The sequence below is a fragment of the Meriones unguiculatus genome, chromosome 5, assembly GCF_030254825.1.
Source record: "Meriones unguiculatus strain TT.TT164.6M chromosome 5, Bangor_MerUng_6.1, whole genome shotgun sequence".
Classification (NCBI taxonomy): domain Eukaryota; kingdom Metazoa; phylum Chordata; class Mammalia; order Rodentia; family Muridae; genus Meriones; species Meriones unguiculatus.
In genome coordinates this window covers 116,298,903-116,370,751 of record NC_083353.1, presented here as the reverse complement: position 1 = coordinate 116,370,751, position 71,849 = coordinate 116,298,903, and the positions used below count along the sequence as shown (strand labels likewise).

Below are 71,849 nucleotides of genomic sequence, written 5' to 3'. Positions count from 1 at the left end.
TTTCTAGAGCACTTAATAAAAAAGAGATCTCAGCCTGTTCCCAGGGAGTTTCTGAAGTGAGATCAGACTAAGCGCGGAAAGGACTTGTGCCTAGTGGAGATGCACACTGTGGGAATACAAATCCGAGCCCTCCACTAATGAAAATGTGACTTTGGACAAATTGTTTCATTTCCATCTTCCTCAGTTTAGTGATCTGAAACTTGGGCCCATTACGAATTTGGGTAAAATAAAAATTTTATAAAGCACCTCAGACAGTGCCTGCCACACAGGCAGAGCTAGCCATTAGTCTGCTTGTTTTTTGGTGCTGAGGATTGAACCCAGAGCTTTAAAGAGTCTTCGCAAGTATCCATACTGAGCCTCCCCCGGTGGCCACAGTTATAAGAAATGTCACTCTTATATTTTTGGTTGTGAGCCTAGCCTTTAACGGCTCCTAGGCATATATCCAAAATATGTGCAAGTATACAACAAGGACATTTGCTCAACCATGTTTGTAGCAGCTTTATTCATAATAGCCAGAATCTGGAAACCACCCACATGTCCATCAACGGAAGAATGGATACGGAAATTGTGGTACATTTACACAATGGAAAACTACTCAGCAATTAAAAACAAGGAAATAATGAAATTTGCAGGCAAATGGTGGGATGAAGAAAAGATCATCCTGAGTGAGGTATCCCAGAAGCAGAAAGACACACATGGTATATGCTCACTTATAAGTGGATATTAGACATATAATATAGGATAAACCTACTAAAATCTGTACACCTAAAGAAGCTAAGCAAGAAGGAGGACCCTGGGTAAGATGATCAATCTTCACTTAGAAAGGCAAATGGGACAGACATTGGAAAAGGGAGAAAACAGGGAACAGGACAGGAGCCTATCACAGAGGGCCACTGAAAGACACTATCCAGAAGGATATCAAAGCAGATGCTGAGGCTTGTAGCTAAACTTTGGGCAGAGTTGCAGGGAATCTTATGAAAAAAGGGGGAAATAGAAAGACCTGGTAGGGACAGGAGCTTCACAAGGAGAGCAACAGAACAAAGAAATCTGGGCCTGGGGGTCTTTTCTGAGACTGATACTTCAACCAAGGACCATGCATGGAGATAACCTAGAACCCCTGCATAGATGTAGCCCATGGCAACTCAGTCTCCAAGTGGGTTCCCTAGTAATGGGAACAGGGACTGTCTCTGACATGAACTCAGTGTCTGGCTCTTTGACCACCTCCCCCTGATGGGAGAGCAGCCTTACCAGGCCACAGAGGAAGGACGACAATGAAGCCAGTCCTGATGAGACCTGATAGGCTAGGGTCAGATGGAAAGGGAGGAGGACCTCCCCTATCAGTGGACTTGGAGAGGGGCATGGGAGAAGATGAGGGAGGGAGGGTGGTATTGGGAGGGAATGAGGGAGGGGGCAACAGCTGGGGCGCAAAGTGAATAAAATATAACTAATATAAAAAAATAAAAATTAAAAAAAAAACAAATAAGAACTGTCACAACGTCTCACTTTCTTTAAAGCTCAGTGCATTCACGGACTGTTGTCGCATAGGTAGCCCTGCTGGCTGGCATGACTGTGGTCTTCTAATGAAGATGGCTAACTTATTTGTTTGAAGCAGTGTGTGAAAGGGAATCTATCACAAAAGCACAATGGAAGTGTATTTTCTGCCCCGTATGGAGCTCACCCAAGAAGGCAAATAAGTACCATCTACTCTTAAAAAGAAGTCTCTTCGGAACCACCGTGTGGTGGCTCACACTTTAATCCCAACACATGGGGGTCGGGGAGGCAGAGGCAGGTGGATCTCTGAGAGTTTTAGATCAGCGTGGTCTATATAATGAGTTCCAAAAACAGCCTGAGCTACATGGTGAGACCCTGTGTGGAACCAAACCAAACCAAACAAGTCTCTGTGATAACAAATTCAGCAGAGAGGTTTCAAAGAGTCCGAGAAACTAAAAACAACTGCATGTTATTGCCACGAAAGAACCGAGCTAGAGAGCAAAGCTATGGGGGCTGTTCAGAAACCACCACTGGTGTACAGCCCTCCCCCAGAATCTGTGCTATCTGATAGCTTTGAAGTTCCGTACCAAGATAATGTTTTCCCATGCCTGTTACTTTGAGCTTTGATGTAATTTTGCACAAGTAGAAACGAGAGAGCAATTTTGATGGATGTTGCGACATTCATAAAGGATTACCTCTCTATAGAAACCTCATGGAGGGAACGCCTTTCGACCAGCACGGGCATCTTTTTAAAGCTGTCCTCACCCGTAGGATGCCCTTGACTCTCTAGACCCAATAGGTAGGCATCAGCGCTATTGACAACTCTAAACACACAAAACCATCAGGAAGAATTCATCCTCTTCATCAAGGTCCCACAACTCTCTGAGCAACAATCAGCCTCATGTAATGGTGAGGAGCGTAGAGTGCTGCCTAGTGAGTCACGGGAGACGGGCTCTTCATTGTTGGTGTGACCTTCATGAGCCACTCAGCCCGTGACCTCATTTTCTCATCGGAAAAAGGAGCAGAAGCAGGCTGGTGGAACTGCAGGCTGGTGGAACTGCAGGCTTCCCCTAGGTGGCTCGGCACTGTGACCTTTAAAGTACGAGCTAGCAGCGTGACTTTGTCATCTCTGCTGCTAAACATAACCAACGTGTGGGTCTATTACCAGAGGCACAGCGGGGAGCCGGTAAAATGACTAAGGCGATTCACAAACCTTCTGCAACTGTCTTTGGTGGTTTTGTTTCTCTCCTTTAAAAGAAACTCGAAAGAAATGAAGAGTTGAGTTCGGTCTTACCTTTCTACCTTTTCTTAACATCTGTCGCGGTCAAGTGGAATAGGTCATGCTGTGGCCCTGCCTCTAGGGAGATCATGACACAGTAGAAAATGATCATTTCACAGCAGCTTTCTACATTTATGGTACAGTGGTCAGGTAGGAGCCAAGGAGAACCTGGGAAATCTCTGAGGCGTTTCTCCTTACTTAACCTATCTAGGGTTTTTTTTTGTTTGTTTGTTTTGTTTTGGTTTGGTTTGGTTTCTATTTTCTTTTTTGTTGTTGTTGTTTTGGTTTTTGTCTCGTGCTGGGGATGGAAGCCTATTGTGGACATTTTGGTTTATGATATGTAAACATGTTTTTGTTATAATCCCAAGTCAGGGGTTTTAATTTGTCCACACCTGTTAATTGTGTGGAGCGTGGTCTTTGCCAGCTGGAATTAATTAAATTCTAAGGACTCTGAGGGGTATAAATATGATAGCCCAGAGGAAGAAGGGGTAATGACTTGGAGAAGGACTGTTTGCTGCATTGGCTGGTTTTCTGGGATGTTGGTTTGTTGGTGATCTGGACTACTAGATATCCTGACGACAGAACTGGTATTGTCCCCCCGACCCAAATCCTATGTCCCTACCCAGCAGAAAGAAATAAAGGGGGCTACATTTCCTTTACAACCTTCTTCTCCTCCTACCTGGGGTTGGGGATTGGAAGGAAGGTATAAGATTGAAGAAACCCCAAAACAAAGTAGCATTTGAAGAACTAGGGCCTACAGAAGCCAGAGCTTTGGTAATGCTGACAAGCAGTATTCCACTGAGCTACACCTGACGCCATCATCACCACCACCATAACCATCACCACCATCACCATTATGATCATCATCAAATTAGTTGGGGGGAGAGAGGGACATGGTCTCCTTCAGTCCAAACTTTCCTTGAACTCACTAACTAGCTGAGAATGACTTTGAACTCCTGATCTTCCTGTTCCAGCCTCCCAAGGAATGGAGTTACAGATAATGCATCACCAAATACAGTTTTTGTTTTTTAACTGTGGTTCAGCACGCCTCTTTTCTCATCCTTTCCTACATGTCCACCCACCTCATAGCTTTAGTCAAGGAAATCTGTGTCTTCTCTTTGATCTTACACGTCAAGATGCGGTCCTGCAAGCAGGTGGCGCGTGGCTGTGTTCACCAGGTGCAGCAATACCCCAGTCAGACTTGGGGAACCTATAGCATCCCTATTTGAAACACAAAGAAGACAGGCAATGACAACTTTGAGAAAGATAATCTTTATGATGCCAGATCACTACTTCCCAGACCATTTACCTGAAAGTTTCGCGACTTTATTTTCATGTTCAGCTGAATAGTATTCCATTGTGTCTATATACCACGTTTTCGTTATTCAGCCTTTTGTTAAAGAGTGTCTGGGCTGTTTTCACTTCCTGGCTACTGTGAATGGAGCAGCACCGAACGCTGCTGAACAGGTGTCTGCGGAGTAGGATGTCAAGTCTTTGGGGAATATGCCCAGTAGTGATACAGCTGAGTCATGCAGAAAATTTATTTTTAGTGCTTTGAGGATTCTCCATACTGATTTCCTGAGGGGCTGCACCGGTTTGTGTTCACACCAACAGTTAATGGAGTTTCCTCTTTCGCCACAGCATCTCCCTCCAGCAGTTCTGGTCAGCTATGTTGTTGACCTTAGCCATTCTGACAGGTGTGAATTCAAAGTTGTTTTAATTTGCATTTCCTTAATTGCTAAGGATGATTGAGATTAAGTTTATTGAGAACTCTAGACTCCTAGTCCATTTTTTAAATTGAGTCATTTCTTTTCTTGACTTTTTTAAAAAAAAAATTTTTATTTAGTTTTATTTTATGTTCATTGGTGTGAGGGAGTCAGACCACCTGGAACTGTTTACAGACCGTTGTGAGCTGCCATGTGGGTGCTGGAAGTTGAACCCGGGTCCCTTGGAAGAGCAGACAGTGCTCTTAACCACTGAGCCATCTCACCAGCCCCCCTTTAAATTTTTTTAACATATATTCTGGGTGGTAATCCTCTGTCAAAGCTGGCAAAGAGTCTCCGTAACTCTGCGTATTAATTCTGCATTCAATTGATTGATTGCTTCTTTAGCTACACAGAAGGCTTTTTGTTTTATGAGGTCACATTTGTCAGTTATTGGCCTTTATTCTTGGGCAAGCAGAGTTCTATTCAGAAAGACCTTTCCTGCCCTTCTATCTTGTAGGGATTGTAGGGATGTTTTTGGTTCTTTTGTTTTTGTTTTTGTTTTCCCATAGCAGTTTCAGTGTTTCAAGTTTCAAATTGGAATCTTTGATCCAGTTAGATCTAATTTTTATGTAGGGTGATAGATACAGTTTGAATTTCATCCTACATGTAGACATTCAGATTTCCCAGCACTATTTGTTGAAGGTGCTATCTTTTCTCCAGTGTATGCTTTTAGCCTTTTTGTCAAATATCAGACAGCTGTAGCTTTGTGCACTCATGTTTGAGCCTTCTATTTTATTCCATTGGTTTACCTCTCTGCTTTGTACCACTACTGTATTTCTTTTATTGCTAAACGCTATAAAATATCTTAAAGTCTAGAATAGCAATCCCTCTAGTATTCCTTTCTTTGCTCAGGGTAGCATTGGCTATCTGGAGTCTTGTTTCATGTGAATTTTAGGCTAATTCTTATTTCTATGAAGAATATTGTGGGTGATTCGATTGGAATTGCATCAAATCTGTGAGCTACTTTTGGTAGGATCGTCATCTTCACAGTATTAATTCTACTGATGCATGAACATGGGATGCCCTTTCATTTTATTTTTTCAACCTCTCTCTTTAGAGATTTAAAGCTTTTATTGTAGAGATCTTTTACTTCTTTGGTTAGGTTTATTCCAAGAATCTACTTATACCTTGCCAGACTGACATTAATTCCTTACTACATTCTAACTCTTATCCTTATACTCAGTGATAAGTGTAGCTACTGCCCCTCACCAAAGAAGCCTCTCTTTATAGTAAATGGAAACCATCACAGAAATCTACAACTGGACGCAGTGCAGAGATCAATGGATACATCTACATCACAGCTCCTGCATCTATAGCTCGGGGAACATTGTGGAAGAGAGGGCAGAAAGACTGTAAGATCCAGAATACCAGGAGTCCGCTGTGCACCAGTCTTTCCTAGAAATAGCTGCATAATCAAGACTGGAAAGTAGTGATATCAATGGCCGTGTTAATGAGAAGGGGGGAGTTTTCCTCAGGGTCTCACCCCTAGACAAAGAACTACAGGCAACTAATGGCTGCTAGGGAAAGGAAAATTAATTTCTCCTGGGATGAACTACCTTTTTGGTTGCTCAATGCAAAGTAATCATCCCTGACACCACATACAAACAACAAAAAGTGACTTAGCAGGTTGTAGTCATATATTTGTGCACAGATACACACACACAGTATCTGTGTAGTAAAAATAATCAGAGAAAAAGAAGCTATCAATTTGATAGTGAGGGGACACGGGAGGGGTTGAAGGAAGAGTACATAGGATGGACTGGAGGGAGAAAGAAGTAGGAAAGTGATGTAATTATATTTGAATTAAAAATATATTAAAGAAAAAAATTCAGGCATGGTGGCATACACCTTTAATTCCAACACTTGGGAGGCAGAGTTAAGCAGATTTCTGAGTCTGAAACTAGGCTGGTCTACAGAGTGAGACCCAGGGCAACCAAACCAGGGCTATACAGACAAACCCTAGTTAAAAAAAAGAAGAAGAAGAAGAAGAAGAGGCTTTTTCCAAGGCCAAGAAATGGTGCTGCAGATTGACAAGAAGCCCAAGAAGTCGATTTGGACCCTACTCATTCAGTAGAAGATGGAATTTTTGATTATGGAAAATTTGAACAGTTTCTATGGGAGAAGGTTAAACTCAATGGAAAGAACTGGAAGTCTTGGGAGTGCTCTTCACATCAAAGCCAGAAGAACAAAATCACAGTTGTTTCTGAGAAACAGTTCTCTAAAAGGTCTTTCTTACCAAGAAAGGCCTTGGGAAGGAGAATCTCTGAGCTCGGCTTCATGTGGCTGCATCTGATAAGGGTGTTTCTGAGCTTCTTGATTTCCAGGTTAGCCAAGATGAAGACAGAGTTTGAGGCCTAGCTGGCCTTTGCTTTTAATAAAACGGAAGTATGCTAATGAAAGAAACCTAAAATTGGACTTTATCAGCAAATAAAAATCATTGTACTCTGTAAGAAAAAGAAAAGAAGGAAGGAAGGAAACGAAGGAAGGACAAAAGCACAGATAGAATAACAGGACTTGTTGGTCTTCAAAAGTGGTATTAAATAGATCAGCACAAACCAATACAGCTATCCTATGTGTTTCCATGCAGTCAGAGTCTTTGATTTCATTCTTCTTCTCACACTGACTGATACAACAAAGAAACAATTAGCAAGGCTAATTGACCAACTTGGCCTGCTTGTATAGAACGCTCCACCTGTAAGGGCAGAATGCACATTCCTCTCTGGTACACTCAGAACAGGGACTATATTTTTATGCCATGAAAAGGTCTTATTTCCCACCCACCCCCACTTCTTTCTTTTTCTCATGGTGCCTTGGATTGAATCAAAGGCCTGCTAAGCAAGTGCTCTGTCACTGGGTGTTTAAAATACCCCAGCACCTAAAATAGTCATAACAAATATAAAAAGATGCAAATTATACTAAATATGTTCTTTGACTATCATGGAATTAACTTAAAAATTCAGAAGTTGACTCACTTGTGGATAGTCCCTTGGTTATTAACAAATATTTCAAGGCAATTTTTAAGAAAAGGCCAATTTTCAAGGAATGGTGCTGGAAATTTTGGTTAGACTCGTTTAAATAAATTTTAAACAGAATCACTTACCTCATATCACATACGAAAATTAACTTGAAATGTAAGAGTCAAAAACTGGAAAACCCAGAGGGAGTAGCTCTTTTATGTTTAGCAAAGATTCCCTAAACCTGATTCACACTCAAAACCTGAGCTTTAACCAAATATATGACAATATATTTGCCATTGTCTATAACTCCAGCTCCACAGGATAAGATGCACTCTGACCTCACTGGGGTACACGGTGCTCATGAACTCATAGAGTCACACAGAAATGAAGATGAATAAATAAACCTTAAAGGCTAAAAGTAAAGCCAAAAGTTTATAGAGTACCCAAGAAACCACCACCGAGCTTAACATTTTATTTAAAATTTTTATCTAACTGGGCGTGATGGCAGAGGCAGCTGGTTCTCTGGTTTCCTGGACACCCTAGTCTACACAGCAAGTTCCAGGCCGGCCAGAGCTAAATAGAGGGATCCTGTCTCAAGTAAACCAGCCAACCAACAAAATCTTTTTATGTATGTGTGTATGGTGTATGGGTATAAAAAGGATTTTTATTCTCCTGCTTCAGTGGTAGGCTTGGAGGCCTAGTCTTGGAAGCTTCTAGCCTCCATACAATCTAACCTAGTCCTAGAATATTTTCAGTCCCTGAGACTGACTTCTGAATAAACTCACCCCTTGTTCTTAGCTCTGGGCTGGCTGGTTCAACTCAGCTGTTCTGGCTCAAACTCCTCTCCCAGCTGATTTATTCAATCTGGTTTTTCTCCCGGCCTCTGAATTGCCCTGTTTGGCCTCAAACTAACTCCGACAATCTGCTCTAATCTCCTGGCTACTTCTCATTCGCTGGCTCGTTTGGTTTTCACCTGAGTTCTCTCTCTGCAACCTGTCTCTCTATTACCATATCCCCCCATTCCCTCCCACCCCACCCCGTGAAAACTGCTCTTTCCTCTCTGCATTGCCCTTTAAGTAGTTTCCCTTTACTCTCTCTTCTCATGAGAGTTGGGAGTAGCCTATTCCGTCAAGCCTTTCTCTGATTTGTCACTGTTTCTGCCACTCACTTAGACATCACATTCAAACACTGTGCTTCCTTCTACAAACTAACTTTACCTCCATTGATTGTTTGGGATTAAAGGCGTGTACCAACCACACCTGAATCTAAGCTTTTCTTTACCTGGAACTTGCTCTATACCAGGCTGGCCTTGAACTCAGATCTGCTTGCCTCTGTAAAGGCATGTTTGTATTCCAGCCGGATCACACAGACCTAGAAGGTCTTTGGATGTGATCTCTTGCCAGAACAGCCATGTTCTGAATTAAATAACCTGTAATTAATATAAAAAATAAAAATACAAAAATACAATAAATACAAAAATACAAAAAAAAAAACCCTCCTCTACAGTATGTGTAAATGCATCTGTGTAAAGGTACATGCTTGTGTCTGTATATGTGTGTGTGTCCAGCTGGAGCTAAAAGTTGTAGTTGGTATCTTCCTCAACTGCTCTCCACCCTGGTTTGTTTTTTTTTACAGGGTAGCTCTCTATACCTGGAGTTCACCGATTAGCTAGACTAGTTGGCCAGCAAGCCTCCTGGATCCTCCTGCCTCTCCCTCCCAGTACTGGAAATGCAGGTACACGCCATTCTGCTCTGAGTTTTGCATAAGTGCTGGGGGAAGCTCATTTTTAAAGCTTTGAAGGCAGTTGCTTTTTCCTTCCACACAAGAGCTTCCCAAGGGCAAAGAGCACAACTTTCAAACTTATTGTTAACTCAGATACAATTAATAAATGATAGCTGTTTAGGCCGAGAGGAGGTGGAGGAATTAGGCACACAACTTCCCTCAGGATTAGCCTCTCTTCTGTTGGACCATCCACTTGGGACTCAGGGTGAGGCACTGAAGACTCGAAAAGCCAGAGCTGCCTCCTTCAATTTCACACCTTTTCGGTGGGGAGGACAGTGGGTGGCGGAGGTAAAATGCCTGGTAACGATCTCAGCTGCGTGCTGCAGCTGCACTCCTCATCTATTTCCTCTTGACTTTGGTTTTGGTTTGGACCCCTTTGATAAACGTGCACTCGCACCGGCCTCCCTGCCTCTTTAAGCCTCTCCCACGGCAGTCCACCTCACTCAGCTGCTGCACAGCAGCACTGCCTTGGCTAGGCTGTGGTTGGGGTCACCCACACATACTGCCCTGCCGACACCCATTTTTCTGTGTTCCAGGAGCGCTGTGGCCTAGCCCTTCCTAGAAACCAGGTTGCATTTCCCCAGCATTGCGTGTTGTGCTAATGACTCTTGTCATTCATGTCCAAATGCTGTCTTTCACTTTCAAGCTAGGACTCCAAGCACAGAGACTTCCAAGTCCGACTGGCCCGGCCCTGGCCTTGTCCCTTTGTGGGGATGACATTGTGAATGACTGAGTGGAGTTGTGGACAGGTCTAAACAGCTGGCTGTACTGAAGGGCAAGCTAAATGCCTCTGTGGTTAGAAGTCTCTGTTTTCTAGCAATCTGAGGACAGCGGGACGGCCCCTCTCTCTAGAAGTCAAAACAAAACCTAGACACGCTGGGCAAATAGCCTTTCTGTCCCATACTTCCCAAGGCCCATTGCTCTGTTTGTAACCAAAGCTCTCTGAAGAAATCACTTCCTAGCCTACAGCCTGGGTCACTCCCTGTCCAGACAGAGGGAGTCTATCCCTTATCAAAGCCAAGGACATGACCTAGGATAACAGAATCTGGAGTTGGAGTTGGGACAGTTTCCTTAAGGGTCATTTCATCCACTCTCCTCCTTTCTGCTAAGTTTCCTTGTGCTCCTCTAGAGAGACCCTTGGCTATCTGCCCTCCCTGGAAGCAGCCCCTGCCCACTCTCACACTTGTTTCAGTGATTAGCAACTCCACAATCAAGAAAAAGAAGGAAAAATGCCTTTATAAGATGTGCTGTAGACGTCATTTGTTTAATGTGAGACCAGTTTCTCTTGTTTTGATCCGTGTGAAGAAGGGCCTTAGAAGACAATGAATTGGAAGACACTCAGAGAGGGCTATGGAAACTGCACAAGACAACTGAGGTCAAAGCTGAATGGCCAACTTTGTTTAAAACCTTGCTGCTCAAAGTCTGGTCCATGGACCAGAGGTGTCAGCATTACCTGGAGGCTCAAAGGGGAGAATCTCAAGTCCCACTGCAACCCACTGAGTTTGAATTCGCATCCTGCCTTAGAAGAAAAATCAGATCACCTAGGGACTCGTTTGCATAGTAAAGTTGGAAGAGCACAGAGATAAAATTCCCCATTCTGGGCTAAAAAGCTCTGGACAGGAGCCTCAGCCTAGAACTGGACTAGGAGTCAAGTATCTGAATCAATCCTCATTTCCCAGAGCCCTCCTTAGCCACTGAATTATCTCAGACACCCATCCAGTGCTTTTTTTTTTTTTTTTTGACTGTGGGGTTGTTGGTCCAGATGGATGGCTCAGTCAGACTTTGATCCCATGGAACAGCCCTCCATATACTCTCAATGATGGCCTTATCCTTCTACACCCACCTACTCTAGCATGGAGCTCTTTCTGAACTCCATACCGGGAACTTCGTTTTGTTGGTTGGTGCTGTTTTAGCATCACGTATGTAATTCATTTGAGCTGTGGCTCCCGCCCCAACGCTTAACAATGGTTGGCTTCTGTGCTTTTAAATGACACTCTTGTCGCCTGGCCCCTGTGATGCCAGCCTCCTTTGATGCGAGCCCTCTCTTTTGGAGCATCAGGGCTCTGCCACCCAGACCTGCTGAGGCATATTTAAAGCTGTTCAAATTGACAGGCCAGGCAAACAGGATTAACTCGGAGGACCCAGAAGGGGAGGTGGGGGCAGGGGTTGAGCCGCAGAGTAGCTTACAGGGATAGCCAGGAGGATAGCCGGCTGGGCTGGGAAGGAGCCTAGTGCTGCTGGAGCTGGCCAAGAATTCTCGATCTGGGAGGTAGGCAGAGACTTCGCAATCTGCCGGTGATTGGATTAGACATGGTGTGAAAATCGGAGCAGGGCTACACGGCTGGGGCTGGGGCCCAGGCTGCTGGGAGGCCAGGCTGCCAAAGCCCTGCTGTGGAGACCACATCAGGGATGCCTGTCCCCTCCCCAGCAGGCCTTGGAGACAGCTTCAATGTCACAGCCCTCAGAGGCTTCCCCACAGCTCGGCCCCTGTTGTCCTCCCCATCCCACCACATCTTGGGAGCGTTCTCAGGGGAAGCAGAGGCCGTTGGCCCTATTCACTGGCCTCCTTTACCCTTGACCTCCCAGCAGTGGCTCGGGCCTCCAAGGAGGGAGAAGCCTGTCTTTCAAGTCTCTGGGGTCTGAACAGCTCTCTCTTGATGTCTTTCTCTGTGTGGCTTTGTCTCGCCTTCTGGCACAGTCTGGTTCCTTCCAAGGGATTCCACTCTGCCTTTGCTCAGGAGTTGGAATCGGATTGTGTTTCCCACCTTTCCAGGTGTGTAGGGATTCTGAGGATTTTGAAACTTCTTCCACAACTTTCATGAGACAGTTTTTGGGGGGGGAAGTGGGATCTTGTCATCAATGATACTTTGACACAATCTGATGCTTTCTGGAAGGAATAACAGAAGGACCAGTCTAATAGGAAGCGGATTTTAATGGGAACCCCAAAGGGAACATGTTATTATTTGGCTACTGTTGGTGAGGCAAGGCAGTAGCCACAGTGTGAACACATGGGCCCCTGGGTCCTGAACCCTTTTTGACCTCCCTCATGACATTGTTAAAAACAAAAACAAAAACAAAAACAAAAACAAAAACAAAAAAACTAGAAACACAGAACCAGAAACTCTAAGCCAACATCAGCTGTAGAAGCCTTCGGCTCTCCTCTGCTCTGTAGCTGTTAGGCAAGCATCACTCTGGCCAGGTTTGTCTCCCTTTGTTTCCTGTCTCAGTGTTCCTTGGTGTGTGGCAGGGAATGGAGACATGTTCTCTTCACTCCTTTTGAAATGTCACTAGTCTCCAAAGGTCATCTGATTATACAGCCACAGTTGGCAGTATAGCTTGCTGATGCTGGCAGCAAGCTATACTTCCTATATGATCAGCTGGAGAGCCCTCAGGCCCGTGGTCCTCTCGGGGCATGCAATTATTTGCTCCAGGGGCCCTGTTAAGAGTCCAGCACTGTCAGAAGCAATCACGAAGCAGGAAGGAGAACACAGGTCATGGGTTAGCTTCTCGGGGTTCTTTCTCATCTGTCTACTGGTATGTCATGACTCTGCCAACTTTGGGGATACCTGAATACAACTTCCAACAAGCCACAGATGGCCCACTGATGCCAAGGAAGCTGGAAAATGCCAGTCAGGAGGGTTCTTCTGCCTTCCCTGCCTCTACCCTCTCTTGTGCTCTGAGGGGAAACCTATAGAACAGAATGTGGCCTGACCCTGTCTTGATCGCACGCCTGGTATCTACTTTGTCTCTTAGTCAGTGCCCCTCAAATGCCCGTTAGTGTGGACCATTGGTATCCGTAAAGAGATATCATTCAGTTATCCAGTTCAGAGACATTTGTGTCATCTGCCTACATTCCTTGTTTCTAAGAGTTCAATTCCACTACGGAAGAAGGGGCTCGGGGTTGTTTGAAACATTTGCATGGATGAGGAAAGGCAGGGTGGTAGCAAACTAGGAAATAGCATCTTCTGAACTTTGTGCAGAAGGAGGCAGATTGGGCTGCAGTGTGTCTTAGTGATAGAACCTTTGCCTGACAGGCGAGCAGTCCTGCATTTGAGCCCTAGCGCCGAAGAATCTTAAAAAGGATGAAGAGAGTTGGTACTCTCGGGAAAGTGAATATACTCACAGATCTGCACCGGCCCCACCCAGATTTCAAAGTTCTCCCTTTCTCTACATAAGGCTCCCTCCCCTCTTGCTTTGGCTAACAGCAGACAGCTCAGGGCTTCCCCTGTCTTTGCATGGTTGTTGAGAGGAGTGATTTTCCTGGAGGAGAGAAACAGCCCTTTGAACACTTTAATCACCAATATGCAAATCAAAGCCAATTACAGAAGCACTGGCAGCCTGTGAGGCCTGTTGGAGACATCCTGAATCTGGGTTGCCTGTCTCTCCTTCTCTCTCTCTCTCTCTCTCTCTCTCTCTCTCTCTCTCTCTCTCTCTCTCCAGCACTCACTGTGCTATCCCTGTTAGTGAGTGTCCAAAGCCAGCCTCCAACAATGTTTTGTCTCCTTGGATGTGAGTGCATTTCTGGGATTAAAATAAGGCACAGAATCTGGTCCCCTTATCCTGGATTACTGCTGAGCTGTTTCTTGGTTTGGTCACAGAAATTTGATAGAACTCCTCTGGGATTTCCAAGCCCAGGTCATCAGAGAACTGGTTTCTGTTTCCTTCCTCTATTCCCTCCCTCCCTTCCCTTCCCTTTTTTTTTTTTTTTTTCTTCTGTAGTATTAGTACTAGGAATAGACCCCAAGGCCTCTTGCAAGCTAGGCAAATGCTCCACCCTGAGCTACTTGCTCAGCCCTATCTTTTCTCTTTAGAATCTAGATGGGCCCTAAGAAGCCTGGGTAGCCTAGGCAACTCAATGGCACAAGGAAGCCCCAGAGAGCCAAGGAGAGGCCTGTGGGAGACCAAGCAACAGACATATGCACGCAACTGAGGACTTGCAGCTCAACCCAGGCAGCAGGAGAATGCAGCTGATTAGGTGACCCCAGACATCAGTGTGTGGCCAAAAGACCCGACTAGTTGAATCCTGACTCAACTCCCAGCTTACAGGATTGGAGAAACGATAAATGATTGTTGTGTGGTTTAGAGACCTGTGGAAACACTGTGTGTGTGTGTGTGTGTGTGTGTGTGTGTGTGTGTGCGCTGTACATGTATATGCATGTGTGTCATATAAGTACTGCATGTACATGTTGTATATGTGTCTTGTGTGGTTGTGTTGTGTACCTATATGTTATATGTGTGCATGCATTTTACATGTATGTGTGTGTGTGTGTTTTGTATGTATGTGTGTATGTTCACCTATGTAGGTGGGTGTGGAATCCAGAGGTTAATTTTGGGATGTCCCCCTCAATCACTTCTAAATCTTATTTTGGTGGGGCGGGGGCTGGAGTCTCTCACTGAACTTGGTTCTGTCTACTGCAAGACTGACCAGCTAGACTGGCTGGTCAGTGAGCCCATGGGACCCACTTATCAGAAGCACTGGGGTTTCAGGGGCACACCACCATGCCTGGCTTTTTTATGCATTTGAGGGATTCAAATTCAGGTCCTCATGTTTGCATATTAAGCACTTTAGCTCACTGAACCATCTTTCCAGTCCAACGCTGACTTTTGTGTTGATGGATGTGGTCTCCACCAGCGGAAGCCATCACTTTTTTGGTCACCTCGTTTAGGTCTTGTCTGGGAGAGAGAACGAGAATCGCCTGCAACAGAAAGCACACAGGATGAGATGACAAGACAGCACTTCTTACAGGGCAATCTGACCCTGTGTTGGTGGCTTCAAACCACTGACACCTCTGCCTTGCTTCTCTGGGCTGAGAAGCCAACCCCCAGCTCCCTTGCTTTCACACGGAAAGGAGGACAGGGCTGGGACACAGCCTTGGAAAGGAACAAGCTGGCCCATTGGGATCCTTTAAAACCTGTCACTTGATGTCTTGTTCAATCCTCATTTCCTTTGGTTCTTTGTGCACGTGTGTGCCCATCAAAAGCCATACAGTTTCAGCTATCCATAATTGATTTCTGGCTCAGCACTAGGAACCCACTCTGACCCATTCTCACAGAAAGCACACAAGACCGGTCTCAGAAAAGCTCTACAGTGACTGCCCTTTGCCAGGACTGTTCCAGGCTGACCCAGTGTTTTTCTAAGGCCCAGACTGTGAGCAGAGGCCTGGAGGACAGCTCCCTGTGCTTCGAGAGTGCTCAGGGAACTCCGAAGCATACAGTTGTTGCTCAAACACTAGTGCCCAGAAATGGTTGTAGCAGGAGTCAGACACACAAAGCCCCGCTAGTTCAGGAATATCCGCAGTGCAGTGCTGGGGAATCAAGCTCAAAGCCATGTCCATGCTAAGCACGTATTCTACTGCTGTGCTTTACTCATAGCCATCGACACCATTTTTGCTGTTGTTGTCTGAGATGGGAGTAGGGGTCATGTAGCCCAGACTGGCTTGGATCTAGTGGTGTATCAGAGGATGACTTTGAACTGTTGATACTCCTACCTCCCAAGTGCTGGATGGTAAGCACTATTACACTGTTTGAAACTATATTAATAGGGATGAATGCCGGGAAGAGCAACTAATATAAATAAACGTGGCTCATCCATAGGGCACTAGTGAAACAAATTATCATCACATTATGAGAATGAGTGGAGTTTTGAAATATACTGATGTGGAAGGTCATCCAGCATGTGATTTCCTGGGAGGTTTTAAAGTAGAATACAGAGCATGCCTTCTTTTTGCCCAAAGGGGAAAATCAACACTAACATACATGTGCATGTTAGTTAGTATGTGTATAAATGCTGAGAGAACAAACAGAACTTTCTGGCCATGATTACCTCCAGCAGTGGAAGAGAATGGAGCTACAGGAGGGGCTGTAGACGATGACGGGATGGATTGAAATTTACTTGAAGCCATTTTTTTTTTTTTATTGCTTTGATTGTTGACTCATGTGAATGGCATTGCCCACTCCAAAAACATTGTTGGGGATGTGCACTTTGTCTAATTAAATTAAGGAATGGTACAAGATAAATAAAATTAAATAAATAAATAAATAAATAAATAAATAAATAAATGCCACCAGTGTCGGAAGCTTTGGATAGAACTGTGTCTGTTTAAATCGCCTAGAATTGCTCCAAGGTAACCAAAACCTGAAAAGAATATGGGGGGAGGGGGATTGAAGGGGAGGACCTGATCATGTTCCCCAGAAACAGCAGCTAAGATGGGCACTTGAGCCAAGAGGTAGACAGCGGACCCCTGAAGGACTGGAGCTAGCCTAAAAGATTGGAGAGAGGGCAGGAGCTGTGAGATGGGTTTCCCAGCAGGAACTGGGAATCTCACGTTCCAATATGTGTGGTTTCTACTGGACTTCCAGATTCCGTGAAAATCAGCCTAGCTTGTACTGAACAGAGAGGAGCCTGCTTGCTATGTTCTGGGAGTCCTGTGCTCTGTGGGTCTGGGGCCGTAGCTCAGGTGTTAAACCTGGCGGTGGAAAAGTTGGTGGCGCTCAGGAAGTCTGCTGTCCTCACGGCCAAGACATGCAGTGGAAAGGCTTCACCTGGTGCCTGTGGAATGGATGAGCAAAGAAGTCACCTGAAACCTACGCACACGGCACTTGAGAATCGCTGTGTCTGAGTCCTCAAATCATCTATCCCAGGCATAGGAAAACGCAGGGACCTCCACGGTGAGGACACTGCTGCCAGCAGAGGGCAGTGGTGCTCCTGTCAATTACTGGTACAATGTCAGTAAATTAATCTTGGTGGTTTTTTTCTTTCTTTCTTTCTTTTTTAATATATACATACTTCCCTATTCCTTCTACCTAAGCTAACTTCTTCCTGTTGTTCCCTTCAAGATGGAATGACCTATCTAAGGTCAATTTCTATACTTCAGTGATGGACAGTTGAGGTCATAGTTCTTGGTCACAAAGTGCTCCCCCCCCCCAATTTGGCAAACCCACTGTGTGCTGGAATGAACTTGAATTCTACATAGTAATTCCTTCTTAATAACTTTCAAAGACGATGGGGATTGTTTCCTGGGAAAAGGAGACCCGGCCCCCTTTTTCTCCCCTCTCAGGGCCTCTGACCCTTCTTTATCTCCCTACAGAACCATATCTAATTGTGAGAAGAGGCCAGGCTCAGAAAACCTGGGCTCCTCTGGGCAGGGAGAGCAGGCGGGATACACACCGGCCCTGACAGACACTGCTCAGTTAGTCTGGGTTCAAAGGAGCAGCTGTCAATGCCATCACAGCGAGGGAAACCCATCGGACTGACTGAGAATGAACCTGCATCCATTCTTGTCATGGTCCATTTTCATCTCCCTGGGGGCCCTGTTACCCCACAGACTGTGTTCAGAGCAGCCCTGATGGTGGAGTTTCCCTGTGTTCCTTTCTTCCAAAACACTAGGAAATAAAACTTTTACCCAAGTATAATAGATTAGTTTCCCAATGACCTGGGGGAAATCCTTTGTCCCTGAGGTTTTCTGGCCTCCACCTGTTACATCTGATAAATGAAAGGATTTAATTCAGTGACTGGCCACTTCCAAAGCTGACAGACGTGTCAAGTGGCTGGAATATAGAGGGAACGCTCGCATAGAGTGCTCCCACATGCCTAAAGGATGCAGGCACATCAGCAAATTGGTGAGGCCGAGGGCACTAGCAGAGCACAAACCGTCACTCCCCCTCAGTCCCCAAGACAACACAAATTCCCCAAAGTCGGGGTTATGTGAAGTCATTTTGGGCTGCACGGGGCAGAATGTCTCATGACATATCTTGACGACGTGAAGGGGGCTAAGAAAAAGGGGGAAATGCTGAAGCACCCAAACAAGGACCCCATGTTACACAGAGCAAGGACACGGAGTTCTTTGTGGTTGGGGGTGTGGGGGTGTGGGGGTAGGAAAGGCTTCCAGGTGGGAGGTCCCCAAAGTGCTAATTACTTGTGAGCTTGACCTGCTGCCTGGCTGAAAGGGCAAGCTTTGAAGAGGCTCAGGAGCAGGCAGGGGCTGTTTGGCTTTTCCAGTTTGTTTTTCCTCAACCACAGCAAATACCCACAGTCCTACAGCTACACCCTGAACCTGGAGAGACCAAAAAGCAAGCATTGCCTGCTGCCCTATTGGCCCCTTAGGATTACGGGGGGGGGGGCTGTCTCTAGTTCTAGGCTATGCTCCCCTGAGTAATTACTGGGAATCCACATGCCCATGAGAGCCTGAGGTTAGGAGTTGCCTGGAAAAGCTGAGAGGGCATGCAACCTGTTAGTGCGCAGCTGCCCCCAAAGACATTTCAGAAATCCGTGAAGGCAGACTCGATGGTGCAGCCGTTCCTTGCAAGTAAGAGACTATGGGAAATATTGATAACTGCCACATAAAAACGGTCTAAGCATCTTGCTTGGTCCCTGCCGACCTGGGATACGTAGGAGGTAGGAATGATTTCTGCTCTTTTTCTAGTGAGAGCCCTCGGGGATAGAAGGGATTTAGCTCAGAGCTAGCCATAGTGCTTTATGTCTATAATCTCAGCACTCAGCTCAAGGCCAGCCTCGTCTGCGAAGTGAGTTCTGGGCTAGACAGGGTACATAACAGTGAGATGTTGCCACAGACAGAGAAGAGAGTAAGTCCTGAGTTTTTAATTGGTACATATCTGGGCTGAAACATGACTTTTGATTCTAAACAGATGACGGGGGTGGGTGATACCAGAAGCAGGAAGAGCCGGACTACCCTGCCTGAAAGGCCTGTGGATCTAGCTCTGAAGGTTGTCTGGGGCAGTGCCCAGCAAGCTGTATACTAGCTGAGGGGATCAAAGGGACTCCCCACAACTGAAAAGCATGAGAGAAAAGAACGAGGAGAGGCAGGGAAGAGAGGGGTGCAGAAAGGAGCAAGAAGAAAATCCCTGGACCCGACGCTCTCTTCTGAGCCAGTTTGCCTCTGAAGAACAAGGTATTGATCTGCAGAAGTTCCGGATCTTTCCCTGTTCTCACTCACCAGAGCTAAACGCAATGTGTTCGCAGGCACCAGGGGTGTTGACTGCCCTGGACATGTCAATGCTAACTGATTAATTCACAAAGGGGCAGCCGAATGCCTGTGTTGTAGACAGCCATGCCGGTGTGGGTAGAAAGCACATGTTCTAGATACGATTTTTGGCTTTCAGTGTAAATCAAAAGATTAACGTTGGTCTGTCATAGCTGTGTGGAACAAAAGGTTGGGAACAAGATGATGTGGGCTTGCAAGAGATGAACTCCATGTTAACGTCGGCTGCTAATATGCTAGCAGATTATAACCAGCTAATCCAGATGCCTGACTCTTCAATGAAACCCAGCAAAATCAAAACTGCAGAAGCTCTATGAACTGTGTCCCTTGCCCAGCTCCCTCCAAACAGAATTTGTCCTTGAGGCACAAATCAAGAGCTCCTGTCATTTGAACTTTCTCCTGCAGTAAGCAGAAAGTATCCTGGGGTGCAGAAGGTTAAAAAGGGACAGTTTACTAGTGAGACACACATTTCTCTTGTCCTCTTCTCCCTGGAGACTACAGGAAATGGAACACTTCCCTCTACTTTCCAATCACATCCACCTGCCTAATCCCACCTAGAGGACAGGTTGATGGAGGTGGCAGGCAAGGGATGCCATTCACCTAAGACACAGAGAGGGGAAGCCAAGTGCCCAGGCCCACACAGGCTGGCAAAGGCAGGGCCGCCGCCAGCCCTGGAATCCGTAGGCTCCACATTTTGCTTCTAGACATGTTTGTGCTTCCTCCCATGTTTGCTTAATGGTAGGAATGTTTCAGCAGAAACCAGAGAACTGGCTGCTCTGCAGCTCACCTGTTGCTTTGGAATGCATTTATTTGTACCTGGGGCCCCATCTCGGCAAACCGGCAAACCGTTCCCTTCCTATAGCCAGAAGGCTGATGTGTTCAAACGTCACCGTCTCCACGGCGACCGCCTGTGATAGTGCAAACAGCAGATTGTGCCTCCAAGTAGACAGCCAGTGACCTGGACAGGTAGAGGGGGCCCAAATAAACTTCCTGTTTCCAGGCCGAGGTTTAAAAGAACAGTAAAGGATGCTGGCACTCCCCACCACGCCCCACACAGGCTCTTCTCTAGAGAAACAAAGGCTTTGCGAACTGTACTCCTGGTGTATGCTTTACCCTCTCTTCTTACAAGGGAAGGCACGGACATTTCTGTTTTCCTTCTGACCTCCCTTGACCCAGATCTGCCATCCATCCGACCTTTAATTTACCCGTCGCCTAAAACTCCTCCTGGCACGCTGGTAGCTTCAAGAGAAGGCTAGACAAGGTTACAAACGTCCATATTAACAAATCATGACACTAATTGTTTTCCATGGGAAAGAAAAGGGAGAAAATGAGCCCTGGAGCTAACTCAGTGGGTAAGGTGCCTGCTACGAAAGCATGAGATCCCGCCTGATGTCTGTAGCCACCAGTGCTGGGAGGCAAATAATTCCAGGGCCTGAAAGAGCAGCTAGCCTAACTGGAATAGCAAGGCCCAGGTTCAGTGAGAGACCCTGCCTCAAAAAATAAGGTGACTGTGGTGGCCCATGCCTTTAATCCCAGCACTCAAGAGGCAGAGGTAAAGACAGGCAGATCTCTGTGAGTTTAAGGCTGGTCTACATAGTGAGTTTCAGGTCAGGCAGAGCTACACAATGACACCAGTCTTGACAAATAAGCAAGCAAACAAAACAATAAAAATAAAATAAAAAATAAGGTGGCAGTAAAGGAAGACATCAGATAGCCACCTCAGGCTTCTACCTGTACAATCAAGACTACACATACACGGAGGGGTGCCCACAGAAGATTATTTTTATATAAGAGATAGAAGAGGAAATGAACTAGGGTGATGGCAACACACTCCTCCTGCACATACATGTAAGTAGCACAGTGTGCAGGGGGCCTTATCAGAGGCTGGCTCCAACAGTGCCCACAGCCTGATTCAGGTCTGTGTCTTGAGTTGCCAGGCTGCCTTTTGCCATGTGCCTACCCCCCAACATTCTTTCCCCTGGTTGTAATGTGTCACTGGCCATTCATCTTAGGGCCACCTCCTATACTTTGACGTTCTCCTGAGACCTCGGAAATGGACTAAGAGAGCAGAGGAAGTGTGTATGACAGAGAGATATGTGCAAGGCCGGTCCCTCTTCTAGTGACCCTGACAGGCACCTCCCAGTGACTTCCTGTACGTTTAGATTCCTGACCATGGCCACAGCATTTCAGCAGACTGTGGGGCCTTCAGTCTTGAAGGGCTCCAGGAGCTGAGCTAAGATGCTGCATCCTGACGACAATCTAAGTCCGTCTTACTAAGAACCTGGGGCTCGTCTTGTCTTCCCCCTTTAGCTTTAAGCTGTAAGCTGCCCTACGTTTTCTATAGCTTAACACTCTCATCTTCTTAGGGGGACGCACTAATCTGCTGTTGATGTGAAGAAATCAGGGACCCCTAGAAGATGCCCGTATTCCCGCACACCTTGTAGGCCTAGACCTTCCTCATCCTGCAAGCCCACAGACAGAACTCTGGAACGTTCCGCTGAAACACATCTCTCTCTCTCTCCTCCCCCCCCCCCCCCCGCAGATCCAGAACACTTGCTCACATGTCTCAGTTCATCCTCTGTCAGTTCATGTCTTCTCTCTCGGTGTTGATAATCTGGTGATCCATGTATCCTTTGTGCCTTTGAACATAATAGCCGCTGAAGAGATGACACAATAGATACAGGACATCATACAATCTTCCCTTCTTCTTTCCCTCCTTTTATCCCTCCCTCTGTCCTTTTCTTCCTTTTGGAAACAGGATCTCACATAGCCCAGGGGCTGACCTCGAAATTTCTTATAGCCAGAGCTGGCCTTGAACTCCTGATCTTCCTGCCTTTACCTCTCATCTGCTGAATTAGAGGTGGAAAAGAATAGGAGAAAAATGTCTTTGTGCCTCTTGCCCTCCCTGCCACACTGAAAAGAATGGTTTTATACCCAGTTGATGGTTTCTGTGCTGTGAGCCTCACACAAAGGGATGCCAAGGAAGGACATCAGGTGTCCTGCTCTATGATTCTTCACATTATTCTCTTGAGACAGAGTCTCTTTCTCACTAACCCTAGAGCTCACTATTTTGGCTAGACTGGATAGCCAGTGAGACCAAGCAATCCTCCTGTCTCTGTAGACCCATGACAGCTGGCCCAAATTTCTATCAGCTAATATCTCCATCTCTACTGATACATCATCTGGGGACAGAGTTCTGCATCTGGCCAGTGCCGGGGCTAGAGGCATCCATGTTGGCAGTTTGAACTCAGATCCTTGTGTCCAGAGAGTATTCTTTCTCACTGGGCTATCTCCTCAGACCCTTATTGTGGCAGTTTGAAAGAAACTGGCCTCCATAGGCTCATTGGGAGTGGCACTATTGGGAGGTGTGGCCTTGTTAGAGGAAGTGTGTCACTGAGGATGGGTTTTGAGGTTTTAAATGTTCATGCCAGGCCCAGTGTCACTCTCTTCCTGCTGCCTGCTGATCTCAGCTACCTCTTCAGCACCATGATCCCTCCATTATCATAGTGGACTAAATGGCCCTAATTAAGTGTTCTCTTTTGTAAGAGCTGCCATGGTCATGGTGTATCTTCACAGCAATATAAACCCTAACTAAGACGCCTATCTTTCAATTTGTAAAATCAAAGATTCTTTTTTTTTTCTTTTCTTTTCTTTTTTGTTAGGTATTTTCTTAGGGTACTAGAATCCTAGGCCTCACCATGCCTCACCATGCCTGTCATGCATGCCACCTTGTCTGTCAGCCACGGGTGAGATCGCCTTGAGGATTCGTGATCCTTTCTCCCATAGGACTCAGAGCACGTTCCATACCTCCAGACCTGACTGTGCCCTCCCAACATGCCAGAAACTGTCTGTTTCTAACCTTTAGCTTCCACATTTGCTGCCTGTGGCAGAAACACCGAAGTGTTGCCATAAACAAGATAAAAATCAATTTCTTCATCTCAGAAAAAGTCTGAAGGAGATGGTAAAAAAGGAGAGAACCGAAGTCCTTCAATGTGGACTGCTGGTCTCAAAACACATATCCTAGGTCACGGCTGCTGCTACTGCTTGGGCTCCACTTCTGTACCTCAAGAAGTGGAGAAGGACAAACTTCATCAATAGAGTCACAGAATCTCTATGTTATTTGTGCGTTTCATAGACCAGGATCTGCTATAGGAGTCCAGAAGCTTCTAAGGAACTCTTAGGTATCATAGAGTCAGGTGACTGTTCCAAGACCAGCAGTAGGTTAAACCTCACATCCCCCGAGACTCCATTCTGTTATCGCTCTAACTGGCACCAGAGAGATGCGAGCACCCTGGCTGAATCATCCTCCGGAAGCTGTCCTTAAGGAATCTGTCACCCGGGGCACTGGCTTTCAGTGTGTTTATTCCAGCTGTGACACAGGACCCGCAGCAGGCCTCCCTCGTGCCATCTTGCCTGGCAGGATATCACCCTTCCCTTCCAGCAAGAACACCACAGCTAGCCTCATCAACCATCCCCACCCACGCAGCGTGGCAATCCCTGACACCTGGCAGGGACCTTGGGATCAGAGAAGGCAAAGTGCTGCAGCTGCACCAGCTCTGGGGTCTCCCTGAGTCCGTGGGCCAAAAGTTCCCTGCCTAGACCTGTGGCTGCGTGCAGACAGAGCCCTTATCTTCCCGAATCTGGCCCAGGCCCTCCAGCTCTGGTGTTGCCTCCCACAGCAAGAACCTCAGAAGAGAGAGCCGAGCTGGCAGCTTCCCAGCCTCCCCCCCCCCCCCCAGAGTTGCAGACTCTCTGATCATCCCACCGAGGAGTGGTGGCTGTACTTTTGGATCATTTGAAGGCATTATCCTGGGTACAGGGTGCCTGCAGGCTGGCAAGCAGGGTACTGTGGGTGTTATTTGGCACTAAGTGTGCCCATAGGGGAGAGAGAGAGACACTGCATTTTGCTTAAGATATGGTAAGTACAAAGCCCTTGTCTATAGCAAAGAAACAAAAAGAAGCCAAAGAAACAAAAACAACTAATTAATAAGGCCTGTGGGACTCCCCAGACATCTACCTGTCCTTGGGGAATGTTTTTCTAGTTTGCAGTGGATGGGATGACAACCTATCTTCAGATAAGGGAATTCTTGATCCTTCTGAACCAGAGGTGAGGCTGCACTATCACGCCACTACGAAAGGCTGTAACTTCCCATAATGTTCTTGCCAGTGTTCCAAAAAGGTGCCAGGGATAGGTCAGCTCCAAGGTGGACCTACAAGGCTTTTCTGGGGTCAGAGAATTTACCCTGAAGGACAGCCTAATGTCTTCAATTCCTTTAGTGCAAAACAAGGTTCCCAAGGTTTCCTGCTCCCCCTGCCTTTCTCTCCCCCACCCATTTCTCCTCTCATATTCTCTCCTTTAATCTCCTCTCTCTCCTTTTCCTCCTACTCTCTTGTGGGGAGATGGTGAAGTCCTGGGTGAATGAGTATTGTTGACATGAGCGCAGCCATGTCAAGAATGCCAACGGCTGAGACCATAAGAGTGTCAAGGCCTTCCCTAGGTCAGGCTCAGAGGAATGGCAAGACCTTCCTTTGGCCCGAATACAGATGCTGACAAGTGGTTGACCTTTAGCTAAAATGAACATGGACAGAAAGTACTGACCACAGCTTCCTCATCCCAGAATAATGCAGCCCTAGAATTCCCCTACAGAGACACCAGTTCTTTATTGAGATTAACTAACCTGAGTCCTCATTCATGCTGTAGATAGTAATTGGAAATTATGTAGATAATAAATTGTGTAGGTGAGTCTCCATTCAATGGATAGCCCACCTGATCCAGGCTTTATGTTACTTATATCTGTCATTTCTTCATTCCTGTCATCCCAGTCAGATAAGGACCAAAGCCATGCATTCTATCTTTTCTCTCTCTCATCCTGGGGCTGAACCCAGGGCCTGATGCTTGGTTTTCATGGGCTCCATCACTGAATCCTTCCCAAGCCGTCTTCCCTTCCTCTTCCTCCTCCTCCTCTTCACAGTAGTGTATCTTTTGACACTGATATCTTCATTCCTTTTCCCAGTTTTACTTTTTCTTATGCATCTCACCAATGTCAGTCTGCAATTCAGTCTCCTAATCTGGTCCATGCAGCCACCCAAGGGTGGTATAAAGAGCCCCCCTTTTTCTACAGAATGACAGCCTGGAACAAGCAAGGGTTTGGGGCCTTCCTCTTTGCACCAGATACTGACAGGTCTTCCTCCTCTTGGCTCTCCTCCAAGAACCCTTTGGCAGCTGGCTTCCTTCCTCATTTATCTGCAGGGGAAACCTGTCTCTCGTACCCCCATCCTCTGCACACCCCAGACCCATACAGGAGAAGTAGCTTTTCAAAGAGAACTGGCTATCAGGTCTGTATGGGGGAGGCAGAGTTCACCATAAGAGCGCTGGGGACCGAGTGCCTGCAAAACCCCAACCAGGGACCAACAGGACAGAGGTGTCCCCAGCTTGCCATGGAGATGTTATTCCAGCGAGATAAAGATTCTAGGCGTTTATTCCACTTTGTCGGGGGTAGTGAGCAACCGCTGTAGATCATGGTCAGTCTCTCTTTTTGTCTTAGGAAGTGGGGCGTAGAAAGGCCATTAGTGGTCCCTTTAGGTTGCCACCCCCCATGATATCTAAATCCCAAAGAGTGACCTTCAATTCCAGCCCTTCCTCTTTCTAACACAAGGTCCAGGAGGTGATTTTGAAAAGCATCCCCAGGCTTCCCCACTGTCATTGTAATAGTTAAGTAGAGGTGATTGCACAGCCCAATCCTGAAGAAGCGTCAGTAATCAGGACAGGCGAGGAGCTGGCACCAGTTGGAGATTTAGGACAAAGTTGGCTTCATAGCCAGCTTCGCTTTTCTTAGAGAGAGGGATTATCTTCCTTAGTTCATTTGATCTGGTGGACTTCATGCATTTTTTTAAAAAAATATGTAATTCTTCCTACACTTCCGAGTCTGTGGACTGTCAAAAATTCCCCAGCGCAGAGACAGGCTGGAAGTCTTTTTTTTTTTTCTTCTTCACAGAGATGTTTCTAACAATGGTTCATTGAGAAGCACTGCACATGAAGTGAGCAGCTGAGGCAGTTTTCCAGATAACTCCCGCCCAGATCGGGTCGTGTTGGTCTGATTGATCTGGGCCGTTGTGCCAGGCCTCTGCCCCAGCTTGCCCCGTGCGGTACACATTCTTTGTTTCGTTTGTTTAGGATGATGTTGATTCATTATTTCAGACTGTGTGGAGTCATTCAGATTCTCCTTTTTCTTTGAGAGGAAGCGAACAGCTGTCTCATATCAAATGCTAGTTTGAAGATGGAGGGAAAGCCTCAAGCGATCATCCTGACAACCTCCATAGCACTTACCCTTGGAAAAGCCAGGACAGTAACCCTATCCATTGTCTCCTTTGGTTTTACTAGGTTCATAGGGACAAGCTCTATACTCTTACTTTCAGTTTACAAGGGGAAAGTGAAACTCAAGAGAGCTTCCTGCAGGAATCCAAGGTCACACAGTAAAGCTATGGTTGGATATGAACCACGATCTAAGCCTTCAGATCCCCACAAGGACCCCCGCAGTCACAGGTGTAAGGAAAGAAGGTTGAGGGGTCTCTCTCCATCTTTCAGGGGTGGGCAGCCTCCCAGGGGACAGCTTTTAAGGGTGTCAAGAGGGAGGACCACTCTTCCTCCCTCCGTACCCCTTTCAAAGGAAGGAACTGCTCCCACTTTGTTGCCTGGAGCGACTCATGCCTTGGAGAGTTCCCAGTGGCAGACGCAGAGATGGTGTGGGTTTGGCTGCATCAAAGCATCAGCAGGCCTTGGGAGAGCTGGGACTCAGAACCATCAGGAGGTCTCCCTGGAATCTGGGGCTGTAGCTCAGCTGGGGGAGCTATGCCTGGTATGCATAAAGCCCCGGGTTTAAGTCCTAGCACCCCATAAACTGAGCGTGGCAGTAGTCACCTGTAATCCCAGAATTTTGTAATCCAGCACCTGGGAGGTGAAAGTGGGAAGAGCAGAAGTTCAACTACTTAGCGAGAGGCTCCTTGGGGCTACAGGAGGGCAGGCGCTGCCTCAGAAAACAAACTAACAACAGGCGTTGGCGGCCAGGACCGACACACTTGAGTTCAGTCCCCAGACTTTCACATGGTGGAAGGAGAGAACAAATTCCTGCAAGTTGTTCTCTCTGAGCTCAGCATACACGTTATAAACATTAGGATGCTCCTGTCCACACACAGCACACTGGCACCCATGCACGTTCCCTCGCTCGCACATACAAATGAACAGAATGTCATTTTAAGACAGGTTTATAAATCACGAGTCGCTGTAGAGTCTGTCCATGCAAGTCTTATGCAGGGCAGAGTATGAGTCTCCAGTCAGCTGAGGGGAAGTCTGAAGCCCAAGACACACCTTAGGTGGGCAGCGGCTTTTCTCCATGGCAACCGAGAAAACCAATACCCGGAACCCCAAAACACAAACCGAAGACCCCAAATCACACAGCTGGAGAACTCACATGCGAACTTTTCTTACTCTTACTGTTCTTCTAGCACCACTGAATGCTGGCTGCCTCGTGTTAGAACAGGAGATGCCAGGTTGGATTATGGTTAATCGAAAATATTCATTAGTGTGCCTAGAGGCGAGAGATACAGGTGCTGGGAGAGGCAAGAGCGGAGCCATTCTAATATCAGGATACGGATCAGGGTCATGCTAAACGAATGAAGTAAGGCTTTTACACTTGACATGTTTTGTTTTGTTTTGTTTTGTTTTTCATGCCCCTCACTCATGTTGACAACTCTCTCATTTTTTTCCTTCTCTCCACGTGAACCAGTTTCTCAAAATCTGTCTCCACACTTCTTCCTTTCAGAAATCCTCAATCCAGCTCTCCCTGCCCTCAGCAGCTGCCGCCCAGTTGTCCTTAAACATACATTTTTTTTTTTTTTTTTTTTTTTTTTGCTGACGTGGAGATAGTTCAGTTGTTTTTGAAACCTTCAAGTCATGTCCTTCCCCCACACCCTCACCCCCGTTTGATCCCTCTCTCTTCTGTGTCTACACAATGTGAAGGGAGTTCCTCAGCCAGCTGTGGAAGAAAGCTTCCCGACTCCAGTCTCACTGAGGGTCCTCAAACAAGTCCCTTCATCACCTTGCATCTCAATGTCTTTATCAATAGTTGGGCATAAACCGGGCATTATGATAACACCCCTCCAATCCCAGCCCTCAGCTGGATGCAGAAGGATTGAGAATCCCAGACAAGCCTGGGTTATCCAGCCCCGTGTCAAGGAAAATTTGACTACATATGGTAAAATTAGTTTTTCTCAAGGTATGATCCCAAGAGAGGTCCTCGGGAAGTATTCTGTGGCTAAAGATTCTACTCACTTACCGGGCTCATCAGCTAAAGAGCACCCGCTGCTCTTGCAGAGGAACCTGGTTTGGTTCTAAGGAGCCACACTGGAAGCATGAGAAGTTCCTCATGCCTGGGTGGAAAGAGCTTGCCCACTGAGCTCTCCTCCCGGGCCCCTTCCCTATCTTCTTCCTCCTTCCTCATAAGTCAGTCTTCCTTCCTTTCTCCCCCCCCCCCCCTTCTACCTACCATTGAGCTATATACCCTGGCTACCTGAAGTCCTTCTCTCTTTCTACCATTGAGCTATATACCCTGGCTACCTGAAGTCCTTTCATCTTCATTTTTCTTTGATGTAGTCTATAGCAGTATCTCTTGCTTTTATACGCATAGAGAGGATGAGCAATTCACTTAAATTTGCACAGCTCTTTGGTTTTACCTCATGGAGCCAGAGCTGCACCTAGTTTGAGAACCTATGATCTCAGCCACCTTAGATTGTTTTTGTTTCTTGAGGCAGGTGCTAGGATTGCAGGTATGAGCTACCCATCCCAGTTTGGATTGCCCTTTTAAAGAGTTGTACTCTTTGAAGCCCAAAATACAGTTATGAAAAGCAATTCCACCTAAGCTCGTAGAATTGGCCTCCCGTATCCGTGTGGCTCATAAACAAAAGCTTCAACAAACCCCACATCAAAAATGTCTTTTAAAAAAACCCTGTGTCTGTACTGACAAAACAATGCAGTAACTATGTACACCCATTCACATTCTATTTGGTACAGCGAAGCTGCAGACATTTTGGGGTGTGCAGTGGGGGATTCAGTTCTGTGTATGGAGACGCCGTGGAGGACAGGAGCATCAGTGGAGGCTGCTGTGTTTCAGAGATCCGGGGGCAAAGTCCTTTCAGATACTGAGAAGCAACTGCTTTTCATGGGACAAGATAGTGTGACCTTGTGAACAAGATAAGACACGAAGCCAAAACCTGAGCAGGCGTGCGCACCCACGTGAATTCTATTCAGCTGAACGTCTTCGGGTCACATCCTTCCCCTACGGCTACTGCGCCCTTACCACACCCAAGAATGCACATGTGCGCACACACATAGGCACATGTGTCCATACACGTGAGTGAGAACAGCCTCTTTAGCAGGTGTGTGCCTCTGTCGCCTAAAAAGGTGTTTGAAGCTCATCAGCCACTAACTCTTGTATTCTTGTGACGCTGGGACTTATGCAGGGGCGAGATTGCCACCGCTGAGCTTGGGGAGGTGGCAGGGTCAACACATATGACAAGAGCGGCTCATTCATTTTTTCTGTGTGTTTCATGGGTGTCTGCTGTAGTAGCGATGCCTGGGTTCCCAACGAACTGTGCCTCTTTAGAAGCCTAGGGGACCAGTAAGAGAGAAAAAGATGCAGGAGTCAACGTTGCATGAGGACTTCTCTGTAGGGCTTAGGAGAGGAGCATCCCACTGAGGCAATCCCAGGGGATGCGGAGGAGGAGGACAGTGAGGACAACACTCCGGCCTCTGAGTTCCTATCTTTTCCGAGTAGGTGTTCTGAGCTGCCGCGTCCTCCTAGGACCCCCTTGCAGGGCCACACAGTTCCAGCTCTTAACTGAGAAGTAGCACCGTTAGGCTACAGCAGCCACAGGTCCTGCCAGCCACTTTCCCAAAGACACTGTCAGACCTTCTGTTTGAGAGTGGTGAGCCTTGAGGGATGAGGAGGTGAAACCAGCTTGACTGTGCTTTCCCTGTGTTCTCAGGCCCAGCCCCTAGGAGATAGCCTAATAGTGCTGTGAAGGAGATGGGCTGCTGCCCGGACCCTGGACTATAATGAATTCAGTGGCACATAACAGGGGGTGAGATAAAGTGCTTTCTTGGCCTTCACTGCCCTGAGGTGATTTGTCCAGTTCATTTTTCTCCTCAGTTCTCTGCTTGTTTTCTCATTCCCTTCCCCGGCTGTTAGCTAGGGCCTCAGGAAGATGTTTGATCTCTGTCTGTCTGCACTTGGCATAGGAGGGTGCCAGAAGGTTTGGGGTCCCTCTGCCTTCTGGCACTCTGCAAGAAGACACAGAGCGGGAATCGTGCTGCCATGAGCTCAGATGTTGGGGAGGGCAAGGAGAGAGGCAAAGAAGGTAAGAGACAAGCAGAGACCACCCAGGAAGATCTGAGCCCCCAGAAACTCAAACGACCTGTCCCCATAGCTGTTAGACTCCCCCCAACCATTCATCCATTTCTCCATTATACAAACAAACAAACAAAAAAAGTCAAAACACCTAACATACTGCAGATGCCCCAAAAAAATTCAGTTTTTTCAGGGACCCTGGCTCCTCCCACCCCCCTTTTCTTTCTTTCCTTTTTAGAGTGTTTGGGATGAAATCCAGGACCTCGCACATGCCAGGCAAGCACAGAACTACACCCTCATCCCACCACTGCTCACTTGTAGATTAATCCGACAAATCACACGGGACCACAGGATACAAGAAGGACACACCTTCGCGCAATTTTAAGCCCAAATGCATTTGTTTTAGGATATGGCTTGCACGTGTCCATTTAAGTCCTTACAGGAATGTGAAACTTCACAATTGTTGAACCGACTTGTCCTCGGAGGACAGATGCTCACGTGTTTATTTGTCCTCATTACCCATGCGTTTATTCATGTATTCCTCCACTCCTCCGGAAAACATGCTCTAAGTATTTCATGCGACAGCCTTCACCCGAGGGGGGGTGATAAAGTTCCGGTGGGGATGGACATTGGTAGGTGACCCCTACACAGTCTTAGTGTCTCCTTAGTGTCCAACACTTTAGGTCTCCCATCTTGCCACACTTTACTCAGAACCTTATGGGGTTGTGCTGGGACTGACTGCGCACCAAGGCCACACAGCTGTGAACAAGTGCCAGACCTACCCTAGAAGAGATTCCTACACAAAGCAGGTGTGTGGCCGGGGATGATGAGGTAGGGACGGGAGGGCAAAGCTGGTGTTGGGCAGTCTGCTCTCTGAGAACACCAATGCCCTCTTGTCACCTAGGACAATCAGTCAAGGCCATTACAGAGACAGTAGTGAAGTCATCTGCCCCCAGCAAGGAAGATCAAGGTGAAGACACAGGTGATGTGTGCTCTTGACCTTCCAAATACCCTGTCCATCGCTGCTGCAGGAGGTGGGAGAAAAAGGAAATCCTAGGAAGCTTGCTTGGTGGTCACTTGGGAAGGACGCAGGTTCCATCCTTCTCCTTTTTGGAACCAAGGTAGATGGGGTAATGTGGGAGAACAGAGTAAAGAGGGAAGCTACGGAGCCGTCCAGGTTGACATACGGGCTAGGCCCGGTGGCCCATACTTTTAATTTAACTTTAGCACTTTGGAGGGCTGTGAGTTTGAGGCCAGCCTGGTCTACATAGTGAGTTCCAGTCCAACCAGGGCTACACAGTGAGACTCTGTTTAAAAAAAAAATAAATTAATATACTGAAGCCAAGTCAGAGAAGGAACCCCCTTCAAACACAGACTACATGTAACACAAAGGGACACAGATATATAAGGCTTCATGACCTCCAAATATTAACTTTCCAATGTCAGAGAAGGTGGGAGCTCTGTGACTGATAAGGACTCTGTACTCTAATGGCCCAGGGACTTTGAGTCTCGGTGTGTCCATTTCTCTTCATTCTGAGAACGGAAATTTCAGTGAGTTCCCTCTGGATTCGGATCCATGTCAGTAACGGGAGGAGGAAAGCCTCCAAACAACTTCCATAAATAATCCACACTACAGCACTACAACATTGACCTCTTTGGCAGGGTAATGGCAGCCGGGGTAGGGAAGGAAGTACCCCTTGGCCTTGTCCCCAGATCTTTTTCCAGGCTTCAAAGTGGATGAGACTTGGGTAGGTCACCTCAGTGCTTGACCCAAGACACAAATTACTCAAGTAATTTACTCATTAGCTAGCCTGTGTGCTGGCCCTCATGTCCCTGTCCTTGGCTAGAGAGAGAGAGATGAAAGTTGAGCCGCAGGCTCAGGGCGAGGCCAGTCTGATAATGCCTAGGGCATTATCAAAGCCTGGTACAGCCAAGAGAGAGGCCAGGCTTTCAAACACGCCTGTGCCCTTCGCATCTCCTTTCATTCACCCCACCTAAACAAACAGAAGCAAAGACGAACCGAAGACATTAGTGGGGATTTTAGTAGGTGCCTCTCAAAGCAAAGTCTCCTTGAGTAAGTATGGACGAGTGAGTGAGCCCCAGGATCTGCTGATGAGTGGAAACGAGTCCTTCTGAAGGTTAGCCCCACGGAAAGGGTTGTGCTTTCACTGCACAGCTGAGAAAAGAAAAGCTCAGGTGCAGGTGCAAGGTGTAGTCAAGGCCGCTCTGAGATCTGGTCTACCCAGCCTTTGCCTTCCCAGGGTAGGTGCCGAGGTGGCCATGACCAACCTTGCTTCTGCATGTTCTTCACTCATCCCTCACTGCCAGGGCAGGAGACTTCTAGAAGACAGCAAGCCCTTCCTTCTACACTGTCTAAGAGAATCCACTTGGTAACCACTTGTCTTCAGTCCCCACCGTCTCAGCCCAGACCTGGCCCTGGAGCCAGTCACCTCACTGAGTCTGTCTCTTGAGTGGGGGTCCTTACTTGTGGTCTGAGGAAGTAGTAGGTTGAGAGTCTGCAGGAAAAAACGGTGAAGCAGGAGAGAAAAGCGCTGGGCAGATATTTAGAGCTCTCAGGATCCCTGCTCTTGACTCTCAATAGGGAATTGTTAACAGTGATAAAACGCCCAGCAGGACGCAAAGGTCAGACAAAGGTCAGCAAAGACAGCAGAAGAAAGCCCTCTCCCACTCTATTTTCTCAGTAGCCAGGAAATGGTGTGACTACGTTATGAGTGGATGATTCAGTAAATGATTGATACCATTATTAAGCCCAGGATCTCGAGAAGTTCCCGAACTTGGGGGAAAATGGAAAACACCAGTAACAATTGTGACAGAAGACTTCTGCCTTCCGAGCCTCCCTCCAGACACTCTGATATTCATGGTAGTCAAATAGAATCACTTGTCATCATCTTACAAACAAGCTCAGGGACTGGCTGAATGACAGCAGGAAACCTGACTGCTTCGGGTAGGCATGTCACAGGAAGAGAGCTGTTCGAAAAGCAAGAATTGCCCGCTGACCTTCCTTAAAGCATGAAGAGGGAAGCATGTTGCCTTCTGGGCCATAGAAGTAAGCAGAGGAACCACTGAAATGGAGTTCTGCAGCGAGAAAGGGGGATTGCATTCAGGTCCAAATGCCAGGTGGGCATGTGGGAATGTATAACCTAGGAGCAGGCTGAGGGGGTGGGGGAGGGTTTGCTCAGAGGGTCAGGGAGATTCTCAGCAAGCCAAACCATAGCATTCTTGTTGGGGTGAGGGGAGGGGACCAGGCACCACCTGGGGGCTGGTGAATATGGAACCGGGTAAGATGTCCTGGGTATGTGGGTGGAAAGGGCGTGGGGATCATTGCTAAACAGACAGGGATGAGAGTCTGACCAAAGCAAGAAAACCTTTGTTAGGAGAGGACAGTTTGGCATTATAGGCCACTGGGGCTAATCCTACTTGATGTCCTAAGTTGTGCCTCTTCTGACCTGTCCCATTGCACTGGCTAGTTTCGTGTCAGCTTGGCACAAGCTAGAGTCACCTGAAAGGAGGGCACCTCCGCTGAGAAAATGCCTCCGGAAGACACAACTGTAGGGCATTTTCTTAATTAGAGGTTGATGGGAAAGGGCCCAGCCCGTTGCAGGTGTTGCCATCCAGGCTGGTGGTCTGGTTCTGGGTTCTGAAAGAAAGCAGGCTGAGCAAAGCCCTTGTGGTCTAGGCCGGGGTGGGACTTGGGGTCCTTCTACCTCTCCCTCCCCAGTACCGCAGGTGCTCACCACTGCACCATGCAGCTCGGCCTGGGCTTCTTCTTTTCTTTTTTGACACAAAGACTCCGATAGCTCAGGCTGGTCTCCGATTCAGTATGTAACTGAGGGTGACTTTGAACTCTCAACACCCCTTCCCCCGCCCCCACCTCCTCAGTGTTGGCATTACAGGAATGAACCTTCACATTTGTTTTTGTGCAGTCCTGGAGACTGAATCGGAGCATCGCGCATGCTAAGCCAACCCTCTATTGGCTGAGCTTTAGGCCCAGCCCAGCCCTAAGGCTCCAGCGGTGACCAGATGGACTGTTTCCAAACCTGTTTCCAAACCACTTCCCTCTGTGCTCGCTCCAGATCTTGTATGTCTCCAGAATCTTTTACATTCTGGTACCCAAACTCTTCTCTACTCTCCCCTAGGGGACAGTGAACGTGATTTCTTCAGCCCTTCGATGCTGCTTCAGCCCGAACAGTTCTCAGTAGGACAGATCTTCAGGGAGCACCTGAGTCTCAAGGCTAAAGTGAGCCCTCCCATGCATTCTCAGATCACTTTGTTTTCTCATGTCCCCAGGTGTCAGAGTCTGCCCTAGCCTTGTAATGTGGAGCGGGGAAAAGCCGCAGCCTCTTCGTTGTGTGACTTTGTATGGCAATGCTCTTGATCAGGGTTTTGCAGAGGCCCATGCCTCTGCCCTGGGAGGAGATCCAACAGCCCAAACCATGAAAAAGTTAATCCAGCTGGGCAGGTCACTCACCTGGCCAGAAGGCTAAAGAGAAGGCTAAAGCTGTGCTAAAGAGATAGGAGGGACAATTAACCCTTTAATGAGATGGCATGCCTTTCCTTCCCGGAAGGAAGGATTCTCACTAGAGTGGTCTCTTGTGGAGCCACAGGCAAAAAGCTTCGTAAGTCAACCTGCTTTTCTGAATTACTCAAAAAATGCTTCCCTTCCGTTTCTTTTCTGAGCTCAGGTTCCCTTAACACTTTGGGCTTTACTCCTTCTCTATAGCTGCCCTCTTTGCCGTGAGGCTGCTTATCCTCCACGTGGCTGCCATCCCGTATCTGCCATCCACACATAACTCAAACAACACCATTTTTTTCTTGTTCTCATCTCTATTTGCCTCTTCCAGGATGCTGCTGAGATTTACAGCTTGCTTACTTTGGGTTGTTTCTTTTGAATTTGAATTAAATTGTCCTCAAGCTTCTTTTTGAATTTGTTAAATTTTTTTTTTTGTCATTGTTGTTTGTCTTCTTTTGAGACATGCTGCCACTGTGTAGCTGGCCTGGAACTTGCTATGTAGACTAGGATAGCCTAGAACTCACAGAGATCCACCTGCCTCTGCTTCCTGAGTACTAGGATTAAAAGTGTGTTGGCACACCATATCTAGCTATTAAATTCTTTTATTAATAAGATCAAGAACTCCAAGAGGGGACCCTGAGGTCCCTGGTAATATGCAGCCACTCACTCAACCAGGACTTCCCCACATTTCCAGTAACACTTGGATCCTTTATCCTTTAACTCGAGCCTCTTACTAATCTGTGAAATGCAAAGATATGAACTTGTTTTCAAAGAAAAAGGTAATAAATGCTCCCCAAGTGGGGGTGGAAACCCTAAACAAGCAAGCAATGATAAGTATTTTATATTTATTCTACCCCAGAACATAACTTTCTTATATATACTTTGCAGACCAATTTCTATCCATTTTTGCATCAGCCCCAGTCTCCCACATACTGCCAAGAATAGAAGATTCGCAAGCAAGCCATTGCATGCTGACCAGGGCAGGGGAGTCAAGATCTTCCTTTGTCTCCTTTGCAATAGCTTTGCCAGCCTGAGCAGAGCTGGAGGCAGAACTCAGAAGTTTCCAACTCCCTGCCTCTGTTTCCCCATGCCAGCCAGAATGCATCCAGATCTTCTCCTTGCCATCTGGATAACATTCTCTTTGGGGCCATTGAGTGAAAGAACTCAGCTGTAGGTGGAAATGAATGTTGAGAGTTTCTCAATGGACTAGGATCGTAAACCACTCTGAAGTCGGGATGAAACCCTAGGAACTGTGCCATGCAAACCACAATTCCCTAAACCTCTGTAAAAATTGCCCTGAAACCCCTGGAGACCTGGCAGGCCATTCTTTTTTTTTTTTTTTTTTTTTTTTTTTTTTTTTTGTTGCCTGGCACTTGACGGCTCGGGTTCTGGCTGAACCTCAGCAGCCCAGAGGCACATAAACACTTAGAGCCTCAAAGCCTAGGCCCGAGATGAGAATGCTTTTTGGGCCCCTGGATACTTTCCCTCCAGCCTCTAAAGCGAGTGGAAACCCCTGTGACTTGGGGAGGGGGGTGATAAGCAGGGAGATACAGAGCACTAGGCTCCCTGGTGTGCTTCTGTTCCATCCTCCTCGCTTTCAGGTAACAGATCCTAGGATCCAGACTTGAGCTAGGATCCATCAGCTAGGCTAGGGACCTTGATCACCAGTCTTTGCAGTTGTGCTGGGGAATATCAGAGGCCAAGGCCCTTGGGCCTGGGAGGGAAGAGCATAGGCTGCAGATGGAGCTCGCAGGAAGCTTTGAAGTTCTGAGCAGGACGGGGGAGGCGTGGGAAGTGAGACGCCTGTTTCCCTGAGTTCCCAGGAGGCGAGATGTCTCTCTGTTATCTTATAGGCCTCAGCATAGCCTAAAGGTGCTGGCTAAAGCCTGTTTTTGGCCCTGAGTAAATCAGGCCAGAACCAAAGAATACACTTGAATGGAAGTGGAAAATTAGCCGCTATGCAGGAGAAAGCCTCCTCTCCAAATATATATGCATCAAAGTGTACCCCTGTCTAGCTGGGACAGGAGCCATGAAAATGCAAATGTGGGTTTTGAGAATGCTAATGTTGGAAGTGGAGAACAATGCAGAGACAGACTTCTTGGGGCCAGGCAGAGGGCCCCAGGGCAGGATGTGGGAGCCAGTGGGGGCAGGGATGAAAGGGGGAAGGAAGCGGTGTGAGGGGCCTGGAGAGGAGAAAACAGCGGGAGCCTGGCAAGGCTGAAAGACTAGAAAGGAGGGAGTGTAGAGAGGACCGGCCCAGAGGACCTGACCGCTGACCACTGACCTGAGGCTGTGGGCCCAGGAAACAGGAGGGGGGACATCAGGGAACCATCTCTGAGTGGCAGCCCAGTGGGGTGGGATGTGCCTAGAGGTCAAGGCTTGGAGCAAGAAGACAGACGGTCCCAGATTTCTTTGAAAGCCAGGAAACAGAAGGCAGGCTTTGCTTGGGCACAAGGGCTGAGTGAGGTATAAAGGGAGAAGATGTGAGCTTCAAGCGCTGCACGTAAGCCTAGAACTGCACGGCTGGGTTGCCATCCTATGCTTGCCAATGGAGAATTGCCTTCTCTGAGCTGTTCACGCTCTGCTCTTCTCACCTGAAATGCAGAGCTCAATGGACACCGGGATGGTGGATGAATGAAAAGAGTTAGTTTTGTGGAGGCTTGTTGGTAACTCTGCAGGTGAAGGAGAAGCACTAGACCTGGCCTCAGAATGCAAACCACATTTGCCTCTGGAGGCTTGATGGGGGGGGGGCTCCCATTTCAGTCTTGAAAATCAGTGCCCACCTCTTCAGCCAAGCGGTCTCCCTCTCCCAGGAGTCCTGTGAGCACTGAGAACTCCCTACACTAACCACTACAGCCTCATGAATAGAGACCTACCCTGGGCTAGGTTATGCAAAGTCAAAGGCCAAAATGGAGAAAACTTCCGTTGGGGGACTGGCCACTTCCTTTGGAAGAATGGATCCAGGTGACGTGTTTGGCTTGGGGGCTTGTTCATCCTCTTCTCGGCTGCGCCTAGTGCAGCCTCGGGCTAGTTTCAAGTTCAGGAAATCACCGCTGAGCCACTGAGTCTGCCCAGCTAGTCTCTAAGTTCCCGGAAGGCTAAGTAAGAGTCGTGGTGCCCACTCTCTTTGCACCCTCTAGGGCTTGGCCCAGCACCTGTTGAATGAGTGCTCGGGTGAATGAGTCCATTCATTGGCGAGTCTGGGGCCAGGCACAGGGCAAGGCAGCAAGAATACACAAGGGAATACGATATGATCCCTGATCCCTGACCTTGTGCAACTCCTCCAACTCCTTGGCCTGGTGAATGAATAGAAGAAAGCAAGCATGAATGGAAACTGTGGGAAGGGCCAAGCCCTTCTGCTAATTGCTTTATGACCTGGTAGATAGCTCAGAGATACAGCCCTCTGGTGCCCTGCCCTCTCCTTCTGGCCACGCTTGGCTGCACTGGCTGCACGCAGTATTGATGAGTGGCCGGCAGCTGTCTGGAGCTCAGAGCTTCCAACAGGTGCTTTTGTCCAAAGAAAATGGGGAGACACTGCCCTGCTTTTCCTTACACACCTCATAGACGGTCTAGAGGGGGATGACGCCATATTCAGTTCCTGGAGGGGAAAAAAAATGCACCCTATAGGTTTTCTTGAACCCAATGACTACTAGAGACCACAGAAGCAGAAGGCCAAGGTCCTGTGTGTGTGTGTGTGTGTGTGTGTGTGTGTGTGTGTGTGTTTCCCTGGAAATTGAAAGTGAAACAGACTAGGAGGCATGTCTAGGGCTCATCCGGAACAATAAGCAGGAGGAAGTAAGATTGGCCCACAGCCTACGAGCAGAGCCTGGCAAGACTTCAGTGAAATGGGGTTACAGGTGAAGAACCTGTGAAACAGATAATGCCGACTCGCCACACCCTCTCTACCGGCTTTGCCCAGAGCCCAGACTGCAGCTGGCAACCCCCCTGGTGTAATTGCAAGGAGCACCCAAGAGGCCAGGAGTTCTCTCTTCCTGGGCAGTTAGTCTAAGACAAAGGCCAAGACACCCTCTACCAGGCATCCCGGGCAGGTAACAACATTCGATGGCTGGTAGATTACTGCCCTGGTCAGCCTTCCAGGCCCATGGATCCGTGGGTACTCCGTACCCCAGAGCAGACAGAAACAAGCATAGCAAACACTGACCAGTCCCCTTCAGTGCTTGTACAACAGCGGTTCCCAACCTGCGGGTGGAGAAACTTTTAGGGGTCGCATATCAGACATTGTGCATATCAGACATTTACAGTCCGAATCAGAACAGTAGAAAAATTACCGTTAACCATAACATAAGAAACTGAATCAAAGGGTCGCAGCATTAGGAGGCTGAGAACCACTGTAGGAGAAAGAGCTGGGGCTTTCTGATCTGACAGACGCATTGTGTCGGAGGGAAATGGAGATGGAGTATGAGAAAATGGCTTTGAAGGACCTTTGGTATGGATGCAGTCTCTGCTATCATCACCATGATTCATGACCGCGTCAGGTGGCCCCTCCTACCCTGTCTGCTCATCTCTGCTCTGTCTCTCACCCCACTTCGCTCATGCCTCATGACAAAGGTAGTGATTTCAAAATCAAGTCAAATCAAGTCATACCATGTGTACATACATGGTGTGTGTGTGTGTGGTGCTGGAACCAGAGCATCATGCATTTTAAGGAAGCAGTGTATCCCTGAGCCACACCTTTGTACCCACACCTGGACCCTGTGACCCTCATCTCAGGAACTTCCAGTAGTCACCATTACTTTTAGAATCATAATGGAGCCTGTTTAGTGCAGGACTTTGGGGCTCCTTGGCCTCCCCTCTCCATCTTGTCTCTACAGACAGGCTGGCCTTCAGCTCCTTAACTGTGCAAGACCCCTCCTGCCCCTGGGGTTCTCTTATACACTGCCATGGTCACTCTTTAGGACTTGATTCAGTTTGCGATTATAGTTGGTAGATGGTTATACCAGTCTTTCCCACACTGGACTGTAAGCTTTCTTTCACATTATCAAGAGAGGGTCTTGCTTTGTTGCCTCACCTGGGTTTGAACTGAGTCCCCCTGCCCCAGCCCCCTAAGTGCTGAGATAGTAGGTACGTAATACCAAGCCTAGCTTGGACTATAAGCTTCTGGGTCCAGACAGCAGAGCTCGTTTTGTTCCCTATTGTATAGCTCATGTGAACAGCCCATGTCCCAGAGCACCAGCTGACCAAGAGAAGGAGGAAACCAGGGCAGCCAGTCCTCCACTGCAGGAAGCATTCAGGCAGGGCCAGGAGCCGGACGCTTTGAGGACCATCACTCCTTTCCTTCTTTCTAATCAGGCTTCACTCACATGGGTATAGTGGTGTACGTGTGTGTGTGTGTGTGTGTGTGTGTGTGTACTGATGGTGATGGTCAGCTAGCTTTCTAGATCCTGGCTGAGGGAATGGTACCCAGAAAAAGTCTGTTGCCATGTATAAAACTTCCTTGCCTGAGCACTCCCTTCTTTAGGAATAGCTATGGTTGCCTCCCACACCTCATGGATAATCTAAAGGAACAGCAACAGCATAGTTGTTTTTATCTATCTATCCATTTATCTATCTATCTATCTATCTATCTATCTATCTATCTAATTTGAAAACAGGGTCTCATGTATCCTAGGCTGGCCCAAACTGGCTATGATTTACAACACACACACACACACACACAGAGAGAGAGAGAGAGAGAGGTGGGGGAGAGAGAGAGAGAGGAGAGATGGGTAATCCATCGTTTAACCCAAGAAAAAGACCAAGCTAAGCTTAGTTCAGATTGGGCATGAAAATGAACACAACATTTGGCTAGATGACCTGTTTGAAGGGTGGAGGCCCTAGCACAGTGAGTGTTCTCTAGGCTCACATAGGGTCTTCTCTGCAGAACCTCATTTACCATTGGGACACTTGGCTCATGTTAGATGCTCCACTATATTTGCTGAAAGAATAAATGAATGGAGCTTTCATTGATCTGGAAAGGACCTTGGATGGCAAGAACAAAGAAAGCTACATGAGACAGGCGTTTGTTTTGGACATTCATTTGTGATTCCTTTGAGGTCCGTTATTCAATAATCTAACTTTCTAACAGAAAGGAGGGCAGAGCGGGTTCTAGCAGCCTTTACCAAGAAGCCCCTCTAAGCTTCTGCAGGCTCACATGTCAAATAGATGCAGCCATTCTTTACTTCTCTGAGGCTTTTTCTGAAAAATAACTTCAACTTAATACTTATCATGTGCTAGGAACCGGAGTGTGGGGGAGGGGTTGACACGAAACAAACCAGAAGCAGCATCTGTCCTGTCTAATGGAAGAATTTCGGATTGGAACATGCGGGTAGCAGAAAACCTTGGAGCACCATGGGGCGGGGGGGGGGGGGGGGGGGGAGAACAGCAACGGGACCTACAGAAAGTTAGGGCCCAGAGTGCATCGGCCATTTCAGCAGAGACTTGGAGGAGGAATAGGTGGTGCAAAATGAGAGGCAGAAAGACGCTGGGGGGAGAAGAAGGGATTTGAACCTGTTCCGCACATGTGGACAGAAGGAAGGCTGGAGGGGAACAGAGGACGCTCAGTTTTCAGTCAGCGGCTAGATGCCATGGGCTAATTGAAAACGCACCTGGGCTGCTCCGTGGAAAATCGGGACTGAGGAACTAGAACCAAACGTCAGCATTCATCTCACACTCAGAAGTTCAAAGTCATCCTCAGCAAGTTTAAGGCCAGCCTGAGATATCTGAGGCACTGTGTCTCAGAAACACATGTAGGTTAACCTAGGACAAGAGCTACGCTTGTGTTGGGTATGACGCCTCACGCCTGTAATCCTCCCAGCATTCTGAGGGCTGGGGCAGAAAAATCCCTCCCAAGTTCTAGGCCACCCTGAGCTATAACGGTGAGTTCCTGCCCAGCCTAGGCTACAGAAAGAGCAACCTTGTCTCAACTGAAGACCGCACGCTTTTTCGTGGGTCTGGCAGTGGTCAGGCCAGAAACCTTTCGCTTCTTAGGATTGATACCCTGCCCTGCTTGCCCTCTGCAGCGGCGGCGGTGGTGGTGTAACGAAATGACTAATGGGGTGGGGGGGAGGAGACTTGCAAGTAACTTGACAGCGGAGGGGTCGCCCAGGCCGGGGTGGGGGTCCCTGGAAGCGCGGGGCGGCAGCCCTGGAATGCACTCCAGCCAGCTGAAGCCTGCATTCTCCCAGGCCCTACGGCAGCCTCCCCGGTAGGTGGCTCCGCCTTGGATCTCTTTCTTCCTTTCTCAGGCCTTACCTGCCTAAACAAACAGTCAGGGCCTCCCACCCGCTGCACGCCCGCCCCCGGGACAGGAAACAAGCGGTGACAGCTCCCCGGCCCGAGCCTGCCGCGGACCCGAAGCCGGGTTAGCAACCCGGCGCCGCGGCGCTGCGATTGGCTGAGCGTGGCCCAAGAGGCGCCGAGCCGCTCCAATGGGCGGCCGCCGGAGGCCGCGGGGAGCGAGGTTTTACATGCCTGTGGTATTTGCTCAGAGGGGCATGACCACTTTGGGCAAGTCTTTAAATGTGAGTCAGCTTTCGGCCGATCCCTGGGAAAAATTCCTTCGGTGTTGTCAGGCAGGGTTCGCTAGCTGTAGCTTTTTTTTTTTTTCCTGCCCCCAACAATTCAAAAGGGATAATCCTACTGAATGGGGAAAGGCATTCGGACCCTGTCCGGGGCTCCCCCGACCGGAGGCCCCTTTAACTCTGGGATGGGGCCCGCTCCTCGAAGCTGGTTTCTGCAAGGTCAAAACCCCAGCCCTCTTGGCCCCGAGCGCCCCCCTCCCGCTCCCGGCCCGTCTCGTCTTCAGTATTGCACTCATGGGCCAGGGGGCACCCAGACTTCAGGGGGCACGGCGCATAAGACCGGAGGAAGGCCTGCTTCCCAGGAGCTGTCTCCTGCCCCTCTCATGGCGACTCCAGGCTTGGATCCGCATATAGGTGGTCGCCTCCCACCTCTCTAAGCTTAGATTCCTCTTTGGCAAAGCCAAAGGCTTAAGCTGGTTTGGTCTTCCCAGCTTGCTTGGGCAAGCCCCTTCTGCATTCTTGGCCTCAGTTTCCACCCAAGAGGGTAAGGTTGGTGTGCGTTCCGAAGAAGCATCCTTTCATTTCTACGTGCGCCCTTCTGGAAGTCCAAGGGCTTGTGGTCCACGTAGCCCAGTTCCCCACTGCACAACTGCACAGACAGCACGTCACTTCAGAGACACTCAGCAGCTGGGTGTGAAGGGGTGGGGGCCACACACACAAAAATGGCTAAGGGCTGAAGGAAATAAGCAGGCACTTGAGGATTTACGTGTAATTTGGTTCTAAATGAACGTCTTGTGCCGAAGAAGAGGCAATTTGGCACCTGCTGTTGGTGAGTTAATAGCTCAGGCACTTGGTAACGGCCACAATGCTGCGAAGAGACCATTAGTGCACGTGGCATGCGGCAGTGTTGTGGGCAGGGCTGACGGCCTTGGGAAGCCTCTCTCTGAAGGCAAGGCAGGCAGCGCTTTGCCGTCTGGGAGGAGAGCAGCCCTTGGGGCCTTGTGTCCCATGGGAATATGCGGGTACTGGGTGTCGCTGTGTGTGACCATCATAATTTGTCATCAAGAGCTCTGTACTCTGCTGCTAATCAGGTCTGACCTTGGGCAAGTCACTGGCCTGCCTTGGTCTCTTTTTCCCTAGCCGCAGAGTGCGTTGTTAATCCAACTGCTCTCTTAAGGTTCCTCCTACACACACACACACACACACTTCTCCCAAGCCCTGACCTCCACCATTAAACGGAATAATAGATACATCATTCAATTAAATGGAATAATACATACTTTAGAACTGCAAAGCACTGGGGGATCTTTGGGCTGGGTTTTGTTTGTTTTGTTTTGTTGTTGCTGTTTTGTTTTGAAGTTTGGTTACATTTATTTATTTATCTATTCATTTGTTTGTTTGTTTGTTTGAGATGCTGACTGCATGTGGCAGCCAGAAAACAGCTTGTGGGACTTTTTCTGCCTTTCCACTTGTGAGTTCTGGGACTTGAACCTAGGTCTTCAGACTTGGCAGCCAGCACCTTTACCCTCTGAGCCATCTTTGACAGCCCTTGGCTATTATTTTCAGGTAGAGAAAGGTAACAAATTGTTCATCAAGTTCCATGGCTGGCTAGGAATTGGGTGTCCACTGCCCACAGGCTGGGACTGCAGCAGGACACTTGCCTGATGCTGGGATTTTGATGCTGGCCTGGGAATCAGTATTGCTTTCTTCATTTCCTCCTGTTAGTGCCTACCCTGCCTTGGCAGCCTGAGCTGGCCACTACTCTCACTCTTTCTTGATTCTCCACCTCAGCTAGCCCCTTCCAACCTCCTGTGAGTCAAACGGACTGTGCTGCATCTTACATAAGCTTAGAGACCTTGGCAATGAGACCAAGTGTCTAAAAGAAAATAAAGCCAAACTAGACTGGCCATTTTCTTTCTCCCTCCTTCAGCTCTCCCAATTCTGTGAGGAGTCCTGAGCATTACTGAAGTAAGATAAGGGGTCTAGGCTGAAGGAAAGAAAGAGCCATGATCATGAAGGAAAGGATTATTATTATTTTTTTTTTTAATTTATTGGGCTGGGGAGAAGGTTCAGTGGGTAAATTGTAAGTATCAGGACCTGAGTTCATATCTCCAGCACCCTGGTAAAACGCCAGCATTTGTAATTGAAGCACTAGGGCAGCTGAGACAGAAGGATTCCCTGGAGCTTGCTGGCCAGCCCAACTAGCCAAATCAATAAACTCCAGTTTCAGTTCCTTGCCTCAAAAATAAGATGGAGGAAGGCAATGGAGGAAGAAGATACCCAACAGCAATCAACCTTTGACCTCCACATTTATCTGCATGCTCTCTCTCTCTCTCTCTCTCTCTCTCTCTTTCTGTCTTTCCTAAAATTTCAGACATAGAAAACAGATCTAAGCCACAAGCAGGGCCAGGCAGTCATTTTGTGTTACTTTAAAAAAGAGACTGGGGGAACATAATGAAGTTTAGTTCCGCTGGGACAGACAAAATAGCTGTCAGAGGGATGGTGTCCGGAATAGTCCATAGTGGGGAGAGGCCAGATGTGTCAGTAGCTTCAGTGGTCCGCCAAACTGAAGCCGAATGGCATTGTTTGTTGTGGTAAAGTTGTTGGACCTCATTTATAGGGAGTTGAGAGCGGCTTGAATTGTTGGGAAAGGTCAGCAATGGAGGACATTGCCTTTCAAACTTGAGGTTGCACAGTGAGAGTCAGGTCACCTTCCACATCTGGGAAAGGCATAGATGACTGTGGAATGGAACAGAAAACCTCAAAGTACATGCGTGTGCATGCTCCCTAAAGTACCTGTGCTTATGTGATTGTGTGTTCTGGATCATGACATGAAATGGTCTTGCTGGAGTCTTGCCTGAAAATTGTCTGCAATCCTCTGTGTTTGCAGATCTTTCAGACTGAATCAGGAACAGTGAATAGGGAGGAAACTACAACAAGTTCGTGCAAACGGGGAAGGTGACTTGGTCCATTCCAGGGTCTGCTGCAGCCCCACACATCCCTAGAACAATTGCTGACCCTATGACTTAAATATGGCGGTCATTTCCCACTCTTCTGGCAGAGCATTATGCAACTACTGTGGTTCAAAGTTTTGGGCAGTGTACCCAGAGACTGGCTTCTGAGCATCGTCATGGTGGATGGGGAAGTAGCCATGATGGTAGGAGGTGGGTAGTGAGGGGCCTTACATTCAAAGCCCAGAAAAAGGCTATTTCATAACCACTTATGATCAGTATCGCCAGTGCCCTAAGACACTTGGGCATAGAGGAATTTGGGGGAAACTGGGGATGCTCCTTGCTCCTCATCTGTTCTGCTGGCTTCAGGAAAACTGGAGAGTGGCTGGCTACCATCCACCCCACCACATACCTGGTGATTTAAAGCTGCCTCTAAGAGTTTCCATTTGTCTTTCCTCAGATGCAACTGAAGCCTGTTCACTGCATGGCCCTTGCAGGGCCTGAGAGGATGTTTGTTTGGGGTTAGGTAGAGTGCTAAAGTCGGTGGGTGGGTGGGTGGGGGCATGGTTTCTAGCACCTTTCTCAAGGAGGGTGGGGCAGATTCCTTGCAGTGAAAGAGTGAGTACAGGTTGAAGGAAGGACAGGGACAAGGCAGAGAAGAGCACCTAGGCACCTGAGAAAGGCTCTGTGGGACAACTTGGTCCAGTCAGCTTCACTTTTAAGGTGACTAGCATTGTATACATTTGATTCATGTTGAACACACCCACATTGTCCTGGCCTATCTGTGCTCACATCCAGCCTCGCGTATATGGGACAGATAGCTCCTGGTTCGGTTTACATAACCAGGGACACAGCCTCTCAGCTACACCCCTAGAGCAAACAGACCCAAGGCTGCTCTTGGGACTCCACGGAAGTGTACCTCCTTCCTATAGGAGCTGGGATTTCTCCAGTTCCTTTGATTTTGGCTGGTTCCGTGTCCACAATATAAAGAGCGATTTACTGTGATCTAAATAACACTGTGAGCCAAGCATGTTGTAGATTCAACAAACTCTGATGATATTATCACTTTGTAGCTAGGACCCTAAGGCAAGGATGAGCGCGTAAGAGTTTATCCCGATCGTGAAGCCATGCTTGATTTCTGAGATATCCCACTTTCTTCAGTTCCCCGTCAGGAGCTGCTTTCCATGAGAGCTTGGCACACCATCTGCACCTTGCTCCATTCTGTGAGCAAGGCATCATGGCTTAATCCGTCCACAGCTTGGATGGATTAATGTGACATTAATACAACGGAAGTCCGTCTGATGTAGGGACCCTTGTGAGAGATGCCCTTTTGTGGCTCACTCACCATTTCCTTCAGGTCCGGAGATGTGAGATAACTTATCTCCCCATGCATTTTTGGAGATCTTGCAAGTCATCCAGTTTGATCACTGCCTCTCCAAGGAGACTCATTTCTCTTCTATGTGTTAGCCCTGCATATGTTGTGAGGCAGACCTGACAGCATCCTTAATCCTCTTGTCCTCAGACTGAGCGTGCCCAGTTCGGCATTTATGTTGCTACCAGCAGTCATCTTAGTGTCATTTGTAGGTCGCATTTGCGTGAATGACAGAACTGTGAGCATTGGCCATTTGCCAACCCAACCACCTTCAACATTATCGAGTTTCATATCCGACCTGTGAGCTGAAAACACTTCCATTTTATGAAAGAGAAAAATGAAACTTGTGAGGTATAGGGCTTAGGCCAAGGTTGTGTAGTTGGAAATGTACGAAGTGGTACGTTAACCAGTGCCTTTTATCAAACAGCCATGTTCTGTTTTCCTTGAATGTCACCAGGGCATGGATAGTCATGTCATCTCTTACTAAACATGATTTTATCATTACATTCTCATGTCCTGTTTGTTAGGAACTTCTCCGTCTCCCTATCCCTCTCCATTGCCTGATTCTGCCTATAGATTAGAAAAACATAGGGTCAGCTTTTCCATTTAAGAAACAGAAATAGAGCAAAGCAGTCAATGGCTTCTGTCTATATCCACTCAGGGACACAGCATACAAGTCCAGACTGAATCTCAGAGTCCCACACACAGGCAACACTTGCTGATTTTATAGGTTTATGTGTATGGTGGAAAATATGGAAACACTTGTCTCTTTTCCATAATATTTTTGGAATACAGGAGCCCTCTGGTGGCCAAAACAGTATCAGGAGGGTGGGTGTCCTTGGGAACTTAAAGTTTGCCAGAGTTAATCCTGGGTGATGATCTGAGCCTTCATCTGCGGCCACTCCTTTCCCACTTACCCTCCTTCTTTCTATGAAGGGACCTGCTTTTTGATGCCTCTGCTGGATTTCCTCGCTGTGCCTTTCCCTCCAGCCCCAGCTGGCCCTCCTGATCCCCCCACTCCCACCCTTCTCTGGAAACTGTCATCATTTTTGGCTTTGGGGAACCCTCCCTGAAGTGAGGCCAGGTCCTCCATGGCAGATGATGAAGGACAGCTGCAGCAGCTGCTTCCATAGTGTGGAATTCGTGTCCCTCTTGGGTGTTTAGAAGCTGTGGATGGATTAAGCCATGATGCCTGTTGATAAGCAAGCATGAACAACATCTTGCTACACTGTGATCTCCCAGAATTCAGCTGGTGGAGGAGCAGGTGAGCTCCTACACATTACCTGGTTCCTGAGGTTGGCCCACTGCCCAGAATGGGGCTCTTCTAGGTTTCTAGGGTATTCCTAAAATGTACAGATGTCTGCTTACGTCTTTTTAATCGGCACAGAATGTTTTGTCTTTTATAAGGTCATGCCACACAACAATCAGCAGCAAATGAAGATGCACACAGTAGCTATTCCAAATCTTCGTCATTGAGAATGGACTCATCAGTGCAGAGGCAGAAGGCCACTGTGGTCCAGAGGCAGAAGGCTGCTGGTGTATCAGTAGACTGCACTGAATCAAACAAGGGGAGGAGAGCCAAGATGGGGCAAGGACAAGGGGCAGACATTTTGGCTAAGATTTTAGATGGGATTGCCTTGGCTTCAAGTATAATAAGCTGACAGGGTAATATCACAAATAGATTGCACTTTAGACCGTTGAGGAAAAAAAAAACATTCTATAAAATGAATTGGTGACTTTATTACATTATAGTGTTTAACAATTAGTGGCCTAATCACTATGTGATCAGGTGAGATAGGCCAAAGCCTTAACCTCACCACAGGGTCAGTCAGAACAGTTTTCCCAGGATCTTGAGTATGTTGCAAGAAGCAGAGGGGTGATGCTCCTGGGAAAGCAATGGCTGCCCAGATTTCAGTAAGTAGATGTTCTTCTGCTAATGTGGTCCAACTTGGGGGGCCCAACCCATTGGAGTACGTTGATAGTAGCAGCAAAATACAATCGGGCTTCTATCTTCCCCAGAAAGAAAGCCTTTGATGAAGCTTGATGAATTTTTCTTTTTGAGACAAGGTCTCACTGTATGGGATTGATACGTAGACCATACTGGCCCCAAACTCGTATATTTCCACCTGTCTTTGTCTTCAGAGTATTGGGATTAAAGGCATATGACAGATTCCACTCCTGATAAAAGTGTAGTTGAGTGTGTTTGGAGACCTTCAGGTGTGTGTGTGTGTGTGAGAGAGAAAGAGAGAGAGAGAGAGAGAGAAAGAGAGAGAGAGAGGGAGAGAGAGAGAGAGAACACTGCTGGCACTTCAGGAATGAGGGCACCATGAAGAGGTAGAGGGCCTCCTCTGTGCTTCGTTCTCTTCACAAGGAATTGTGGGAAAGTCACCATGACCTTGGACCTGGAGGAGGAGAAAACAGACAGCTGTATACTCTATCTCTTGCTCTAAACCCAAGGTTGAGCAAAACTGTCAAGACCTGTGGAAAAACAATGTCCCTTGGGAAACTCTCCCTTTTCACAAAGCAGGATTTACACTTTTCTATGAAAATGACGATGGCAATGGGGAGAAAAGGCTGGACAATTTGGGCACCAGGCCGAGGTTTCCATGAAAGGTTAAAATTCCTCAGCTGTTAAAAGCATCAGTGGAAAGAGAAGCAGCTGGCCAATCCTGGCGTTCCGCACACAAACAGTTTAAGTGAACTATAACCCTTTCTCTGTTCTTCCAACCCATGAGACTCCATAGTGTCACTACTGCTCACAGCTCAGCATTCCAGCAACTTCTCTCCTAACCAAGTGGCAATACCATTGCTCACGGCTGCCAATGGAGGCTTTGGAGGCAGGAGATTGGTTGAGTCCTTAACTCAGATGATCGATGGAGAGGCTGCCTGGGCTTGATTGACGTGGGGTTATCAATGGAAACGGTCTCTCTTCATTTCTGATAAGCAAGGCCTGACATAAAGGAGTTATCTTTGCCAGACCTGCAAGGTGGGAAGTCTTGGCAGCAGCTCCGGGCGAAACCAAGAACAGGATGAGGCCAACTGCAAGGAGCGTCTCTGGTTTCTGATGAGGGGGTGCATATCAGAGGTGTGTGGCCTTTGGGTGGTGCTTGGCAGAAAAGGGAAAGAGGGACTATGTCCTACTCAGAGGGACACGGAAAGGGTGAAGGAGGAGGTGGGGCAGCATTGAGGCCCTTTAAAGAGGTCCTGGTAAGTGGTAGGGTCAAGGTGGGAAGGCTCTCTCAACTTGGAGAGTTGTAGAATGCAGAAATGCAAAACACCTGAAAGTTCTCTCAAGCTCGTTACCCCCTCCCTTTTTTAAATTTAAAATTTTTTTTTCAGGTTTGTTTAATAAACCAGGGCTGACCCAGCGGCAGGTGGAAAGGTGTGTCTCTACCAATGCGGCAATATGGTTTTAGGGCCAAAAGGTGGAGTCTGTAGTCAAACGGACTCAAGTCAACATTATGATCCAAATTACTAACTGTGACCTTGCAGCACATGAGAATGTCCACCTCTTGGGACTTTTAAGAGGAAGTAAGACAATGCATATGAAACCCCTAGCTCAAAACTTGGCACTGCGCATCGAGCACTGGCGATGACTCATCTCTCTGCCGCAATGACTGTGGGGAACTTGGTGAATGGGGCTTAGACTGTTATGACAGCGGGCGAACAAATAACAGGCAAGCAATTGCCATATGCTAGGTGCCCTCTGTTACAGGCACTTGATTGTCCAAGTCATACTGTTCCAGTGAATCATGGTAAAAATGTGAATTGTTATGCTCATAAATAAAGCAGAAGGGTTGGTCAGCATGTCAAGAAACAGCACATGGCGTGAAGGATGCAAAAGGAGAAGGTCATTTGGACATCCACTCTTTGGTCTGCTTTGGTTTTCAATAGCTATTGAGGTGAGGAATGAGAACTCCAGGTAGTAATTCTTTCTTTCTTTCTTTCTTTCTTTCTTTCTTTCTTTCTTTCTTTCTTTCTTTCTTTCCTTCTTTCATTTATTCATCTATTAGCCATGGAACACACACAGCTGGCCGATGACATCCAGCCACTTATTAACTGTAGAGCTCAATACATATGTTCTTTCTTTCCATGGAGGCAGCATTCTGCTGGAGGCAATAAACAGACAAGGAAACAGATACCACATTGTCAGGTGGTAATAAGACCTAAAAACTATAATAAACCAGGGAATAGCAGGATTGGAGGTGGCTGTTTCAGATAAGTGGACTGTCTTCCCATGGAGAACACACATGAGTGGAGACCTGAATGGGGAGGGGGTGGTCATGTGAATACCATTAAGCAGAGGGAAATGCGAGTAATGAGGTCCTCAGAGGTGAAACAAGGTAGTGCTGGGTCTGCAGTAGCCACTGTAGCTAGAGAACCATGTTCTGTTTCTTCCCAGATGCAGAGAAATAAAGAGTCAGTGAGAGGAGGTTCTCAGTAGAAAATTTGCCAGCAGCCCAAAGGCCATCTCTCAGGGTAAGGCCAATTGTGAGGAAGCAAGCTGGGGTATCAGACACAAGGCAAGTTCCCTAAGACAATCAGTGACTTGTTTGAGAACATAAGAAATGAGACCCTCACAGAGCCATGTGGCTTTGGACAGTCTCTGGCTGTTATTGCCAGATGCCCAAGTTGGAACCCATTATCATCCTCAGAAGGAGTAGGGGAATGCCCTTCTCTCCCCACTCTTCTTTTCTCACTTATCTGGGATCATCAGATTTCTTTTTAGTTGCCCTTAAGGACATTTGTATTTTTCAGCAGTATTATCTGCCTAGACAACTACTGGACCCATGAAGACAGGGATAACATCCAATTGATCGAATTCCCATGGGAAATAAGTGTGTAACTCAGTTGAGATAAAAGAAGACCAAACAAGTGTTTATTACGAGTTTACTGTCTGCCCAATAAAAGGCCAACCATTTTATTTATTTGATATTTTAGCTTGTTCAAACTTTCAGTTACCTCAGGTTACAGGTTTCTGAAAACAGCAAGCAAGCCTTTTGTTATTGTCCCATCCTTTGACACTGCCATTATCACTCTTTTTTCGAACACTGGTGGATTCTTGTAGACCTGTGGGGCAAAATAAAAAGCCCTGGTAGGGGGAGTTCTTTCTAACATGCACTAACTGTGTCACCTTGTTACCTTACCCCAAGAAACCCAGGCTCCTCATCTGAAAGTTCCAACGTCTGTATTTAGAAAGCACTGCCATGAAGTGCTAAGAAGACTAAGTCACAGTTTGTAAACTGTGGAGGACCCAGATTCCATCCATAGAACTGCAGATAAACAATAAATAAACGAACAAATGATCATTATACCCGTTATGTTAGGGACCTTCACACCAGCCGCCTCTCCGTCAATGTGAACTACCTCTTGCTGAAGGTTTTCAACTGTTAATTCTTTTAGCCTTTAGCTTGCTTATTTGTTTTGAGACAGAGTTTCACTATGATGCCTCAAACTCTCAAATCTCCTGCCTCAGCAGCGATCTATTTCATTGCTGATGAAATAATTTCAGCTCAGTGTTCACAATGGTGATGAGGTGGGGGTGAGGAACAGGGCAACCATTGGGAGGAAGCCTGCACACATAGTGTTGGCATTCCACTGAGCTAAGTGCCACAGATATGCAGGAGGGAACACTCAGAGGTGACGGAGAAGAACCGATCTCCTTACTCTGACTACCCTGACTACTGGGTATTTGCCCATCCAACGTGGGTGCTTTTGCATTCATGTGTTCTTATGTTGGTAGAATGGTCAGGGGTACTTTTTGACAGTAGGGAAGTGTACCCCATCCTAAAGGCAAAAGGTCTCTGAACCCAACAGCCGGAGGACCAAGAAGAAGATGGAGAAAGGTTGGATCAGAGCTTAGGAAAAGAAATGAACTTGGCTTGGCAAGGGCTTGCCTTGCTCCAGACCCCTTAGGGTTTTACACCAGGACTCAACTGTGACACTGTTAGCATAAGCCCTGGCAGGAGGCTTGGACTCAGCAGGGCTGAAAGGAGCCTGGACCCTGTCATTGAGACCATCCAGCCAGGCTCACTCTGTCCTTTGTCAGGGCCCAGGAGGCTCCGTATCGTTACCCCAGAGCATTCTGCTTCCCTCCGGCCTCATTACGCAGTACATTAGCTGTGGGAACGAAACCCATTACAAAAAGGAGGGGGTGGAATTGGCACACGGGGAAAGAGGCCTTCTCAGATCAAGCTAACAACTTGTGCCTATTAACTAAAGAAGATCATTAGAAAACTCCCATCTCCTCTCCCCCTGCCTCGCCCCTTCCCCCCGCCACTTGCCATGTCAGATAGAGACAGAGAGGGGCTCACGTGAATTGCTTGTTTCTTGCATGCCCCACAACCAGTAAGGGGCCTGGCTCAGGGTTTTGTAGAAGAGTAACCTAAGAACGGGGAGGTCTTGCCTGGATACTGGACTGTCCTTTATTTTCATCATTACTTTAATTGATCTCTTTTGCAGTGTTGAGGACGTAGCCCAGGGTGTCACACAGCTGGACAAGTGCTCTGTTATGGAGCTATGCCACCGGACCTTGAGTAATATCATGATTGAACAAGATCTCTCTCTTAAAGATAACTCCTTGAGGATTTATAAAGACAGTGGCCAAAATGAAGTCAGTCCCGCTTACGATTGTCATCTAACATGCCATGACAAGACAGAGGACAAAGGTTGTCTTGAGATGAATCCCTGGGTGCCAAGGACCGGTGAGAACCAATGTATCCTGGTCATTTTGAGAAAGAAGTGTGTCCTCCTGTGATCCCAGACACAGGATGATTTTAATTGCTGAGCCACCTTGTCGGCCCCTCATTTTTCTTCCTTATGTCTTCATGAGCTTTCTCCTGGCCTGACTGCCTCCTTAGCTATGTTCCCCAGCTAGGGTTGGGGAATGTCTTCCAAGAGATCCAGTCAAAGGTCTTTGATTTTAGGCCACAGCTGAATGCTGAGCACTGAGTAGTGGCCTTGTCTCTTGTCTTCCTCCTCTCCCTGGTGCAGAATAAAGATAAATACAGGAAGCCATCTACGAGGCTGGGTTTGTTGCTGCACACCTGTAATCCCAGCACAGAGTAAGCGGGTGCATGAGATAAGGAGTTCAAGGTCATCCTCAGCTACATAGTGAGGTTGAAGCTAGCCTGGGCTACATGAGGCCCTTTCTCAAAAAACCAAAACTAAACACATGAACAAAGAAACAAACAGAACAAGAGAAATCTTACATGAAATATGGGTCCCAGAAAAAGAGTGATTAATCCTTTTGGGGTGCCACTCCCGGCATTACTTAAATGTAAGGGGCTCCACTGCCACACGTATCCCCCATAACTGCCTTCCCACACCCACCTTTTTTTTACCCAGAAGTACTTTCTACCCAGACAGTGACTGACTGGACCAGTGTGCCTTTGTGTCTATGTGTGTTTCCCCCTTCTGCATGCTTTGGAAAAAGTCTCAAACTACTCAGTTAAAGAGGGGAGGGACCGTATAGGGGCTATACCACGTGCAGCTCCGTCCCCAGCCTTGTCGGGTGACTGGAGACAACCTGGTGGGGGAATTTCAGAAGCTCAAGCATCCTTGTCCTGTGCTGTGGTGAGAACAGACACCCCCACCCCCAATCCCGCCTCCCCATCAGTGTGGTTCGCTGAGGCTCTCTAACAAGGTCTGATTAGCATTCCCCTTTTCAGGGGCTCCTTCGACATCCCAGCTGCACTGATTGTGGGCAGTGAAATGGAATCGGGTACAGTGATGACTTGGGAAAGCAGCTGACAGGGAGGGAAGCAAGGCAAAACAAGGGCGAAGGCTTTCTTACAGTCTGGGGAGACTGCTGCAATTAAACGGATTGGGTAGACTACTTGAGAAGACACTTGGAGAATATAGACACAGGAGCTGGAGTTAAGTGAACAGAGAGGGGAGAAGAGTGCCTCATACTAATGATACTGAGAGAGTGAAAACAAAGCAAAAGAACATACCTAGAAAGATGAAAAAAAAATAAACAAACAAACGAATAAAAAAAACCATCCTTTCCTAGAGCAATGAATGGAACAGAAGAGACTGGAGTTTTGGAGAATTAAAAGGTAGAGAAATTTCCTATCCCCGGTGTTTGCTGATTATTGATTCTTTTTCTACCTTTTTGTCCTCATAGAGGGGAATGTAACTGCTTGGATTTTGCTCCTGGGAGAGCTGGGTACCAAGATTGAAAGATGTGTGTACTGGAACTGAGGAGGCTCTGGCCATCTTTGCTTTGAAGCTAACTCCAAATGAATCTCCAAGTTTCCCCTTTCATCTTAAGCATTACCCTAGTAGAAGTTTACTGTTTACTGTTTTGTTCTTACATCTTTCTAGGGGACATCTATCTACAAAGATATGTCCATACTACATTGGAAATAAGATGTCAGCAAAGAAGGCCAGCAGTAGTGAGGAGAGGAGAAAGAGGCAGGGACCACATCCCTTCAACCATTTCACGTCATAGAAAATGAGGTAAATCTGTGGGGTCTAACAAGTCCCAAGCCTTATCCATCTTAGGGTCAAGGACATTCAGCACAACATGTCATTGTAGCTAAGAGTTTAAGATCTAGAGGCTGACAGACTTGTGTCTGAACTTGAACTCTTAGCGCTGAAGAAAACTAAGCAATGATAGCAGAAGCTGCTGTCTTCTTTAAATATTCTTGATTCGAAGATGGAGTCCTATGACCAGCCACAGAGAACTGCTGTGAGATACCTACCATGCAGTAAATTCAAAACACAGCCAGAAAGATTATGCAGTGAACCAGCAGGTATCTAGGTGTGCACCAGAAAAAAAATCACATCACCACCTATCGGGCCTCCACTTTGCCCCTCAGTTAGTGAAACAGGGTCAGATAGCCATGTATGCCATCATATGGACTACAGACACACACACACACACACACACACACACACACTGGGTCTTGCTGTGTAGTCTAAGCTGGCCTTGACTGCAGCTGCTCCTGTGTCAGCTTCCCCACTGCTGACATTACAAATGTGTGCACTGTTCCTTGCTGGCCACAGATAACCTAAGGACAAACGAGGGCTCATAGTGCGAGAATGCTGGTAACTACCACAGCGATGGTATTTTTATATGTGTTTGTCAGACTGTCATCTCATCCCTGACTTGAGCTACAGTAAGACCTCACTTAATTTTCTAAGACCCCCATTTCCCCATCTGTAAGGCAGGGATTAGAAGCTAGACATGGCGGTACATATCGACAGTCACAGAGCTTAGAAGGTAGGGAGGCAGGGGACTCAGAATGTTCACAGCCAGCCTCAGCTACATAGCGAGTTCAAAGCCGCCCTGGTCTACATGAGACTCTATCTCAACAATTAAAAAAAAAAAAAAATAGAGTAACACTAAACTGCCCATTCTGCAATCATATAAACTTCCTATTTTTGTGATTTTTTTTCCCTAAAAAAATGCCCAATGGATAAAATTGGAGTTCTGGAGATACCCCATGAGCAACTCCCTACCCCCCCCAACACACACCCTTGTTCTTCTTGTCCTTTTGTCTACCTTCCGGGAATCCTCAAACTTATTGTGCTTAAACAAAAAGTAGAAGCTCCCACCCTCAATATGGAGGAAATTTCCCCAAGTTGGTAAGCTACCAGGACAGTAAAACAGATACAATTTTGGAGAAGAGAGTGAGGACCTAGTGAGATGGCACTCAAGCAGAAGCCCAGGTAAAATGCCCAGTGAGCAAGCAAAGTGGCCCATCTGAAATGTCAGCTGCAGAACGCGGGGGATCTGCAGAGCAATCTGGCTAGGGAGGGTAGCCAATCGGCAAGCAAGATTTTGTAGGTGTGGACCACGAGACAAGGAAACGAGAGATTCCTGGATTCTGGCCCTTTCCGGGCTCCCAACTAGCATCTACCTTAGCAATTGCTTCTGGCCCCGATGTTATGCCCCTCGGAGCTCTGTCCCTCTCTTTCCAGCTGTGATGGGCAAGGGGGCCTTGCATAGCTGCTCTTGGCTGGGTGAGGGTCCATACTTAGGCATCACCACTCCTGTTCCAGCTCATTTTCGGGATGGTTGCTGCAAGGCCGCAGTGTCCTGAGTGAGGCGGCTCTGCTTTCCCAGGCACACTACAGCTGCTGTGTGGACTGCAGTAGCTCCTTCTGCAGCCTCACCTGGCTTCTTCTGCCTCTTCCGTGGAAAGAGGCTGAGTGGAAATGCAGTGTGCTAGGTCTCGGGTGGCCATCCACACACAACCTGGCTCCCTGAGCATCTCAGAGCCTTGTAACTGTGCAACTTGACCCTCTTGACAACAACAACAATCAACAAGTGGAGCACTCAGAACATGCAAGTACTCCTTCAAATGCATGATCTGGTTTAATCCTGGCAATAGCACCATGACCTCAGCAGAATGATCTCCGTCTTCTATTATACACACAGAACCCCAAGATTCATGAGGTTAAATGACCTGCTCCAAATCACACAGTTGGTATGTGAGGGCGGGGCCTAAACCCTGCCCTCCAGGCACCAGCACGAAGACCATCCTCTTCGTACTGTCTTATTTTCCACAGGCCACAAATCACGGGCACGATTTTGTGCTAGTGAGTGATTACAGAAGAGGAGGATGACATAAGACACTGCATTTGTTATGTCAGGTTACAGGGGTCCCTACAAGACGTTTGAACTCCCTCCTGATCTTAAGAAGGCCTCTTCGGATTCATCCCAGCTTCCCATTCCCAATCCTGTCTCCCTGAGTCCCTATTCTGGAAAGGCTGCTACAATGGACACTGCATTGCCAGACTGAAGGCCCAGCCATAGTCAGTACTGAGCTAATACAGTAGCCAGTGTCCTCGTGCCTCTACTGAGCACTTGAAATATGGTTATTTTGAATTGAAATGCACTCTGGATATTGAAAAAAATTGAACTTCAAAGAAGGGAATTACATGGGTGAAAAGCAAAGCTAAATGCCATGTTGGTTACTTTTATGTTTACATATTGAAATGATGTATTTAAGGAATACTGGGGCAAGCAAAATACCATTAAAATCAATTTTACCTCTGTTACTTTTCATTTTCAGGATGCTAGAATATTTAAGATTATAGTTGATTGAACAGTACTAGAATTGAGTCACCTGGTCTCAATCCTAGCTCTGACACACACTACCTAGATGACACTGAGCATGTCCACTCATCTTGATGTCTCCAGTTTCTACTTGACCCGGCAGCTCTCTCCTCTGCAAGTGTCTGGGAATCAGATTCCTCTCAATTATTTCTCAGGCCCTTCCTCTGGGGGCCCACAAGGCAGGAAGGATAAGAGAGTTCAAGGAAGCCGAAAGACAGGCGCTTTCCCCATGCTGGCTGTGGAAATCTTGAAGCACGCCAGGCACAAACCCTTCAGCTCCTTGTCATCAGCCTTTGATCCGCGTGGCAGCTAACACGAAAGTAGAATTTGGCCCTCTAACTGTACAGGACAAGACCTGACAAGGAAATCAGTTTCTCTGACAATTTCAAAGGCCCCGACACTTTCGTCACTTGGCGCTTGGCCATGGGGAATGGAACTGTGGACACACACACCCGCTCCTCCACAGGAGCCATTTTCCCAGGAAGGCCTGACAGCTCAAGTGTGGGCAAGCCCACGAGGAATGAAGGGCAAGCTCTTCCCTGTCCTTCACCGAGGACAGGTGTTGCTGGTGCAGGAAGACTTGATTGGGCCACGGTGGAAGACTCCTAACTGTCTGGGTTGAAAGACACCAGGAGTGTTGGCTGGAAACCTAAAGAAGCTGCCTCTGGAAGTCCAAAGAGCGAGGAGATCTGTTAACTATCGGGCAAAGTTTGACCCCAGGCTGCTGGGACCAGCTTTGGGAGCATTGTTCTATACCTATCAGACTGCCTGAGACTTGGGTGTGTGCTGTTTGGTTTCCCAAGCTTGCTCTTAAATAAGCAAACCAGAATAAATTATATTCTCCCTTTTGCCAGTCTCTCAGCTGACTTAACCTGTCTAGCTTCAGTTGCCTTGTGGGTGGTTGGCAGCGGGTAGCCAGAATGCTGGGCCTGTGAGTGATTTGAGGCCAAGTACTTAGCAGTGACAGTGGGTGACATCATGACCATTCTCGATTAAGATGTGTGACCACCTTTTTGGTATGCCAGGAGGATTCCTGTCAGCACGAGAAGCTGTGGCAAGTGACCCCAGAGTCCTCTGATGACAGCCACAATCTATGACATTTTTCTTTGAAGACAGGCTCAGGGGATCATCGTTGAGTCTAAGGGGATTCGGGAAATGCAGCTTTAGCTACTACTCCAGAGGGCTGAGTCCGAGGCTGAGTTATGTTGGGAAGATGAGAAAATGAGAAACATTCCTCTTCCCTCAGCAAGGCCACAGCTGGAGAGGGAGTGAGGGACACACACAATGGGCACATGTCCACCAGGATGCTGTATCAGCATGCAGCGCTGTAGAGGCTTCATGAGAATAACCCACGGACAGCAAGAAGGATAAAGAAGTCTCTGGAGGTGTGGGCCAGGAATACAGTCCTCTCACAGAATGTATGAGGGTCCAGGTTCCATCCTAGCATTGGGGGAGGGACAGGTGACAGGGAAAATAAAAATGGATTCTGGATTCTGGAAGCCATTGACACTGGATCTGCAGTCAGATGTTGGGATTCCATCCAGAGGCACGGTGGGTTGGTTACCGGTAGGGGTTGCAAGTCAGCTCTTCCAGGATGCAGACTCAGGAACAAAGATTTGAGTGAAGGAGCCATGTTAAGAGGTATCCTTGCATCTACACCAGCTCGGTTAAGGGAAGGAAGCAGGACTGAACAGGGGTTGTGGCGAATGGGAAACAGGCTGCTCTGTGGTCAGAAGTTGCCAGCTAACTCCACCTGTCACTGCTATTGTCTTCCTGTTCTCCATTCATCACTTCCCTGGCGTGACACGGATGGTAAATTTGCATGAAGAGGAGATACCTCCTGCTTACTGCATCGGGGCTCTGCATTGCAGTGGCAAATGGTGAGAATTCAGGCATTATCCAAAAACCCATCTGACCCTAGTTCTTGAGTTTAGATAGCAAGGTTTATTTGTACTTTTACCCTTTCCATAAAATTATCTCTCACTGCCCATTTTATTGCTGGCCAAACACCGTGTCTGTCTTTGTCTCTGCCTGGCACATGGTGTCCTGCCTAAATGCTTGGTAAACAAGCAACGGTACGGAGAAAAGGTAGAAAACACTGGTTAGACACCAAGGTAGGCGAACTGGACGAGAGCAAAGAGGGTGCTAGAATGGGAAGAGCATATAAAAGTTTTGAGACGGGTGTGCGGCCAAATGCTCGGCTTCGCTTGTGTTGAAGAACTGGCCAGAACAAATTCCTTAAATACAATGCTATTTAGACCTCATCCAGAACCAGGTCAGAGTGAAGCCACTGACAGATCCCCGGGTAACTTCAGGGGGACCTGGGGCTGGAACTGCTTCAGTGTGGATTGTCACTTCTTGCTTGGTTAGTTGGTTAATTTTTGAGACAAGGTCTCACCTAGTCCAGGCTAGCCTTAAATGGCAAGGATAGATAACCTTGAACTTCTCAACCTCTTTTTTTCCCCCCACCTCCAGAGAACTGGGCTAACAGGTGCACACCATCATATGCAGTTCATCTGTTCCTTTATGAGTCACACCCAGGGCCTTCTGCATGCTAGGCTCTACTAAAGGACCTGCATTTCTAGCCAAAGCTTCCTGTTTCTGTAGGAAAGCTCCATGGCGAGCAGGCCCAACAGGTGGTTTGGCCTGGCCCACTTGTCCCTTGTTAATGAAGTTTTACCACTCACAGGTGCTTGTGTATTTACATGGAGCTGGATGGGCAGCACCTGGCTTTGGCGAGCCATGGGACCCACCTGATTAGTGCTTCCATTTCCCTAAGCCCAGCCGCATGCTAGATGCCATGAAGGTGATGGAAGCCTCTGAACCCAGGTGTCTTCTCTCCAGATGGGAGATAAGGTTGTGGATGCCTGATGTTGTGTCAGGAAGGGTCAGTAACAGGTTTCCAGGGCACACACTGACCCTCTTTCCTCTCAGCAGCTTTTCCTTTGCTTCCTTTCCTTCTGGTATGGATTCTCTTCCCAGCCTCACTGTCCCTTCAGCTCCATACTCTCTTGGTTTCAGCATTGCTGTGGCCAAGGCCCATGATGCTGACTGGGGCAGTGCCTGGGAATGGGCAAGGAGAGTGGAGTGGCCTGCTCGCTGCCCTTTTCCAGAAAGGACTAGTTGAAAGACTGAGGGGACCCAGATCTGTATACTGGTGCAGCTACCACTTGGGGAAAAACCACATTCTGTACAGCCCTTGACCAGGGAATATCACAATCTCTACCACCCTCTTCCCAAGTAGAACCATTTTCAGCATATTCCCTCCTTCAACAAGCAGTGTGTAATGGTCCTGTGGATGATGAAGACAGTATTGAGACATTTTGGCTTCAAGGATTAAACTTTGAGGTTTAAAAGCTATGAGCCATTTCTAGTTTGTTTTTTCTGTTTTCTGCTTGTAGTTTAGGATGTAAGCACTCAACATCTGTTCCAGCCATTGTGCCTCCTGCTGGCTGCCATGCTTCCCCCACCATGACAGACTCTTGTCCCTCTGGAACCATAAGCCAAATGAACCCTTCCTCCTATGTGTCGCTTGGTCATGGTGTTTGTTTTTCACAGTGATAGAAAGGAACCAATACAAGCTCAAATACTGAAGCAACAGAGTTAGTGATAAGGGCTAGGGAATCCAGTCAGGGCATCTTGGTACCTGTTAGCAGACACACATGCTGGGCCAGAGGCATGGCCAAACCTGCACAAAGTGAATGGCAGCAATAATACCCTGGTGTTGGCAGGCTTACAAAAGGGTCCCTCCCTTCCCTTATCTAGTATGCATACGAGTTACACGCCACCCTCCTGAGGGGGTCAGGTGGAACCCCACCCTCTCGGCAGCGCTCTTCCTCCTTGAATGCCAATCAGAGTGAAAGTCCGTGGCTTGTTGACCTGCAGCCCACGTGGGGCGGGAAGTCAGAAGGCAAACATAAGAAACCTTGGCTCCGTTCACAAGCCAGCTGGTGGATGAAGGCCCAGGAGGTGGGATAAAGTATTGAACTTTTATTTGGGAATGCTGCTTGTGTGGGTTCTTGCCCTTGAGGTGGGCAAATGCCCACACTTTCTAATCTCTACTCTTTCTACTCTGACTCCACCAGGCTGCTGATGCCCCGTGGAAGCACAAGTTGTTTGCTCATCCATTCAGTAGTTTATTTACTTTCCTGTCCTCAAAATGCATTCAGTAGCTTGGGGAGGAGCTTGAGGGGAGGGGAGAAGTGTGTTGCTTGAGTAAAGAGTCTCTTCCATTTCAGAGAAAGGAAATAAAACCACGGGGTGGAAAGCAGAGGTAAAGAAAGTGCTGACGGGCTTCCAGGCCTTTTACACAGTTATTTCGTTTTGTTTTCCCAGTTTAGTTTTATATTCTCAAATCATTTTGGATTTGCCAAATGTTGCTATGATACTAAAAGACCTGCCCCTATATCTCGCCCTCAGCCTTCCATTTTGTGGCATCCGGCACGGCTGTAGCACATTTGCCAGAACCCAGATATTCATGGCTACACAATGCTGCTCATACAGTGTCGCCCTCTGGCTGTAGCAGCATCTCTCGGACTTCCTCCACCTGCCCTCTCTTCTTCTCTGTGTCAGCACCCAGTCACTGCGCGCACACACACACACACACACACGACTGCTCCATCTCAAGGTTTTTAAATGGTTTTGAAATCCACACTAGTGTGATTTTAAGAAGTTCACTGGCTCAGCTTCTGGTGGACATGTGTTTCCAGGACACAGAATCCAATCCATTACATCGCTGTGGACCTGTAGGTTTTGCTTTAGTCTTTGGATCAGAATCACATTTTTCCTTTATTCATTTATTTCCCTAAATTGTTATAGCTTGGCATATTAGAAGCTCTTTCAGGTCAGCATCTGTATCCTTTTGACCTGTCCTGTTTCCCCTCCTTTCCCTTCCTTTCCTTTCCCTTCCCTTCCCTTTCCCATTTCCCAGTCATTTTCCCACAGAGATCTAATTCCCTTTTTCAGGTTCGTATTAAAAACAAAAGGACCCATGCACTAATTGTATTTATTGTCAACAGAGCATCACAGCTTCCAAGCTCTCTTTATGGACAGAAGGTGTGTGCGTGTGTGTTTCATTTAACCACATATCTGCTTTTGTTTCTGTATCTCCACGTCTGTTACACACAAAAGTAAGCATATGTTCCTACTGGTATCCCCTCCTTGAATCCAGCACCTTGCCTTTTTCTTTCTGGCCTTCTTTACAACTTCTCCCCTTTTTTTCTGACACTGAGAAGCCAGGCTCTCCTCGCTTACAGTTTATTTATATTTACCTACTTGCTCAGCCTAGCCCACGGGGAACGTCTCTCAGCTATACCTCTTCAGAGCCAATTACACCACTAGAATTCAAGGCTTTTCATGCGGTGTGTAGACTTACAATTCCCAGCCAAATGATTACCCCCAAAGTTACAGGGTACTGTCCTTCGCTGTCCTTGCTCTGTTTGTTCCCTTGGGTGAGGTTATGCCCCAGTCTTTGACGCATTTGAGTCCATTAGTCAAAATGTGCACTCCTTTTGGCAGTCCCCCACATCCTTACTGATTTCTTAAGAATTTGCATACAGCAAAACCAACTCTTCATGGTGTGCAGTTCTAAGGGTTTCGAGAATGCAGAGCCAGATCGCCACCTCCCCAATGCTGTAGAAGATTGAAGATGTGTAATCTCAGCTTGCTGCTGCTGCCGCATGCCTGGCATCGTGATAAACTCTTGTCCCTCTGGGACCATAAGCCCCAGTAACTCCTTCTTCCACAAGTAGCAACAGAAAAGTGACTGATACACATACATAACGCCTTCTCTTTAAATATTTCCAGAATACTGTCTACATGGTCTGGTACTTTCCAAAGGAAGCCATGGAGGCCTGTGTCATTTTAAAGAACTAAAATCCCAGTGCTTAGAATTTGCCAATGAAGACTCAGGATCCAGATGCTGGGGTAAAACCTACTAGTTCAAAGAGGCAGGGAAAGAACCCAGCTGACCTTCCTACTCCATAAGCAAAAAGGCTTTCCTACTCAGCTCATATCCTAGAGAAGAAAAAGCCAAAAACCTTTTTTTCTTCATCATGATGTCCTAAATACCCTTCTCTCTGTGTTCCTCCTTTCTGTTTAATCCCTGTCGGCTGGTGGCTTGCTACTCCTCTTGACCTAGGGTTAATTTTATTTAATCCTGTTTACAGAAAGTTCTTAGATTAAAGGTGTGTGCTAGGGCTGAACTACACCACAAGTACTTGTTTAAAGTAAACAGAAAGCTCTTGGGTTAAAGGTGTGTGCTAGGGCTGAGCCACACCAAACAAGAAACAGGTTTTTACAGTTCACAATCTCAGGTTGACAATAGGATCAAATATCCTGCAAAAGGCCCGTTGCTTTATTTGTGAAATAAGTGAAGACTTGTTTTTTTAATTATTAGTACATATTTATTTATTTATCGTGTATGTAGGTGTCCACATGCGTATGTGTGATTATGCATGTGTCATGGTACACAAGTGGAGGTCAAATGACAACTTCTAGAAGTCAAGTCTTTCCTCCCCCCATGTGGGTCCCATATATCAAACTCAGGTCTTCAGGCTTGCCAGCTGGTACATTTACCCACTGAGCCATCTCACCTCACAGGGCTCATGTTTTTAAAGCAAGTTTAATGAGTCATATTTACATACAGTGCCCTGTATACCATAGATCATCGATAACTTTCATTGGGCCACACATCATCCATATAAACACCCGGCCCTCCATGCCTGTACTTGGGCGGTCATGAATCTGCTTTCTTTCTTTTTGCTTACTCTATCTGCCTGTCTGTTTTGTGGAGCTTGGTACCTTTCATAAGCCAGGCAGCTATTATACCACTGAGCTACACCCCCAACCCTTTCAAATTTTTTTTTTTTTTGAAACAGGGTTTTGCTAAGCTGCCCAGGCTGGCCCTGACCTCACACGGTAGCCCAGACAGGCTTTGAACTTGTGGTCTTCCTGCCTCAGCTTCACGAACACCTAAGAACACAGGCTTGTATTGCCAGGCTCTGCTTCTTTCTTTCATTATGTATTAATTTGCCTGAGCTGTACTTTCACATAAGTAGATGTTTTGGTTTATATTCTGTGTATGTCTCTTTTAGATAGCTAGCATCTCTCTGAGATTTATTATATTGTTACAGATATCCCATTTTGCAAATATGCCACAAGTTATTTAAAAATACATACGTGTTAGTGACACATATTTTTCAACTGTGACTATTACAAATAAGTCTACTGTGAATATTCCTGTGAGAAAATGTTTTCATTTATTCTGTCTAAATACCTAAAAGTTGGCTTGCCGAACTGTGTGGTAATAGCTTTATGCAAAGTTGTCAAACTTTTCAAAGTGGTTCTAAGTTTCATTCTCACTAACCATGACTTTGAGTTCCGGTTCTTCCACACCTCTTTCCAATAGTAGCATCTCAGAGGTCTCAGAGGTGTGAAATGGTACCTGTGCTGTGGTTTGATTTGTAACTCCTGTTGACTCAGGAGTTCTGAGCATCCTTTTATAGGCTTATCAGCCATCAATACATCTTTTCTTGTAAAGTGTCTTTTCAAATCTTCTTCTTCTTCTTCTTTTTTTTTTTTGGAATATACCATTTTTTAAAAGAATATTTTAGGTTCCCAGTAAATTAAAAGGAAAGAGCAGAGGTCCCATATGCCTTCTGCCCCCAGATAGGTAGTACCTCTCCCACTGTCAATATCCATATTGGAGTGGAACATCTCCTGTAGCTAAGCACATTGACACACCATTGTCACTCAGCGACCATCGCTGACATCAGAACTCATTCTTGGTGCATACGCTAGGGATGTGTACAAATGAGTAATAACCTGAATCCATTCATACTAAGAATTCCAGAGTATTCTCTTCTGTGGCCTTCTGTTCTTTCTTCCTTTCCCAGTCCCTGGACCACGGATCTTTTTACTGCTTCCATAGTTTTCTCCCCTCTAGGATGCTATGAAGTTTGAATCATGCAGCAATAAGCATTCTAAACTGGTAGCTTGCACTTAGGACTAGGTCTTGAGGGATTGTCCATGTCTCTTAATGACAAAAGGAGTTCATTTCTTTTGTGCTTTGTGTAACATCCCATTATCACTGTGTGCCACAATTTGTTGACACATTCATCTCTTAAAGGACATCTTCTTTGTTTGCATATCCCAACAACTAAGAACAAAAGCCAGTATAAATATTTAGTTGCAAGACTTTGTATGGACATGAAGAGTATGAAACGCAACATGTGAGCATTTTGTTCTGTAAGATTTGGCCAATGAGCTTCCACAGCATCATGACAGTCTGAGTTCCCACTAACAACAAATGAAAGCATTCTAGTTGCTCCATGCCCTCCTCAGTTGTTAGTGGTATCAGACTTGCAAATTTTGGCCAATTTTCATAGGTGTATAACAATATTTTACTTTTGTTCTAATTTGCTTCTCCCTGATTATAGCTGGTCTTGTAAATTTTTCCGTGTTTATCTGCCATGTATGTATACTTTTTAAAAATTCTTCTCCTCAAATGGCTAAGATCAAAATCTTAAGTGACAACACATGCTGGCAAGGATGTGGAGAAAGGGGAACCCTCCTCCATGGCTGGTGGGAGTGCAAACTTGTACACCATGTTGGAAATCAACCTGGTGCTTTCTCAGAAGACTAGGAATAGCCATATCTCAAGACCCAGCTACAACACTTCTGGGCATACATTGAAAGATGTTCCACTATCCAAGGACATTTGTTCCACCACGCTTATAGCAGCTTTATTCATAATAGCCACAAAGTTTCCAGAAACTGGAAACAACCAAGATGTCTCCCAGTCGAAGAATGGATAAAGAAACTGTGGTCCATTTACACAATGGACCACTACTCAACCATTAAAAACAAAGATCATGAAATTTGCAGGCAAATATATGGAACTAGAAAAGATCATCCTGAGTGAGGTAACACAGACCCAGAAAGATACATGGAATATACTCACTTATAAGTGGATTTTAGTCATTTAGTACAGGATAGACATACTACAATATACAGAAATCACAAACAGAAGTAACAAGGAGCACCCTAGGGAGGATGCATAAATCTCAAACAGTAAGGGAACTAGAATAGACACAGGTAATGGTGGAAGAGTGGGAACAAGGACCATCAGAGCCAATCAACCAAGAATCAGATGGGCTTCTGGAGTCTGATGCACCAACCAAGGACAATGCATGGTCTGGACCTAGGTCCTCTACTTATAAATACCCAATGGACATTTTAGGCTTCATGTGGGCTCAATAGTCAAGGGAGTGGTGATATCTCTGAAATGGACTATGTTACCCGTTTTTAATTACTTCCCCCTGGTGGGACTTCCCTACTAGACCACAGGGGAGGAAGGGGAACTCAATCCTCACGTGAATAGATGAGCTGGGTGTCTGGATAAGAAAGCTCTCCTATTCTGAGGAAATAGGAAGGGGGGATGCAGGAGGGTGGGTGGGTCTGAGAGGAGAGGAGGTAGAGACCTATGATTGAGATGTAACTTGAATTAATTAATAAAAAAGACTTCTGCTCAGATTTATTTAGGTTGTTATCTCATTGTTTAATTTTAAGAATTCTTTACCTATTCTAGTTTTTAAATAAATTTAATATCCATGGCATGATATCATGGGTCTTTAAATATTGGGAAAACATTGTCCTGTCAAATATTTTTTATAACTAGTTCCTTCCAGCCATGGTTTGCCTCTTCAATTTCTCAGCAGCGTCATTTAAAACAATTATGATTTTCATTTTAATGAAGTATAACTTGTCACGGATTGCGCTGTTACTGTCATATCTAAACTGCCACTGCCAAACCAAGATACTTTAGATTGTCTACTTATGTTATTGTCTGAACGTTTTATAGTTTTGCCTTTTTTCAGAATTTTATTTATTTTTATTTTGTGTGCGTGAGTGTTTTGTGTGCATCTGTGTCTCTATACCACATTCACGTAGTGCCCTGGGAGACCAGAAGAGGGCGTTGAATCCCCTGGGACTGAAGTTACAGACTGGTGTCAGTACCTGGCTTCTGGGAATTGAATCCTGGTCCTCTGGAGGAACAGCCATTGCTCTTAACTGCCATCCTTTCAGCTCCAAATTTTACAGTTTTGACTTTTAGAGGTCCATAATGAATCCTAGATTGAATTTTGTGAGGAACATAAGGCCCATGTTCAGATTTATTTGCTTAATTGATTAATTACTTGGTTTGTATATAAATATCCTATGGATCTTCAGTATTTGATAGAAGCATTCCCCCCATTACATGGCCTTTTCATCTTTTCCAAAGAGCGTTCACCAATGTTGACGGGGCTCCGACTTTCTCTCTGCACTCTGCTCTAGTGAGATGTTTCTCCACATTATCTCGATTGATGTAGCTTTAGGGCTTCCCTTGAAGACACATAATGTCCACGTATAACTCCTTTTTCTTTCAGTAGCACCATGCTTATCTCTGTCTTTTCTTCTTTCGTATGAAGTCCATATCCACTTTTCAGAAATAGACAAAAGAACTTAGTCAGGTACTACGATTGCATCGGAGTTGTCATTGGGAAGAACTGACATTTGACGTTACCCAGCTCTCCTTCCCATAAACATGGTCTATCCCTCCACTTACTTCATTCTTCTCTGATTCGACTCCTCAAAGTATTGGAGGTCTTTTCATATAGCGCTCATGTCTGTTTTGTTAGATGAATAATCATTTGTTTTTAGATGTGAATATAAATTAGATGTTTTTTAATTTCAAATTTCAAAGTCTCTTGTTTCTAGGAAAGCAACGGATTTCTGTTGCTTTTATGTAACTCATTGTACCTTCTGGCTTCCATCAGGATTTCTCCTGTACCTTCCTTTTACACAATCTGTCTATGTTGCTTTGTTGTTGTTGGTTGTGGTAGTGTTTATATTTGCTCCAGTTCTCTGGTCTTCTGGAGAGCTGGTGTAGAAACTGATGTTATTTTGGAGAAATTCTCAGTTGCTTTGTTTCTCTTTCTTTCTTCTTTCCTGGCATTCTACTATCTTTTTGTAGTTGTCCTAAAGATCTTGGATATTCTGGGGTAAATGGCCTGAGGTCTTCATGCTCACAGATAAGCACTAAGGAAACCAGAAATGTTAGTCACTCAGGCCTGTCTTTTCAACAGTGTACACCTGTTTTCCACCCAGGAGCCTGGGAGTGGATGTAATTAATAGCATGGTGATCTTTGCTATCGGTAGTGCCAGGCCTTACCTGAAACCCACAGACGCCATGTTTATCCCAGACTCATAAGCGTTGTTTCTCAGCTGGTAGAACCTGTTCTTATTGAAGAGGTCACCCATGCTCTGCAAAAGACATGTACTTTGCAAAGGAGTTTTGATGTAGTCACTCCTTCACCATTATTGTGATAATTTTAACCAGGAAACCGTCATTAACTAGGTTAAAAATCAACTGCTGGGGCCAGACTCTAGAAGTTTGAACCAACACTAGCTACTAAGCCAGGCTGAACTGGATTTCCTTCTTGCCTCACATAGATCATTGCTCTACCAGCTTTAGCGTTTACAGGGACTCTCTCCATCTCATTCTGGGTTTTGCTTTCATTTGTGTCTTTTCTGGTCTGCTTGTGAATTGTTGAGTTATCTTTTCCAGCCATGTCTAAATTCCAATAAGCTCACCCATGACATCCTGCGGTAATGCTTTTGATTCTTTCTTAGATTTCTCTGTTGGGGGTGGGGGTGGGGGTGGGCAGGGGTGCCATAGTAGAGATCAGAGTATAACTCTTCCATCATGTAGGTTCCAGGGACCAAACTTAGGGTTTTAGGCTTAGCGGTAAGCTACTTTTCCTGACGTTCCATCTCCTTGGCCCCATCTTGGAATTTCTATCTCTGCCTACTTCCTCCCTCTCTTCTTGCATGCCGTCTACTGTAGCTGTTGGGGCTCTTGGCATATCAATTAAGTTATTTGACATTGTTGGCATAATACATTTGATTCTGACTGGGCTATTGCCCTGCCTCTTCAAATCCTGTTATCTGTATGCTTTTTCTAGGTGTCCAGCTATTGTGAGGAGTTGGGTGAAAGAAATAGCAAACTGTAAGTTGGTCTTAGAGTATGGTGATGGGAGAGGGGTGCTCTGTAATCCTGCCAAAGGGTCTTGGTCTTTTGGTGAGTCCATGCCCTAGACTTCAAGCTTGACCAGAGATTCTCAGTTCTCGTTTCTTTCTAGGTAGGACAGGGTGTCTAGAGGAAGCTGCAGTTGAGTATTTGCCTTGCCCCAGGTCAGTTAGGGTCCAATTAAATAGCTTCTCCCGAGGGCAGGCCTTATCAAGTAGTGGATGTCCTTGACACATTTCCAAATGGCTCTTTTTCGTTCCTCTGACAAAAGCAGAAGGGTTTTTTTCTAATGTCACAGTGAGAACCAGATGCCTGGCCGAGAGGTAACGCTCACTGAAAGTGGTACTCCTCCTCTGGCTGGGGCCCTCTCTGCAAGCCTCTGGCTTCAGTTCTAGTCTTTCCTGGCACCGGTTCCTGCAGAGATTTGTGTCTCAAGGGTTGTGATTCTTGGAACCGTTGGTTACCCCTCTATTTGGAAACAACATTTGTTCTATAACCTTGCCTCTCCTCAGATCTGAGAGAACTGCAGACTTCTCTGTTTGCTTAGCTTTTCTATGTGTTTCCAATATGGGTGGCATGTCCTAGTTTGTTTTCTGTTGCTATGATAAATACCATGACTAAAGACAGTTTGGGAAAGAAAGAGTCTATATCATATTACACCTTTAGGTAATAGTCCATCATCAAGGGAAGCCAGAGCAGGAGCTAAAGTCAGGAGGTTGGATACAGAGACTATGAAAGTATATTTACTGGCTTTCTTCCAGCCTCAAATTTAGTTAGCTTTCTCATACAAGGCAGGTCCATCTGCCTAGGATTCACACTGACCACAGTGGATTGGCCCATGCTACGTCAATTAGCAGTAAAGAAAATGTCCCGTAGACATACTCCTAGGCCAATCCAAGAGAAGCAATTACTCAGCTGAGCTTTCCTCTTCCCAATAAGCTCTAGGTTTGTGTCAAGTTGACATCTGAAACAAACTATGATGGAGAGCTTCTCATCTCGTTGCTTGCCCATCCAGTGACAAAGAATCTGCAGCTTATCTTGCATTAGACTCTTTGACCACTTATTGTGTTGAATATTACAGATGTAACTCCTTGTTAGTTCTGAGGACTGCAGAACATTTTCCCCTGAACTTGTGAGAATTTCTATACAGCTTGGGAGGCCCTTCAACTAAGAATGGTGATTATTCTTTTTTTTTTTTGTCATAAAATGTCCTTTTTTTTAAAAAGAAAAGGGGGGGAGCAAACTTTTTCAAAGCAGACATTTGAGCCATTTTGTATGAGACATGTCAGGAACGTATCTGTCAAAATGAGCAAGTATCTACCGAGTCCATCAACTGAGTTGAGAATCTTCTTTTTCCTTCTTTGATAAACCCTGAGCATCATGTTGTAAATATGTGTGATTCCCCTTGGCCCGGACCAAGGCAGAGATGCTAAGCTCCATTAGCGAGCGATTGCACAGGGACACGGTGTAAAGAGATCAAAGCGGTTGTGTAACAAACACACCGAAGCTTCTCCAACAGAGTACGGCTTGTTCCTCTCACAGCTTTGGAGACTGGCAGAGGATTTGGAAGTGCTTGATTGATGCCTCGGCCCTTTTGTGAGCTCTTCTTCGTATGGCCTGCAGGTTCTGTTTAAGTATCTCACGAGAGAGTCAGCTTGT

At 46.8% G+C, this 71,849-nt stretch overlaps 1 long non-coding RNA gene and 1 pseudogene across 1 annotated transcript; both read left to right on the top strand.

The window, feature by feature from the left end:
* Positions 1-6,550: 6,550 nt before the first annotated feature.
* Positions 6,551-6,887, top strand: LOC132654161 (ribosomal protein eL22-like 1; annotated as a pseudogene).
* Positions 6,888-33,703: 26,816 nt separating this feature from the next.
* Positions 33,704-53,883, top strand: LOC132654101 (uncharacterized). Its single transcript, XR_009591785.1, has 3 exons — positions 33,704-33,813; positions 34,833-34,933; positions 53,512-53,883. It is a non-coding gene; the product is annotated as an uncharacterized LOC132654101 (long non-coding RNA).
* Positions 53,884-71,849: the final 17,966 nt, after the last annotated feature.